Source organism: Castanea sativa, chromosome 2 (assembly GCF_040712315.1).
Source record: "Castanea sativa cultivar Marrone di Chiusa Pesio chromosome 2, ASM4071231v1".
NCBI classification, from domain to species: Eukaryota; Viridiplantae; Streptophyta; class Magnoliopsida; order Fagales; family Fagaceae; genus Castanea; species Castanea sativa.
In genome coordinates, this window is record NC_134014.1 from 6,205,920 (window position 1) to 6,258,986 (window position 53,067).

At 34.2% G+C, this 53,067-nt stretch overlaps 5 protein-coding genes and 1 long non-coding RNA gene across 6 annotated transcripts; 5 read left to right on the forward strand and 1 right to left on the reverse strand.

The window, feature by feature from the left end:
- Positions 1-5,769: 5,769 nt before the first annotated feature.
- On the forward strand, positions 5,770-11,314 carry LOC142626056 (endo-1,3;1,4-beta-D-glucanase-like). Its single transcript, XM_075799827.1, has 7 exons — positions 5,770-6,019; positions 7,599-7,620; positions 8,022-8,148; positions 8,561-8,651; positions 8,769-8,858; positions 9,341-9,441; positions 10,833-11,314. Exons 1-7 carry the CDS (start codon positions 5,872-5,874, stop codon positions 10,971-10,973), a joined length of 720 nt encoding a protein of 239 aa, XP_075655942.1. The 5' UTR covers positions 5,770-5,871; the 3' UTR covers positions 10,974-11,314.
- A 643-nt stretch (positions 11,315-11,957) lies between these two features.
- Positions 11,958-12,608, forward strand: LOC142624804 (uncharacterized). Its single transcript, XM_075798555.1, has one exon. It carries the CDS (start codon positions 11,958-11,960, stop codon positions 12,606-12,608), a length of 651 nt encoding a protein of 216 aa, XP_075654670.1.
- A 3,474-nt stretch (positions 12,609-16,082) lies between these two features.
- LOC142624201 (uncharacterized) lies at positions 16,083-17,372 on the forward strand. The gene is made up of 3 exons (XR_012842297.1): positions 16,083-16,154; positions 16,384-16,438; positions 17,283-17,372. It is a non-coding gene; the product is annotated as an uncharacterized LOC142624201 (long non-coding RNA).
- A 7,067-nt stretch (positions 17,373-24,439) lies between these two features.
- On the forward strand, positions 24,440-25,402 carry LOC142624805 (F-box/kelch-repeat protein At3g23880-like). The gene has a single exon (XM_075798556.1). The coding sequence runs from the start codon at positions 24,440-24,442 to the stop codon at positions 25,400-25,402; it is 963 nt and encodes a 320-aa protein (XP_075654671.1).
- A 7,145-nt stretch (positions 25,403-32,547) lies between these two features.
- On the forward strand, positions 32,548-34,142 carry LOC142624806 (uncharacterized). The gene is made up of 3 exons (XM_075798557.1): positions 32,548-32,877; positions 33,211-33,585; positions 33,633-34,142. Exons 1-3 carry the CDS (start codon positions 32,548-32,550, stop codon positions 34,140-34,142), a joined length of 1,215 nt encoding a protein of 404 aa, XP_075654672.1.
- Positions 34,143-37,789: 3,647 nt separating this feature from the next.
- On the reverse strand, positions 37,790-38,809 carry LOC142624807 (uncharacterized). The gene is made up of 2 exons (XM_075798558.1): positions 38,175-38,809; positions 37,790-38,081 (listed from the first exon to the last, which is right to left on the reverse strand). The coding sequence occupies exons 1-2, from the start codon at positions 38,807-38,809 to the stop codon at positions 37,790-37,792; spliced, it is 927 nt and encodes a 308-aa protein (XP_075654673.1).
- Positions 38,810-53,067: the final 14,258 nt, after the last annotated feature.

Here is a 53,067-nt window from a genome sequence, read left to right on the forward strand (position 1 = left end):
TTTAAAAAAGAAAGGCTTGCGGATCAAACATATATATAGTATAAAAAAAGAAAGGTATATAAATTATAATGAAGGATAACATTTTCTATTCTTGTGTTCAACTAGAAAACATCAACTTGTGAAAAAATGATAAGATAACTCTTCTCTCTCTATCTACTTTTTAACGTTTGAAGATATTGGATATGCTCTCAAAAAAGAAGAATCTTTTGATACCCAAATAATTGCCATATAAAATAAGATCTAAAATATATGACTTTAAAAAGTATTTACATTAGAAATCCTTATTATAGACCATAGATTAGCAAGAAATCACTCAGTCCTCTTTAATGAAAAATTGTGGGTTCTAGTTAGCTCAACTAATAAAGTCTCTAAAAGTTGAATAAGAGATTTATGGTTCAATCTCTGCCTACTTTGAAAATTGATTGGTGTCTTTGTTTGATGATAAATAGCTATTATTAGAAGTGGACACTATAAGTTAAAACTCTCTTAAAAAAAAATGAAAAATTATCTTATGAAATAATCTTATAAAGATATCGTTCTTAAAATATTTATAGTTTTGATGCATGTGAATCTCACATGTAAGAGAAATGTCTAATAAAATTGTCTCGTGACAGTCTTATATATTATAATTCATAATTAAATATTTAGTATTCTTAACATGTCCCTTTAGAACACTTGCTAGCAAGTAGCGTGGCCCAGTTTTTATTTAATGCTAATGGAAGGTGCATTAAAAAAAAAATGATTACAAAAGTTAGGGGTTGGGGGTTGGAATGTAGCGATATAAAATTATTCACCTCAAAGCTTTGTTTGTTTCACTTTCTAAAACATTTTCAATAAAATATTTTCAAATATTTAGTGCGAATTGTAATATTTTTCAAATACAAACCACAAAAACTAGTGGCTCAATCATCGTAGCTGCCAGTGTCGGAGGTCCGGTGATCAAAAGCCAATACCAGCAGCTCTAGCTGTAGGATTGTCAACACCGACTATTAGACTAACGACCCAACCATTAGATGGGGGAGAGCCTCTGTGTATTTTTATAAAATGATTTACCAAATTTATAAAGATAATACATTTTACAACATCCTACAAAGGATTTTATAGTCAGCAAAAAACATTTTTTGGATTGGTCAAATTTTATAATGAAGCCGGTAAAGTGCTGTAAATATTTTTTGTAAAACATTTTACAATCAAATAAATAGAACGTAAAATATAACAATAGTACATTATGCACTTTTAATGAATTCAAATCATCTGTCCTACTTTTCCTGCTCCATTCCATATTTCACCAATAAAAATTTACAACGTGTTCACCTAATTAATTAAATGATACTAATAATTAATAACGATAGCATTAATAAGTCAATAATGATAGTATTTAATTAATTAGGTGAACACGTGGCAAGTTTTTATTGGTGAAGTATAGAGTGGAACAGAAAAAATGGTACAGAAGATTTAAACTCACTTTTAATTACTATGTTGAATCCTTCCACTGTCAGCTAAAATATTAACATATTTGTTTGCCTAACGGTATACAGGCACATGTCAAGCCAGTCAAGGGACCGCTCATTCATTGTATGGTCAGCAACTTCCTTCAATCCAAAACAAGAATATAGAAAACAAGAAGAGAGGTAAGGTCAATAGTAATTAAGTAGTTAGATTGTCCAAGAGTTTTGTAACTCAACTAGTGCTTCTAGCGGAGACTTTGGCACTTTCTACGGGCTTCTTGCCGGAGACTTCAGCACTTTTTACTGCTTCTAACGGAGACTTCAGGATTTAAATCCCTATAAAATTACTTTTTAAAAAAAAGAAGTTAGTAAATTTATCACATTAATTAGTACAGTCCACCCACTTTTGAGTCCAATTTGCACGGGAATCCCAAATTACTCATCTGCTTATTAAATAATGCTTATGGTTGGAGTTTTGACCCACCATTCAAAGTAGAGTGATGTTTGAGTTCAGGGGCCCTCCTTAAAGTAGGCTATAGACTGTTACACCCTCGCCCCATTCGGCATGTCATTGTGAATATTGACTACCATGTGTCTAGATTCATTCTCGACGAAGGAGGGCAATATTGGGATGGCATTTTTTTTTTTTGGTTAAGAAAATGCTTACAAACAGATGTGACAGATATTTTGGATGTCGTGGATACATAAAAAAGTGTTAACAAGTTAAGCTATAATGCTCTTGATTTGGACTTTTAAATCAATTTTTTATGTTCATCACATGCATTTTTAACTAATTCATATCATATCATATAATATATAATAAAAGTTATGAGTTACAACAAACATGTTGTAATTAAACACTTAAATTACAAATAAATAAAAAACAGTTTCATTTTCTTTTTCCTTTTTCCTAATGCCATGTAGATAATCCTTTTGCTCTTTTATTTTCAATTTATTAGCCAATTTATCTCGTTAATTTCTCTCAATCTTTTCATATTCTCCTTTTCTTCATATTTAAGTTCTAAGAATATACATTTGGTTATTTGGTTCCCCCAAATTATAAATATCTCTCTTTTTAACTAGACTTTTTTTGCTTAGATGTGGTCACATTTGAGGTAACATCGCAAACATTATGTGTTTCTTTCACGTTCTAAGAATTCAATTTTATTTTGTTATTTGTTCCAATTTGGCTTCTTCTTCTTCAGGGGCGGGCGGACCACTTAGAAGGGTGGCCCCTCCAAACTTTTCTAATTTTATAAAATTACCCCTAAAGCTTCCTAAATTTTTCAAAAAATATATGGTTGGTCCCCCAAACTTCTTAAATATTATATTTTTATCTCTAAATTTACCTAAAAGTTTCAAAAGAAATATGGTTAGCCCCCCCTCCCAAACTCTTCATATTTCTTATATGATACTATTAAATTGATTCAATTTTATATTTTTTATTATAATTATTTTGACCCTCATTCATAAAATTCTAGTTCTATCCATGTTCTTCTTCCTTTCTGTTTTTTTTTTGGGGGGGGGGGGGTGAGGTTAAGACGGATTCTAATCTTGAGATTTGAGTTGATTCGCTTTATTTGTGTTTGTCTTACTTGTTTTGTTGTTATCATAACTAGAATACAAGATAGTTGAGTTGGTTTGCTTTGTTTGTATTTTCTATAGTTGAGTTGGTTTGCTTTATTTGTATTTTCTATTTTTTGTTGCTGTTGTTATTGTTATTAGATAGCATCTTCCTTTCAGTTTGATGATGCTAATATAATAGTCACCTTTCAACAAAAAAAAAAAAAAAAAATAGTGACACTTCATACTCTACTGGTCTCATCAATTTTAATTAGCCAAACTAAAGGGTGAACAAATCCCATAGAATGAGCTTGTGCTTTCAGGTTTTTTTTTTTTTTGATAAGGCTTGTGCTTTAAGTTACTACTACAGGAAAAAAAAACGAATAGTTATATTTTGTGCAAAACAATCTAATTATATGTTAATTAATATTATTTTATGGACAAAGTTTAGCTACAAATTAAATTTGGTTGTAGACTCAGACTACAACTCTCACTTAAAAAATTAATATGACTACAAATTTTGAAATTTTAATTGTTGGACTGCATTTTTTTATGTTCTTAACACACATGTAAAATTTTGTACCAGTCGGATTTTATTTACTATTCGATCTATAAACTTATTTTTTGTGCATAATTTTAGACTACAAAAAATTGAAACTTAAACATTTGATTGATGATATAACTATTGATCTTTGATCTTCTAAAAATTTTGTAAACATAAAGAATATAAGAAGAAAATATAATTCAACGATAGATTTCTCTTAATTCACATCCAGTAAAAAAAAATATTGAGTGGAGTTGTAGTTTTAGGTTACAACCAAATTTGTTGTCAAATTTTATCCTAATTTTATATAATTAACCTCAACTATGTCACTTCTTCCTTTTAGGCTTTTAGCACACTCACAATACTCCCATATTATTACCAGCACTTTACTTTTATTAATCATTTGGGTCCAATTTTGTACCTCGATTGATTGGTACCTCTTAATATTTCCAATAGAAAGATTCAATGTTCAAATTCTCCTATTGTAACTATTGAATTATTAAAAAAATAAAAAAATCTAGCTCTTGCAGCAAAACATTGTTGGTAAATGGTAAAAGTGATTTTAACTAAGATTTGGTCGTTTAATTCCAAAGTTCTTGACAAGGGAGATGTCTTCAACGAAGTATCAAATTGATAATTATCTTTTGGGGTATCAAAATAGAATTTTAAGAGAATAATTACGTTTAATGCAAAATTGATTGGAGTATATTTGTAATGAGTGCTTTTACTAGGTCTTAATTATCATCATTTTTTTTTTTTTTTGAGAATGTTAATTATCATCAGTTGGCTTAACAAGGAAACAACATATATAGAAGAAAAAAAATGCAAATTACATTCATTGAGTTTGGTCAGTTGTCATTTTGATCCCGTAAGTTTTATTTTTGTTAATTTAGTCCTATAAGCAAATGAGTTAATTCTATACTGTAGAACGTTTCAGTTTTGCTAGAAGAATGAAATGTTTTGGTACTAATTGATCCAGTATACTGTTTTGGGGTTACTACTCTACTATGAGATGGTCGATTGTGGATGATGAGAAAAAAAAAAAAAGATAGGTTCAAAGTGACCGTCCACCACTTATAATTGACCATCTTATCAAGTTGTGGAAAAAATCACCCTTGTGACCTAAAATATGACAACTGATATAATCCTAAAAGAACTTATATTTTAATTTAATGCATGTTTGACTATTTAGGGGTGACCTAAATAGTCTTATATAAAATCAGTAGTGACATGAGAGATGACACAACATGACCCATTGCAAGACTAGTAGGGTGAACCAAATTATACATAACAAGTTGTGATTGGTGAAACATAAAGTGATAATAATAAATGAGAAATGTTAACCAATTCCCTTAGGGGAATGATAAAACAATAAATATTGTTGACGGTTTTTTTATATTTCCTATAAAAATTGTGAAAAACTTTCCTATTATGATTTATTAACAATTACTTTAAGAACATTTGTTAACATGACCCGTAATAAATAGTCCCTTTTCTTGTAAACAAATACTGCCAAAAAAAAAAATGGTCCAATTCATGAATGACGAACTTCGATAATAACAAATGGTCCAATTCATGTGCAACGTCATTGATGGCGTGAAAGTATTTGTTATTAAATAATATTATAATAGTGATATTAAAATTCAATAAGTGTGATATATATCATTAAAAAATAACTAAACCATTAATAATTGAAAGACATATTAGAGTCCGTTTAGATAGAACTTATTACTGAAAATTGAAAACACTGTAGCAAAATAATTTTTAAATGTGTAAATAGTGTTGTGGGACCTATTTTTAATAAAAAAATTAGTTGAAAAGTGAAGTTGTGGGTCCCGTGAACAGTACACGAATCCACAGATGTGACAAAAAGGACAAAAAAGTTAATAAATTACGGTTACTGTTCATGAACAGTAGCATAAACAGTACCATTGTCCCCTTAACGCGTGCAACAGCAGCAGAAGAAAAAAGAAAAAAAAGAAAGGAAACGTGAAAACACAGCTTTGCAAAACGCAACATGCATCCAAAGGGGCAAATATTAGTAGGTTGTTATTTTTACACACATATTTTTCGCTTATTGAATTTTGATATAAATAAAGTGGTATCATTTAATATAAAATACTTTTTTATTGATGCTGCTGACCTATCGGGCAGGGCAGACCAGGTGGTGGCCCGAGTGACATCTTTATATAATTATCAACCCTTATTTCTTTACAAAAATCTCACAACCTCAAAGATTGTGGAGTGTGTGTTTGTGTTTCTGACTTTTTTGTGTTTGACAGTCTGTGCTGCTCTGCTGATCAAATAAGAAGAAGAATGGCAGGACATCAGTGTTGCTCTAACCCACCGACTTTAGACCCAAGTGCTGGAGCTGGCCATGTTGAACAACTCTGTGGTCTCAGCACCTATGTCACTGGCTCCCCTAGTGCCAAGCATGCCATCATTCTCATCTCTGACATCTTTGGTACTTACACATTTCTTTGACACTTGGCTTCTTTACTCACTTTTTTCCGAGGCAACAATTTTCAGAACTGTTGGGTTTTTATTAGTTTTAGTATGGATCCATTACATACTCATTTTATAATCTACTATTAAGAACTTGTCACCTCTCGGTAATTAGTTGTAAAATATTTTGTGAAAAGTTATTAGTTTTTCACTCCAAACTGTAACCTGGGCGTTGACTTTTATGGTTAATGAATAATTGGGTTATATATACAAGAATCTGGAGGTAAATTGATAAGCACCTTCAGTAATCATTCAGAAATGGAAGTTCCTGATCCTTGGAAATTCTGTGATAACATAGGGGCCTTGGAAATTCCTGATCCTTGGAAATTCTGGAGAGAACCCAAAACAAAACAAAAAAAGATTTCTATTGGTATCAGAGGTTCATATTTTATCTTCATTAATCTGTATGCTGCTTCGAAAAATGAGTATTATTTTCCTAATGATTGGAGTGTTACCGAGATCATATGGTAACAATAGGAAAATGTTTCTCTCCAAAACCCTCCAAACTTCTCATATATCTTTTTATTGAATATAAATTTTTAAAATTCAATTATTAGATTGTATGTTTTTATTACATTTTCCATGCTTGCAAAATTTCAAAAAGATTAAAAATAAATAATTGTGTCATCAATCAAATGTTTAAATTTCAAGTTTTTATGGTATAAAAGTATGCATAAATAATAAGTTTATTGATTGAAAGTAAATAATAATATTCAATTTGAATGAAGTTTGACATGTGTACTAAGAATATAAAGAAAATGCAATCTAACTGCTAGAATTTCAAAATTCACATCTAATAAGAGGAGTTTGAAATATTTTTCTCCAAATTAGTTTAGAGGGAACTAGTCCAGAGCAACACTCCTTAATATAATATTATGCTAATTATTGTTACACACAATGAGTTACACACTTGAGTTGAAACTGCGTTTTGAAAATACAATTTCAATTATAATTGTGAGACAGTGAAATCATGTTTTGAAAACACAATTTTACAATTATATAACAAGATTTCAATTGTGTCTTGTACACAATATGTTTAACTGTTGCCGCTCATAATACTATATGGTGAGACATTACTTAATTTAAAAGTTTTAAGTATATGAATCTAGTCCAATTATATATATTAAATTAGTTCCTTTTCTTTTTCTCCTTACTAGTTACCGGTGTGTGAGAACTTAGAATAATATTTTAAGTAATTAAATTCATCATTTCTTATTGTTTCAAAAAAGAATTAGTAATTTGTTTAAGGATTAAAATGAGGATTAAGTACTCCGAAATCAAACCCTCCCCTTTATAATTTATCAGAGAGACAGAGACTTTTAGTCACAAGTGTATTTGTTTAAGGCATTCACGTAAAAAAAAAAAAATTGCTTATTTATTTATTGTTTTTATACTATTTATTTGTTATTCTGTTCTGGGCTTGGTTGGGTATCGAAAATTAATATGGAAGTGGTGAAATTCTTGTTGAACAATTATTGGCTATGTTAATTCATTACCACTATCATGTTCCAACTATTTATGTTTGATTTTTCCTGCAGGATATGAAGCTCCAAAATTGAGGTATGCTTAATTTTCTCTCTTTTCTTTGTTTAGTTTATGAATTTTGCTTAGTCCATCAGATTATGCTGTTTTTAACAAGTCATTCTGTATGTAAGGCATAACTTACATTGCGATTTTTCGTTTAGATGGCAATATATTTGTTAAAATTTAAACCCATCACTCTGAAATTTAGCTGGCCTAACTTGGTCAAATACACTTTCAAATACTAGCGTGTAATTGTCTATTCAAAGCTATATTATGTTGCTTTGAATAATAAGTGCAACAAGCATAATTTTTCCACTAAAAATGTGAAGTTGTGATCTCTCATGCATGTTCATAAAGACAGTCACATATAATCAACAATGTGAATTTGTGCATTTTTTAGCTTCAGAAACTAATGTTAGCTGCTTTATATATAAAAGGAAGCTTGCAGACAAGGTTTCAGCTGCTGGATATTATGTGGTAGTTCCTGACTTCATACGAGAACCCTTTGTGCTCGAAGATATTGCTAATAATCCTCTAGAAGTTTGGTTGAAGGATCATGGAACGGTCGGTTCTAGATTTTCATTTTTGCCTGGAAATTGTTTATAAGTTTGTTTTTTACTTATCAAAGAGAAAATTTTTTTTGTCACAGTGAACCTTTTGTGAAACTTGAATGTATTGCTACATTTTCATTTGAGATTATATTCTGAAGGCCTCCATTGGTGGGGTTTGGTATTTTGCATATTAGGCTGTCTGAATACGTGTGTGAATTCAGCTGCACAATTGTTTTATTGTTATTGCTGTAAGCAACAAATGGTTCATACTTCATAAATTATTGAACTAACTGGCTGTGTCCACCTTTTGTGACCTTGGTTAACATTGGTGACCCATTGACCTTAATATTACAGTTTTCTACTAAGTGCTATGCAATTTTCAGTTTGCACTAATAGTATCTGAAGCTCAATAATTATTTCTATAGGATAAAGGATTTGAAGAGGCAAAGCCAATAATTGAAACTTTGAAAAGTAAAGGTGCTTCTTCAGTTGGGGCTGCAGGCTTTTGCTGGGGTGGTGAGTTTTTTTCTCTATTAATTCTTCTTTTCTTTCTTTTTTTGTATCTTTATACAGCATTTTATTGCTTGAAAAAAATGCTGACATTTGAAATCTTACATTCTTCTCACTTCTCAGGTAAGGTTGTGGTTGAACTTTCAAAAGTTGAACTTATCCAAGCTGCAGTGATATTACATCCGGCATGGGTAACAGTGGATGATATCAAGGGTATGGATTTGAATGGATCCCATTGTATAACTTTTTCAAGAGCCTTATATTAGTTTTGCTAGATTGTTAGTTTGCAATTTCAGAATGTGAAAGTGTCTTTTGAAGGACTCTCAAGAAAAAACCTCTAGCTCTTATTACACTTTAGCAATTAAAATATTGGAAGTAATTAGTAATCACAAGTACCTGACTTTATAAGTTGGCTTCTTTCCTTTCTCTTGAGGTCAAAGGATATTTTTTGCTATTAGCATGCAGGTTTACAATGATTTAATCTTACATAACTCCTTTTCTATCATAATTTTACATTTCCCCTGGTTGTTGTAAAATGTAAATCAATTCTTGTTCCAATTTTTTTTTTTCTACAATCAAGTTGCTTGCAGACCAGGACTCTTTATTTATTTTCTAATAAGAGTACAAGTACAAGGAAGAAAAAAAAAATAACAATTTTGTGTCATAGTTAACTGGTATTTGGGGATTGATTTCAGGTGTTAAGGTTCCCATTGCAGTACTAGGAGCTGAGATTGACCATATTGCTCCACCGGAACTCTTGAAACAATATGATGAGGCCTTAACTTCTCAATCTAAGGTAGGAAGATCAAATCCTTGCCTAGTTTTATTTTTATTTTTTTATATGCTTCTTTACAGTGCTTAGCTGTTACATTATTTTATATACCTCAACCTTTTCTGGTTAGGATTTTTTCTTCTTCTTAGATAATAAGTAATAACATTCTGGTAATAATGCTGGTTCATCATTCTTCTATTGAGGGTTGACTGGCTGCATTTAATTTTTTACGTATTGGAATATTTGGAACATAACTATGATCCTTTTAGCCTAAATTTCATACTTTTAGCATTAGTTTCATCTCAGAGTATTTTTCTTGGTTTTCTAGATAACAGAATGAATGGTAACAGAGTGTACACCCTTACTAGTCTTGTATGTGGCCAGGCGCTTGCTGAAGCATGCTCATGCCATATCTCTAGATCCCTCCTGCATTGGGATAAGATTTTTGGCTTGATAAATTACAATTTTTGGCAAGCTAACTGCACTTATTTCTTCTATGTAACAAAAACTTTTCAAAACATGAAATTGGTTACATGAATCTTTTGCCTTATCCTCTGTTATATCATGACTTCTTTGGTCTTTTCTTGGCATTGTGGCTACTAATGTTAACCGTGGCATCTTTGAGCTGGGCTTTTGTTGTAAACATATAGGTTGGGGCTGGCTAAGTAGGGGAAAATGGGCATTTATCCCTGATTTGAAAACTATGTAGCAAAATGTCCATGTTTTGAGGCTTAGCAAAATGCTCCTGTTAAGGAACTTGATTTTAACAAAATCGAGTTCAGTGTAAAACTTAATATTCTCAAAATCGAATTCTATGTATATTTTTAAGTAGAACTCGACATTAAAAAATTACTAATGTTGAGTTCCACCTATAACTCAATTTTGTTAATATCATGTTTAAAAAACAGGAGCATTTTGCTACATAGTTTTCAGATTAAGAGTGGATACCCATTTTGGCTGGTGTAAGTGTGTAAAATCTTATCATTCAAACAAATAAATTTTCATCATGGTGATTCATCATCTTGTCCTTGAAACACCTTTAACTTAGGTCGATCTTTTCTTACTAGGGCTATAGTTTTCTCAGCAATCAGCAATCAATCCATATTGGTGTAACTTTTTCCCAAGTTCTCCCAATTTTTGCATTTGATGATGGATCTTTGGCTTTGGTTTTGATGATGTGATCATAGAATCTTTGGTTTTGGCTAGTTAGTATTATTGAATCATTTTAAACAATAAACAGATATTCATCATGGTATCTGCCTTTTGCTTTAGATACCTTTTAACAAACTTAGGCCAATCTTCCATGTTGAGGCTATAGTTTGTTCGTGCAATTAATCTATTTTGGTGTTACCTTCTCTAATGTTTTCCTAGTTTTTCCATTTGATAGCAATCAAATAATGTTCGATTCTTTTCAGGTGGATTTCTATGTTAAGATATTTCCAAAAGTCAGTCATGGGTGGACAACTAGGTACGAGGATGAGGATGAAGTAGCTGTGAAGTCTGCTGAGGAGGCCCATCAGAACCTGTTGGACTGGTTTGCCAAGTATATTAATTAGTGACAATGTCAAATTAGCTACTTGTGTGCTACGCCTGGGTTTTATATTATTATATGAGTTACAGTGTGTACCTAGTCTAATATTGTTCTTTCCAAATGTTTGAGAGTAATAATACTTCAGTATGTAATATGTAATAGACTGATCAAATCAATTTGTGAATAATTGGTAAAAGTTGCATGCTTTATCTGAAAGCATGGAAGCATGGTTGTACTACTATACACTAGAGCAAAGTGTGTGTGTACTTTTGTGCACGGTGGGTTTCTTTCGTTAGATTCTGCCAAGTCTTGTCTCATCCTTGGAAGGTTTATTAATGTTGTTCTAATAACGTTGTTTGTATTTTTTGGAGATACGTGTGAGTGAAAAATTATGTGAAAATACATGTAATATTGTTTAAATACTAAAAATTGTTGTTTAAAATACATTACCAAACAGCCCCTAGTGTCCCAAATCATGTTTGTGCTAACCTTTCAAATATTGAGATAGAATGAAAATAAGAATCATATATAGCCCCCAAAAAAAACAAAATTGGATTCTTATCAAGAATGAAAATAAATGGGCTTTCATATGCATCCATGGGCTGTTACGTATAATGTAATTGGATTTAGCTTTGTATCTTCAGCCATTGAAGCTACTAAGGAAGCCAACCCCATTAAAAAAGGCCCAAATAAACAACGATTCTTGGCCTTAAAAGTTACAACGCCACCATATTAAATAGAGAAAAACCCTAGCATCAACCATATATAAGAAAACCAAAACAAAAACAAAAACCTAGTTACCTTTCACAAACAGGTTCTTGAAAATCATGGAAAACCAAGATTTTTTTCACAAAACATTACAGAAGACATCGTGCACGACGTACTAAAAAGACTCCCCGTCAAATCTCTACAGCGATTTAAGTCCGTATGCAAAACATGGTGTTCTTTGATTTCAAGCTCTGAGTTTGCCAAAGCAGGCTATGACACAGCCAACGAGCCTAACAACAACATGACCCTTTGGAGATGCGGCTGCATTGAGGAACGCAAAGATGTAAATTCTGGTGTCTTACTCTTCTCCGCCTGGCTTAATATCATAGATTACAATGGCTTCATGCTTGAAGCGAAATCTCTCGACTTGTTTATTGTTGGAAGCGAAACCCCAGAGATCTTGGGCTCTTGCAACAATTTGTTACTTGTTTATTATCGTTTTTATCTTTATCTGTGGAACCCATCTTCTGGTACACATGATATGTTTGAATTAGACTATGATATTACGGGTCATTTTTGTGGTTTACTCATGTGTGGACTTGGTTATGATTCTTCCTCTGATGATTACAAGGCTGTGTTGGTATCTTATTCAGCAAGTCCAACAGTCTCACCCAACGGTTATTATGATAGTCTTGAATATTTTTCCATCTCTACCTACTCTTTCAGGACCAATACTTTGAAGAAAATTGATAACAATGAATTTCCTTACAATTTTGATTCTCACACCCAAGGGGTTACTTTGAATGGAGCTCCCCATTGGGTTCTTCGCCGTGAAGAATATAATGCGGAAGTCAATTCTAAATCTTTAAAAGTGGCACTGGTTTATTTTGATCCGGCTAAAGAACACTTCTATGAGTTGCCATTACCATGCATTTTAGATAAGCATTCATAGTTTGAGCTGGAGTTTTTAGAGTTTGAGCTGGGGGTTTTAGGTGGATGCCTTTCTCTAACATACGATCCCAGTGGAAGCCACTTTGAGACTTGGGTAATGAAGAAATATGGGGTGGAAGAATCTTGGGAAAAATTGTTTGTCATTCCCAATGTTGAGTATTTGATGAGGCCATTGTGTTTCACCAAAAACGGTGATGTTCTAATGGAGGTGAACCTTAAGAAAATAGTCATCTACAATCTTTTAAATAATTCAAGAACTGTGGTTCCAAATATAGAGTCAGATTATTCTGTGTTTGGACTGTGTGTATATAATGTGGAGAGTGGTTCTTCCATATGATAAGCAAAGGTTAAACCTTTCTCACCACAATGATGAATTAGCAATGAACACAGAATCAGAAGAATTTGATGGGTCCCTTACGAGCACAAGATCACAACACAGTGATGGGAAAAGGCAGAAAAGAGAGAATAAGTGCAAAAACAAGATGAGATCATTGTCAACGTTTGCAAGGTTTAATATATTTAGAAGAGGGCTACTCCAATTTTCAACTTCATTTTGGAAGTCCAACAAAAGAAGGAAAAACAATGGCAGGATTTAGGCTTTTTTTTTTTTAATTAGTAGAAGATGTGAGGAGAATACTAATTAATGTTAGTTTTAGATAAGTATTTAGTAATTAGTATTATCAAAAACTTTATAGTTAGTAGTATTATCGTGTCATGGTATTAAATTAATTAATATATATTGCTTCAGGTTACTTCATTTATTGTGTTTATTTATGGTTTAAAGTGCATATGTTGCATTGTTAATTTTTGGTGAGGGATCACCATTTAAATTAAGCTTACAAGGTTGTGTATATTGAGAGCCACCTTAGCAAAGATTTTAAGGAGGTGAACCCTTATGGGGTCTATATTCTTTTTCGTGCGCTTCTTATTTTATATAAAATCTTCCTTTGCATGTTACATAACACACCCAATTAATTTCTTGAGGATGGACTCATATATATGCCTTCATATGTAGCTTGCAAATTCAACAGATCTAGCTAGGTTTGTAACGCCTTTTTTTTTTTCATTAGTATCCTTAACATCTCCCTTATTTGAAATCCATATCTACCAAGGGTAGTAGAGTTTAGGTTGCCCTTGATCATCACATTACTACACCTATCTCACCCAACAGTAGTTACTACAACAAAAGCAAGAATAGTGATCCCTTTATGCTCTTTTCAAGACCAATAGGAAATACATTAATAGTTATGTAATTTCTTCTTTTTCTTCTTTTTTATCAGTTCAAGTTTTTCTTTTTGTGACAAAGTAATAGTTTATCAATAAATAAATTTGAATAGATAATTAATAAATACTTTATTTATTTTATGGTTTTGTAACCATGGAAATTAGAGTACTATACTAAGATCACTACTTTTACCACAACTTACTCACATGGCAAGGCGCAAGTGGTGAAGTTGTAGACTCACCACTCTTATTCCAACACTCACGTCTTGCCACATGAGTAAATTGAGACAAAAATTGTGGGAAAAGTTGGGGTCTTAGCGCTTAACACCCAACAACATTTTGGTAAGTTTTATTTTATTTTCAGTTTGGTCATGTAAGCAAGGAAGTTAATTTCGTCCGTTTCAGTTTTGCTAGGAGAACGAAATGTTTGGATACCAATTGATACAAGTGTACCATTTCAGAGTTACCATTATGAGGTAGTCAATTTACAAGTGATGGAAAAAAAAAATGATAGGTTTAAAGTGACTGTCCACCGCTTACATCAACCATCATATTAAGTTGTGGCAAAAATTACGATAAATGATGTCTCCCTCGTGGCAAAAAGTTATGACTTAGGCAATGAAGGAATATGGGGTGGAAGAGTCTTGGGGGAAATTGTTTATTATTCCCTGTTGTGATCAGCTGGGAATCATTTGATCCCGCACTAGTCCCTATTGTGATAAGCATTTGAGGCCACTGTGTTTCATTGCAAATGGTGAAGTTTTAATGGACATAAACAACAGAATAGATGCCTACAATCTTCAAAACAATTGTGGTGGATTTTATGAAGCCAGATAATAATCAAGGGTTTGAACTCGGTGTATATGTGGGAGTGGGAAGTATCATTTTTCCGTATGTTGGATTGGCTATGAACAAGACGTTAAAAGAATTTGCAAGATCACAACTCAACATTGAAAAAAGAAAAAGAAAAAAAGAGAACAAGATGAGACCGTTGTCAAGAACTTATTTTATTGTAGTATTCGATTAATATTAAGCTCCTTATTATGTGTTCCAAAAAACAAAGCATTGATTAGCTTCAGTTTTTTTTTTTTTTTTTTTTTTGTGGCTATAATTACGCATTTTCTTTGGTTTTGGGAAATCATTTGCTTTTCCAATTGTTTTTTTTCTAGCTTCAAGTTGCTTGCAAACCAGGACTTACTAAATTTATCTATTTATTCTATTAAGGGTACAAGTGCAAGGAAGAAAAAAAAATTACAATTTTGTGTCATAGTTAACTGGTTAATATTGAAGATTATTTCAGGGGATAAGGTTCCTACACTACAAAAAACGCGCTTTTGGGCTGCGTTTTTTAGCCGCGTTTTTCTAAAACGCAGCTACAGACAGGAGTTTTGAACCGCGTTTATGAAAAACGCAGCTCCAGGAAACACGTATAGCCGCGTTTAGTAAACGCGGTTATAGACCCGCACTGAAGCCGCGTTCTTCGGTGTTGAGGCTGCGTTTGGCTGGTAGGATTTTAGCCGCGTTTTTAGAAACGCGGCTCTAAGGAATTCTTTTTTCTTGTTTTTCGTTATTTCTGGAGCGGCGTTTAAGAAACGCAGCTCCAGACATGTTGAAGCTGCGTTTCATTAAACGCAGCTCCTAAATGTTGAAGCTGCGTTTAATGAAACGCAGCTTCAAAATTTAGTATTAAAAAAAAAAAAAAAAAATCTATCCCTAAATCAGATCGCAAAAAACCCTAAATCATCTCCACCCGCTCTCTCTCACTCACCTGCCCAAACCCAAACTCTATTCGAAGCTCTTCTCAAGGCCTCACCGACTCCTCCTCTTCCAAACCCAACCCATCCAACGGCCTCCCTCGTCTTTCAATCTCCGCCATCGATTGGCCTCGCTTTCAAGTTCGCCGAGTTGGAATGCGTCTCCAAGGTTGCTTCCCTTCTATCCTTCAATGACTCTCTATTCTCTAAAAAGATGAGTATTGGAATTTCAGGAACCTCTGGAGGGAAAAATTATAGTAAAATCTTCTTCTTCCATTTCTCACTATGGTGTTCGTCTCACTATCAATGGATTCGTCAATTTGCAGGTGGGTTTGAATCAATCCTCCGTTTGGTTCCCCAGAAAAAATGACGGGAAATATTGTTTTTAAACAAGATTCTTATTTTTTTTTCCCCCTTATTTCTCAGCAACCAAACAGAGCTATTTCTCTTTTCGTTTCTCTATCATAGTCAAATCTTAACTGAAATGCTTTTGTTTGTTTGCAGATTCGTGGAGGATCGGCTGGAATTATTGAGTCCTTATATGGTGTTGTCAAGCCTATCTCCATTTTGTAAGTTCAATCTTTGAGAAGCCCTAATTTTGCAAAGTTACTATATAATGTGAAAATGCGTTTTCTGGGTTTATTTTTGGTCTAAGTTAATTATGTTTGTGATGATTTGTAATGTAATAAACTATTAATATTAATAGCTATTCCATTGAGCTACTTAGTTGATTGTTTCTTTCATTTTTGCCTCATATGGAGATTTGTACAGATAATTTGTTCTCTTACTTTGAAACAGAAATAAGAGTACAGAGGTTAGACCTTCCGGGAAGATTGGTTCGGGCACAACAGAGGTACTACATCTCCGGAGAACTATTCTTTTTTTTTTACAATTCTTTACTTTGAAATTGATAAATTACCAACTGTCCCAAAAGTTTAAATGGTTAGGAAATGGAGAATTTAGTTACTTGACAATTGTTTGCACACTCTCCCTTACATGTGAACCATATTCTCTCTTGATAATTGGGGTCCAACACGAGATTTTAAATTTTTTTTAAATTAGAGGTAGAGTGGAGACATGGTTTGAACTTAAGACCACCTGTTCTAATACCATGATGAATTATTGATTATCCCAAAAACTTATTTTAGTCGTTTGTTTAATATTCTACCAGACACAATATTATGATTTCAAAAATGGTGCAGCAGCAGCACTACTGATAAAAGAATTTAACTTTAAGGTCTTCTTTAATTGGCCTTTTCTATAGTTTATCTTTAGAAATGTGCAATGTTGTATCTTTGGGTATTGGGACTCAAGTATTAGTTATAAGTCTCCTAGGTTCTGCTATGGAAGCTCTCTCCTCCTCATGTGTGGTGTGAACTTCCCTTTTTACTCCCACCATGAATTTTGAATGCTTCTGTATAATTCTAAAATTTACTTAGGTAACATAGTTTCTAGCTTAAATGTTCTGTCAGCTTCTCATAAAAAAAATAATAATAATAATTAAAGGGTTGAGTTACTTTTCTTCTCCTGTCTGGTTTACGTCTTTAGTAGCCTTATCTTTTCCACTCTCTTTCAAAGTCATGCTAAATGCATGTTGGTTTTGATCTTTGGTTTAGTTTGTTATTTGTTACAGATTTGTGAAATGCCAATTCCTGTTGTATCCTCTGTAATTTATAATTGTTCATGTATTGTGGCAGATACCATTTTCCATGTTTTTGAGACAACCAGGAAAAGACAACCTAGAAAGATTTTTTGAGACCTTCCATGGAGCCAATATCAGTGCTCAGGTGAGTGTTTTTTACATATGTCCCTCACATATGTAAACAATATACTACCAGTCCTCAAAGTTTCCTTAATACCCCAATCTAAATCGTACAAAGGTTCTTTACTTAATAAAATTTCTGTATATGATACCACTTAGAAATGTCCTGCAAGAAAGATACTATTTAAAGAAGATATAAAGACAGAAAAACAAAGTGAGGAACTCAATTTCAATTATTTCAATATATAGGCTATAGCTTACCTTCCTGGCTTTATGATACCACTAATGTCATTGATGATGCTTATCTTGGTTTGACTTGCCTTTGAACCTGGCAGCTTAGTGAATGCCTGATAAGTTAGAAAGAAGACAATCTTGATTTTCCAATATTCATACCTGTTATATAATAAGCTGTAACTGCAATATATTTTTATTGTAGATTAAAAAATAAAAAATAAAAAATTAAACTATTCATAAATTGTAGGTTTTGCAATTCAGCAAGATTCAGAAAACCCAGGTTTTCTTGGTTATGATGCAGAATGACAAGTGTAAAGGTGTTAGATATCATTCTAGTTAGATGTAAACCATTAAATCTATAAGGAACTTCTAGTAGTCTCAAGAAAAAACTCTAGTATCCATCAGAAATAAAGAGCCATATTTTTTTAATTAAATTATTGAAAGCAAATTTTAAGCCTATTTAAAGGCCCCCAAAAACTTTATTTTTAAGTACAAATATTTCAAAATAGACAAGACTCTAATTTGATAAGGAAAACCTTAAAATCACCTAAAATCAAGAAAATGGAATCCTAAAATTATGAAAATCACATAGAAGTATGAAAATATAACAAATGACAAAAATTAATCCCATTTTCTTTGCTCTAAAATGGTCATACTGAGACACACAAACATGCATGTGTATTTGCATATTTATACCCCATGATGCCTTTTATCTTTATTTTTTGTTTTTTAAAACTTCTATGTCAAAGCTAAAAATCCATAAATCTAACTCTGAATTACTCTCCAAAAATGAAAATACTTACAGAGAGTACACTTCTAAGAGAATTCCATAGTGTTGGAAGGGGCTTGCCGTGAACCACCTCACATTCAGCCTCCACACGCAAATTTTTGTATCTCACCTCCACAGTGGGCAATTTTACACCAACACTGCAAAAACAATTCATCTTTGGGTAAGCTTCAAAAACAATTCAGAAAAATGAATTGTTCATTAGTACATGCATGGAAAAAACACTAACTCGTTGAGCAATGAAAAAGATAGCAAGAGCAATGAACAGCAACATGGTCTGTGAATTCAATTCTAGCATGCAAGTTTTTGCTTCTCTATGTATGACTTAGTTGCTATGACATCAATTCCATTAAAATTGATTCTACATACATATGTTGCTTGTATATACTTAGTTCCATGGAAACTTGTGTTGTGTTGGAACTTGTTTATTTTGGATGGTTGTGTTGTGTTGGAAACTTGTGATAGCAGGGAAAAATTCTTCAGTTCTGATAACAGCCAAAAAACAGCCAAAAAAGAGGGCAGGGAAAAAAAAAATAGAGAAGCTATAGCTGCGTTTTAAAAACGCGGCTATAGTTTCTATGCAAGGTTGGCAAACGAACTGACAGAGGGCTATAGTCTGCAACCTGTAGCCGCGTTAATAACCGCGGCTCAAGCGGGTCTGTAGCCGCGTTTTTGAAAAACGCAACTATAGACCTGATGCCTATAGCCGTGGTTCAAAAACGCGGCTTCAGGTTTGGTCTGTAGCCGCGTTTTTAAAAACGCGGGTCTGTTGCTGCGCCGCTTAGGCCGCGTTTACAAACGCGGCTATAGGATATAGCCGCGTTTTCGGGGTCTATAGCCGTGTTTTTGAAACGTGGCTATAGACCCCGTTTTTTGTAGTGCTATTGCAGTACTAGGAGTTGAGATTGAAAAAACTACTCCACCCGAAGTCTTGAAACAGTATGGCGGGCCTTAACCTCTCAATCCAAGGCAAGAAGATCAATTACTGATTCATCATTCTTCTATTGAGGGCTGACTGGCTTAGACATGCATATAATTTGTACATATTGGAATATAACCATGATCCTTTTAGCCTAAATTTCATACTTTTAGCATTTGTTTCATCTCAGAGTATTTTTCTTGGTTTTCTTGATGAAAGAATGAATGATACATAACAGAGTATTGTGTTATGTGGTAAGGCGCTTATTGAAGCATGCTCATGCCATTACTAGATTCCTTCTGTATTGGGATAATATTTTTGGCTTGATAAGTTAGAATTTTTTGCAAGCTAAAGTGTTATGTGGGAGGCTTCCTTAATGTTTGCTACGGTCAACATGTGGAGGTGTAAGTGTCCCAAATCATGTTTGTGTTAACATTGAGATAGAATGAAAATAAGAATCATATATAGCCCCCAGCCCCCACTACAAGAAAGTTTGTTATTTTCACCGGTTGAAAACGTCGAAAAAATTATTAGAAACCGTCGAAAAAAGCATTTTCGATGGTTTAAGTGACCGTTGAGAACTGCCACTAAAAACTGTGTCGAAACTTTTTTCTATACCCTATATGACTGTTGAAAAATGTGATTCACCTTTATCAACAGTTATTAGACGTCAAAATATTATTGAAAACTGTTGAAATATATGTTGTCTTGTGATAAATTTCAATAGTTTAAAACCGTTGAAATAAGTATTTTTTTTTTTAAAAAAAAACTAAAGCAATACCCTTTGCTTTTATACATCGGTGGTGGTGAATATATATACTCCTGCATAGTTTAGGCCTATGATTCAAAACCATCATTGCAGTCCAACATACATAGCTTAGAGAACAACAATTGTATAAAAAAAAGAAAGACAACCAAGAGGGTAACAGATTTACAGATTAATATGTATAGTTGTAGAGCAAGACAAAAGTAATTTTCCTGGAAATTCTACCACCTATACATTCTAATCATTACATATAGCAGTAATTTCATTCATATGAAAGTTCATACTTTCTCTACAAAAGAGACTGATTTTTCTCTTCTATATACTTCCAACAAGTGGTTGTGCCTAAAAACACAAACTCAAATTGATATCTATAAGGTTGATTCCATCTCACCAAAAGCTGTCAATTCCAGCTGCTTAGCTGACACCTGAAGGCCAAAAAATAAATACATTAAAGATCATTTTTAAACCAGTTCACATAAAAATTACAAGATTAATTAAAATGTTTTTCATCAAAATTCTGTCAAGATTAAAGCCAAAAATTATGGTAACCATATCATAAAGGACTTGATAGACATAAATGAAATAAAAACACCAAAGGGTGGAAATAATAGTTCATAGTACAAAATTATAACATCTGAACCAATTTAAAGTACAAAATTATGTTCACAAATTTACACGATTTAAAGCCAAACAAAAAAAAAAATCATGTATAAACAAACACAACCCAAAACAATGTAATCCTACATACTTAAAGTCACAGATTAACTAAGATTTAATTCTTTAAACTAAGATAACAAAATCCTAACCAAGTTCATCACAAAATCTTTATACCATAATAAGAAAAACAATCAAACATACTTATAAGTCACTGATTAAACAAGATTTAATACTCTTAACTAAGATACCAAAAACATAACCAAGCTCATCACAAAATCCATAAAGCACTAAAAACAAATCATCATGTATAAACAAACACAACCCAAAACAAAGCAATCCAACATACTTAATAAGTCACAGATTAACTAAAATTTAATTCTCTAAACTAAGATAACAAAAAACCTAACCAATAGTCATCACAAAATCTTTATACCATAATAAGCAAAACAATCAAACATACTTATAAGTCACTAATTAACCAAGATTTAATCCTCTTAACTAAGATACCAAAAACATAACCAAGATCATCACATAATAAGAGACCAAAACCAAAATATTTCAATCAGTTTTACACAATCAGATCTAAAATCAATCTTACAAAGAAAATAAACATGAATCTAACCAAAAAAAACAATAAAAAAAACATGGTAGCTACAGTTGCAGAAACACAAACCAAAGGTTTTCATAGATACTTCATAGATTTACAACAACAATATTAACAATCTAAATCAACCAAATAATAAATCATCAACTATCAACGTGAAAAACAAAACATATATACAGGATTTTAGCAGATTCTGTTATTAGTTTGCAGTTTTATTCAAATTTAACCACCACATCACCAAATTTCCTTCATCTTAGAGGTTATGATTATCATGCTTGACCTTAGTTTTACATTTAGTCCTGAAATTTCTATTGCATAAAAAGATCTATATCTGAATTGTTCAGGCTCACAAATCAGCTTAATACAAGCACGAAGAATCATTACAGATAAACAACGATGAAGCAATTACCTTGTGGATTATTCTCTTGGCATCTAAAACTGTCTGGAAGAAGGATTTTTCAGTGTCAAGATAAGTCCCAACTCCCAAAGTCCAAATTAGGTTTGTTTCAGTTATTTTATTTTTAGTTAATAAAACTCACTGAGAATCTAAATTGAAATGATTTTGAAACTATAAAGTATACATTTCTGCAATGGGAACTTCAAGATAAATTTAAAACTATGGTCAAACTTTAGGTGTATTATGTAATTACCCTATATTTATGTTTTTGATAAATCTCATGCTGTTAGCAACATCCATCCTCTTGGTGACAATTTTTATCCCCCCCAAAAAAAATCCTCTTTGTGACAAAGACATACAATTTTGGTATATTACTTTACTCCTATAGTTAGACCATGCTTCAATCGTATATACTATAAAATAATAAAAATCCCAGACAGAGTATCATGTACTTGGGCATCATGGTAAGGTGGCCGCAAAAAAGAGAGGCACAAAGTAACTAAGGCATCTCCATTGGCAGCCCAAAACAGAGACAATAGTCAAGGCATAAAAAATTCTATGATCACATCAATTTACAGGGTTGTCTAGCTGTAAATTATTTACAATTCAGAAGAGCCTAACAATATGCTTAACTATTAAAGCTATAAACTAATTATCCTCCACAAATCTCTTATTCTTTGTTTTCCTTTTAATTTATTTTTTACTCTTTGGGTAATTTCCACAAGCACTTGGCACACATACTCTATGTCTAAACTTGCACAGACCAAGTTGTTTTTTACTCTAAATCAGAGTTGCCTAATGCCTAACACTAGTCCTCCTATGAGTAACCTGCAATTAAAGGAGATATTTGAAGCCAAAATAGACAAATTGAAAAACAAACCTAAATTATACAGTAAGAGTAATTACAATGGAATAAGAAGCAGATTGCACTAACGCAATGCTCATTGTAATGATTATTGAGACTAATATGAAATTTGGGGTGTCATACCAGTGTCGTAACAGTATCCTACCTGCCGTGTCATGCTATGAATTTTCAAAATTTTCTCATGTTGCAATATCGCACCCATACCCGTGCATTCTAGATTCTATCTGATAGGAAAAAGCGTCTCCAAGTGCACCCTTTACATTGTAAGAGTGTTCTAGAGTGACTAACAGAGATATTCGTTAAGCCTTCAACCTTCTTAAATCCTCGACTCTCCCTCAGCTCGAAAAGTTATCCCATTGCCTATTATATTTTCTTCTTTATTCTTTTCTTCTTTTTCTCATTATCTAAACAGAATTCCAAGGATCCTCCAGAGATCAAAATGGACTCAATTCGCACAAAAAAAAAAAAAATCATGTACTCCTTATTTTCTTAACAATCAATGGTAAAAAAAAAAATTAACCAGTTCATAACATATACAGCATAGCTAGCACCGACTATACCATGAACCATAGTTTATGTACTACTAGTTCTCAATCACCACACAGCACCACATTGAACATGATTAATTATAAATACAAATATATATATATATATATATATATATATATATATATATCGAACCAGTAAAAATTATAAATTATCTATGACTGAATTCAGGTATGGTATAATTTTTTTCTGAGATAAAATTATTATTAATTAGCAGAACAAAAAATAAAATCAAAAGCAGAACAAACAACCACAACGAGAAATCATGAAACATCATATAGAAACTTGGAAATTTAGCTATCACAAATAAATATATACTTAATTAATTGAAAAAAAAAAATTTCACACTGATTAACAAAAAGAAATTGAAGAGTGGGATTTTGAATTTTTATAAACTATGGGATATTAGGACTTACGATTGTTATGGAAGATATGCTTCATGAGATTGAAGCTTGCGAATTAATTAATATACAAAAAATCCAAAATCAAAAACAAAACGTTTATGCTATCTATGGAAAAACAAAGAATTACAAAATTGAAGGTTAGGTTTTCAAGGAGAATGTGAAATTGGATTCATCAATGTATAGAAGATACTTAATCAGAGGCTTGGATAGGTAAAAGTGTCAATATATACAAGATTTGGATGCGATTGTACTAACTCGGTGAATCTGAAGCAAAGAAAAATCCACCAAAGTCAAAAACTCTGTTTGGTTGCCGAGAAAATAACAGAAACACAAGAAAGGAAGAGAGATAGAGAGAGAGAGAAAGAACCTGTGAGGAGCCGAGAGAGATGTGAGCTATGAGCGAGAGCGAGAGGCCCCCACCCCCAAAAAAAAAAAAATTTGGATTCGTATCAAGAATGAAAATAAATGGGCAATCATATGCATCCATGGGCTACGTATAATGTGATTGGATTTAGCTTTGTATCTTCAGCCATTGAAACTACTAAGGAAATTAAGAGGCAACTTCCAAAGATACCAACCCAATAAAAAAAAAAGGCCCAAATAAACAACGATTCTCGATCTTAAAAGTTACAACGCCACCATATAAAATGGAGAAAAACCCTAGCATCAACCATAGAAGAAATTAGAAAACCAAAAAACCAAAAACCTAGTCACAAACAGATTCTTGAAAATCATGGAAAACCCAAGATTGTTTTCACAAAACGTTGCGGAAGACATCGTGCATGACGTACTAAAAAGACTCCCCGTCAAATCTCTACAGCGATTTTAGTCTGTATGCAAACCATGGTGTTCTCTGATTTCAAGCTCTGAGTTTGCCAAAGCACGCTATGACGAAGCCAACGAGCCTAACAACATGACCCTTTGGAGATGCGCCTGCATTGAGCAACGTGATGAAGAAATAAATTCCGGTGTCTTCTCCATCATAGATTACAATGGCTTCATGCTCGAAGTGAAATCTCTCGACTTTCCTCCAAGGTATGAAAGCATAACCCCTGAGATCTTCGGCTCTTGCAACGATTTCTTAATTGTTCATTGTTATCCTCATCTTTATCTGTGGAACCCATCTTCTGGTACACATAATATGTTTGAATTATACAGACATATTGACCCGCATAATATACTCATGTGTGGACTTGGTTATGATTCTTCCTCTGATGATTACAAGGCTGCTTTTGTATCTCATTTAGTAAGTCCACCAGGCTCACCCAACAGTGGTTATAATTTTGAATCTATCTTTATCTGTCACTACTCTTTCAGGACCAATACTTCGAAAGATATTAATAGTGATTTTCCTTACAATTTTTATTTTGACACACAAGGGGTTACTTTGAATGGAGCTCCCCATTGGGTTCTTCGCCGTGAAGAATATGATATGGAAGACTTTTCTAAATCTGTAACCGTAGTGCTGGTTTATTTTGATCCGGCTAAAGAAGACTTTTATGAGCTGCCATTACCATGCATGTTAGATAAGGATTCAAAGTTTGAGCTGGGGGTTTTAGGTGGATGCCTTTCTCTAACATACGATCCCAATGGAAGCCACTTTGAGACTTGGGTAATGAAGAAATATGGGGTGGAAGAATCTTGGGAAAAATTGTTTGTCATTCCCTATTTTGAGGATCGTTTGAGGCCATTGTGTTTCACCAAAAACGGTGATGTCTTAATGGAGGTGAACAGAAAGAAATTAGTCATCTACAATCTTTTAAACAATTCTAAAAGAACTGTGATCTCAAATATAGATTCAGATTATTCTCGTGGGTTTCAACTTGGTGTATATGTGATGAGTATGGTTCTTCCATATGATGAGCAAAGGTTATGAACACAAGATCACAACACAGTGGCAGAAAAGAGAGTAAGTGAAAATACAAGATGAGATTATTGTCAACATTTGCGAAGGTTTAACATATATAGAAGAGAACTACTCCAACTTTCTACCTCATTTTGGAAATCCAACAAAAAAAGGAAAAACGATGGCAAAATTTAGGTTTTTTCGGTTTTGGTTTAACTAGTAGAAGATGAGGAGAATATTAATTAATGTTAGTTTTAGCTGGGGTGCAACAATTTTGGGGTCTAAGGCCTTGGGGCATTAATTATAATTAAATATTAACTAAATCATATTAATTAAATTTTTTATTTTTTATTTAAAATCTATTTTTCTTACTTTTTGAGATGCAAAATTACTAATTAAGTTTTTGTATTTTTTTTTTAGAATCAAGTTTTTATATTTAAGTTCCTCTAACATTTTTTTTTTTTGAAAATTTTCATATCTAGATAAATATTTTCTAGTAGACATTTATAATGAGCAAATATTTATAAATAAATAAAACAAAATTTATAATTTAAGTAAAAATAAAATTTAATTTGAAGTATAGAGTAATAGAATCTGATTATTGCAACTTTCTAACACTGTGACCACTTTATACTTCAAAGTAAAAAAAAAAAAATTTTAATTTATTACACGGTTTAATAAATTAGTATCACTAAAGATTTTTTGGGTTTTAAGTTTTTTGGGTTTTGGGTTTTACAAATGGTTTGACTTACCTCCAATACTTTTTTAACTTGACATATCCTTTTATTTTAAATATACAATGACAAGCGTTAGTAGATTTCAGTCCTCATATTTTATTTAGTTAGTAGATGATGTGGCAGTCTGTCATTAAAACAAAAAGAAATTTCTTTTCAAAACGTACTAAGCCAAACCCTTTTAAAATTTCAAGATTTTTGTGGGTTGAAATTCGTGTATTGTGTATGGCGGGTGGGTTTAAGAATGTTTTATTAATAAAACCTAATACTCAAAAAATCTTGATACTTTAAAGTTTAATGCTCAAACTCATTTGATCAGTGGGTAGGTACCGTAGGTTAGTGCCTTTAGCGATAGTGTGCGGGCCATGTGGTTGTGATGTGCTACAGTGATAATATGATATGGGCAGTGTGTAATGCAGTCAGCTATGTGCCTTATTTTATAATACAATAGGGCATTTTTAACGCATTTTATTGACCAATAATAGGACTTAAATTTTTTTCCTTAATCAAAATATATAGATAAATATTATATATATATATATACACACACACACACACATACATACAAGTGGGGCCTTTTTTTATTTGGGGTCTTAAGTGATTGCATCAGTTGCTTTTAGTTTAGCCGGGCCTGAGTTTTAGATAAGTATTTAGTATTATTAAAAACTTAATAGTTAGTAGTATCATCATATCATGGTATTAAATTAATTAATATATATTGCTTCAGGTTACTTAATTTATTGTGTTTATTTATGGTTTAACCTGCATATGTTGCATCCTTTATTTTTGGTGAGGGATCACCATATTTAAATTGAGCTTACAAGGTTGTGTTTATATATTGAGAGCCACCTTAGCAAAGAATTTGAGGAGATGAACCCTTTATGGGATCTATATTCTTTTTCAAGCACTTCTTAATTTATATGAAATCTTTCGTTGCATGTTCTAGAGTATATAATTAACACACCCAATTTCTTGAGGATGGACTCATATATATATATATATATATATATATATATATATATATGCTGCGTGTAGGTTGCGAATTCAGCTGTCATATCTAGGTTTGTAACATATTCATTAGTATCATGAACATCTCCCTTATTTGAAATCCATATCTACCAATTAAGGGCACTAGAGTTTAGGTACCCCTTGATAATCATATTATTCCACGTCTCCACCCATCTCACCCAACGGTGGTTACTAAAACAAAAGCAAGAATAGTGATCCCTTTATACACTTTTCAAGACCAATAGGAAATACATTGATTACCATGCTCTGCAATGGAGTTGTCCTTGGTGTTGAGGAGGTAATAGTTATGTAATTTCATCTTCTTCTTTTTTATGATTAGTTTAAGTTTTTGGGACAAAGTGATAGTTTATCAAATAAATTTGAAGAGCCAATTAATATATACTTTATTTATTTTATGGTTTTGTAATCTTGGAAATTTCTTACTTCAAGTACGGCTAAAGAAAAATTATGAGCTTCCAAGACCTTGTTTGTTGGATAAGGCTTCCTAAGTTTGACACGAGGACTTTGATTTTGGGGACATGCTTTATCTAATCCACAATGCCTATAATACATTCTTGAGACTAGGCTAATGAAAAATTATTCATCCTCCCGTATCTTGTTGAGTTTTTTAGGCCGGGGTATTTCACTACAAATAAAGATATAAGTCATGTGCACTCTTAAGAGACAAACGTAGATCACCCTTAAGTTGAGTTGGTGATGAGCATAGATTGGATCACAACAAAACAATGAGCCCAAGTGATAAGCACAAGATAATAACACAATATGGGTGGGTTTTAAGCTATGAAGCACGGGTGCGGCATTTGGGCCGCCGCACCCGCGTCGGACGCGGCGACGCGCAGGCAACGCCGCTGCCTGCGCGTCCGTGCCGCGTCCGACAATAAAAAATCATTTTTTTCGGCGCGATTCGCGCCGATTCGGGCCGACGCGCGCGAAATCGGGCCGATTCGTGCCGATTCGGCCCGAATCGGTCCGTATCGGTTGAAATCGGTCCGGCCGATACCGGCGAAATCGGCCGATATCGGCCGATACCGGCCGAAATTCAAAAAAAAAAAAAAACAACAACAACAGGTGCTTATGGCTGGAAAAAAAAAAAAAAAAAAAGAAGAAGAGGTGCAAACGCACCGTTTGGAAAAAAACCAAGACCCAACCCTCTCCCTCTTCATTTTTCTTGAGCCTCTCTCCCACTCTCTACCTTCACTCTTCAGCTAGGCTCTCTCCTATTCTCTGTATTCTAGTTATTATTTACCATTGTTCTTAAATTTGGTATATATTTATATAATGTAAAAAATGTATGTTTAGCAATATATTAAAAATATAAATAAAAATATTTTTAATAATTTTTTAATCGCCGCACCCCGCCGCACCCGCACCCTACTTTTTCAAAAATTGCCGAGTCCCGCACCCGCTCCCGCACCCGCACCCGCACCCGAATCCCGAAACGCACCCGTGCTTCATAGGTTTTAAGCACGAGATCACAATGAATTAATGCGATCCAAGAAACAAAGAGGGAGTATTGAATTTAGCATGTAATACAATAAGAGATAGTGTCCTCTTATAAGGGGTGCCTTGAGGAAAAGCATAAGGATGATGTGGAAACTAAACAAAGGGGTGCAAATATCCAAGATAGAGGAGGATTTATTCTTGGCTGAATTTGGAGATGGTAGGGACAAGAAGGAAGTCCTTGATATGTGTCCTTGGAGTTACGAAAAACAATTAGTCTTAATTCAAGATTTTGAGGCAGAACTAGCACCAAGGGAGATTGACCTTAAATGGTCTCCATTTTAGGTTCAAATGTTCAATCTGCCCTTGAAGTGTAGGAGGAGAGAAACAGGAGAGGCTATGGGCTCCAAGCTGGGGACGGTTTTAGAGGTGGATGTATCTGAAACGAGGGTCCATTAGGGAAAATGCCTAAGGGTGAAGATACGGATCGACGTAACATAAAGACTGGTAAGGGGAAAACGGGTTACCAAAGAAGGAGGCGAAAGCAGGTGGATTAATTTCAAATATGAACGGCTTCCCAACTTCTGCTACAACTGTGGGTTGCTCAGTCATGCACTAAAAGATTGTCTAAACAACTCTGAAATTCCCCAACAGAAAATTAATGACCTACAATACGAGGCGTGGTTGAGAGGGGAACCGATAAGGAGAGGTTTTAAGGATCTTACAAAGCCAAGCATGGAAAGTGAGGTGATGAAAGGAGTTGAGCAGCCAGGGTTAGACCGGAGAAAGGGGCAGAGAAACCTAGTGAGGTCAAGGAAAAGAATGTGGTAGGTGAGGAACACGTGCCTAGGCTGACCAGTAGGGACGAGGATAGCCTAACCTGGGTTGAAGTGAAACAAAAAACACTTGAGCAACTAACACAGGAGATACACGAAGAGGGAAAGGTCAACAAGTCCAGTGGGAAAGCAGAAGAGAGGGAGGCACAAATTCATGTAAAACCATTAGAAAATTTTCTGGCCCAACCCGAAAATTTTCAAAGCATGCAATGGGAGAAAGCAACTAATCAAGGGGCGAACCTGTTTTCAAATTCGAACTGGCACTAAATCAGTCTCAAAAGAAGCAAATGCTAAGCCCAGCCCAACCCGATACAACTCAAGGCCCAATGGCCATGGCATACGACCGAATTAAGGGTTGGACCGCTGATAAGTTAGGCCCAAAGAGTGGGCATTGGAAGCACTTGGCAAGGGAAGGAAAAGGAGAAAAAGGCAAGGAGGGTGCTGGCCCCACCAAATAGAAACGTTGGGGTCCAACTCCATTTCAAGAGCTAGACCCAAATGTGGTAAATCAGAAAAGAAGAAAAGAGAAGATATAGAGCAAACCTAGCTCCGAGGATGAGAAACAGATGGATGGCGATGAGGCGGTGGCTGCAACGCAGCACTGCCGAGCCCAATGAGTATTGTCTCCTAAAACTGCAGGGGTTTGGAGTCGACCCTGGTGGTTCGTATACTCACCGATGAGGTAAGAACCCGAGATCCATTGCTAGTTTTTCTTGTAGAAACTAAAGCCAACGCAGGTTGGATTAAGGGCATTTAGGCGAAGCTCAACTTCACACAAGGTATTGTGGTACCAAGCGATGGGAGAAGCCGCAGCCTCACATTGCTATACAAGGAAGGCACATATGTTACTTTTAAAAGCTACTTGAACATGCATATAGACATGGTTGTCCGTGAAAGCTCGGTGTCAATTCCTTGGAGGGCAACGGGCTTTTATGGCCAAACCAAGACTGAGAAGTGCTATATATCCTGGCAACTGTTGGATACGTTGAATGCCCAATGCGATATGCTGTGGATCGTATTCGGCGATTTCAACGAGATTGTCCATCCTAGTGAAAAATCAGGTGGGTAGGTAAGAGATGTGAAGCAAATGGAAGGGTTCAGAAATTGTTTGGGCCGATGTGGGTTAATGGGTATGGGCTTTGTGGGGCAGTGATTCACATGGTAGTAATGGGCGAAGTGGAGATCAAAGAACCAAACTAAGGCTTGACTAGATGGTTGCTAATGAAGAGTGGATGTCTATGTTCCCAGAGGCAAGTGTCTTTCATTGTTCAATGTCGATTTTAGACCACTGTCTTCTGGCTTTGTCTCTCAAACGCAGATAACCAAGAAAGCCGGTGAGGAAGCGTTTTATGTTTAAGGCTATATGGACAAGGGAAGATGGTTGCAGGGACAATATTGAGGTAGCTTGGGATACTTGAGAATAGTGCTATGTATTCCATCTCGAACAAATTGAAGAAGTGTCAAGACCACCTTCAGAGGTGGAATTGGAGGGTGAATAGGAATGTAAACAAAGTCCTTAGGTAGAAACAATCAGAACTCAGTAATTAGAAGTGTCAGAATGCACTAATGAAAAGGCAGAGGTGATTCGGAATCTAAAGGTAGAAATAAACGAGGTTTTATTAAGGGAGGAAATTATGTGGAATCAAAGGTCTAGAGTGCTCTGGATTAAATAGGGAGACCGCAATACAAAATTTTTTCACGCCATGGCCAGCCAAAGGCTGAGGAAGAACAAGATTTTGGGGCTGAACAATTCTGAAGGGGTGTGGCAGGAAGATCAGGGGATAGTTGAAGGCATAATATTGGACTACTTTGAGGCCATTTTTACGTCAGACCATCCAACCAACTTCGAAGCAAGTCTAAGCGCAATCAACAGCCGAGTCTCAACTGCAATGAATGAGGAACTAGTTGCAGAATTCAAGCCTAATGAAACAAGGGCAACACTTAAACAAATGCACCCAACAAAATCACCGGGTCCGAAAGGTATGTCTCCTATTTTTTATCAAACATATTGGGATAGAGTAGGCTCTGATGTTATAAATTGTGTGCTGGATGTGCTTAATGCTGGTGTATTGCCAAGTAGCCTTTATGAGACTTATATACGCCTTATTCCAAAAGTTAAGAACACCCCAAAAAATTACTAAATTCAAGCCGATCAATCTATGCAATGTTATATATAAAATCATATCAAAAGTATTAGTTAACTGCCTGAAAAAAGTCCTGGCAGTAGTCATTGATGAATCATAGAGTGCATTTGTTCCAGAGAGACGTATAACAGATAACGTGCTAGTGGCGTTCGAAACAATGCATAGTATTGATCAAAGGAGGAAAGGAAAGGAAGCCTTCATGGCCATAAAGCTAGACATGAGCAAGGCCTACGATAAGGTGGAATGAGTTTACTTGGAAGCTATGATGAAGAAGATGGAGTTCCATGAGAAGTGGATATCTCTCACGATGATGTCTGTGACAACAGTGACTTACTCTATTCTGATCAATGGGGAACCCAAAGGAAGAATTACTCCCTCAAGGGGACTTCGGCAAGGAGATCCCATTTCTCCATACATATTCCTACTTTGTGCAGAGGGTTTGACTGTCATGTCAAAGGAGGAGGCAGCAGGGTACATAAAAGGAGTGGCAGTGTGTAAGGGTGCTCCTAAAATCTCCAATTTGTTGTTTGCTGACGATAGTATAATTTTCTGTAAAGCCATAGCTGAAGAAGGAAGTAGGGTGCTTAAGGTGTTAGCAGACTATGAAGGTGACTCGGGCCAAAAGCTTAACAAGGAAAAAATTTCTCTCTTTTTTAACAAAAACACGAGGAGAGAAGTCCAAGAATAAGTAAAGAGTCAATTCGGAGCTCAAATTATTAAACACCATGAGAGGTATTTGGGGTTGCCGCCACTAGTTGGGAAGGGAAAAAGGAAAGCTTTTAATCACATAAAAGATCTCGTGGGGAGAAAAATTGCCGGGTGGAAAGGCAAATCGCTCTCTAATGCGGGGAGGGAGATTCTCATCAAAGCGGTGGCCCAAGCTACACCTACCTATATGATGAGTTGCTTCAAGCTTCTGGACTCTTTGTGCAAGGAGCTGAATTCCATGATGAGTAACTTTTGGTGGGGGCAAAAGGAAAAAAGAGAGGAAAATGACATGGATCTCTTGGGAAAAATTGGGCACTCCAAAGAAGGAAGGGGGTATGGGTTTTAGGGACTTAAGGGCCTTCAACCTGGCCCTACTTGTCAAACAAGGGTGGCAGATTCAACAAAATCCTCGTTCTATGGTCCATAGAGTTGTTAAAGCAAAATACTTTGGAGGTAGCTCGTTCAAGGATGCTCAAATGGGCAATAGACCTTCCTATGTGTGGAGAAGCATCATGGCAGCCAAGGAGATTGTTAAACAGGGATCTAGATGGGTCATTGGTAATGGCAAACGAGTGCACATTTGGGAGGATAGAACACTGGTCTCTTTCAAGGTGGTTAGTTCGAGGGGTTCCTCAAACAATGTGGAGTGGGTTTCGGACCTTATTAATATTGACACTAATAGTTAGGACACTGCAAAGGTGAATAATACTTTTCTTCCTTTCGAAGCCCAAGTGATCTTGGGAATTCCTATCAGCCCTCGGCTTCCCATTGATGCCTTGACATGGGCATGGACTCCTAATGGGTGTATCACTGTCAAAAGCACGTACAAAGTAGCCCAGCAAAGTATGCAAAAGACCAAAGGCAGAGCAAATAGAGGAGAATGTTTAGATGGGACAAGTCAAATAGCACTATGGAAATTAATTTAGAATTTGAATTGCCCAAATAAGGTCAAACACTTTATATGGAGGGCTTGTAAGAATATTCTGCCCACAAAATGCAAACTGCGAGCTAGGGGGATTGGGGTCGAAGTCAGTTGTGATTTGTGTGGAGGAGAGGAAAACTCGGGCCATATTCTGTGGAGTTGCAAGGCAGCGAAGGAGGTATGGAGTGCAATGAGACTGAAACTTCCTTCTTCGCCTGACTCTAATCTGGATTTTGTGGATATAGTGTGGGAAATTATGGTGAGATGTCCGATGGTCGATTGGGAGTTATTTGCCATTATAGCTTGGAGCTTGTGGAACAATAGAAATAAGCTTAGACATGGAGGCCAAACCAAACAGTTTGATCAAATAGTTAAGGAGGCAGCAGAGTATGCGAAGGAAGTAAAACAATTCAAGCTAATTCCAACTGACCTCCTCCTGTTGGTAAGCCCCCTTGGACTCCTCCTAGACCAGGCTATTATAAAATTAATGTTGATGGAGTTGTTTTTCATGAATTGAGGGGTTGTGGTGTGCGAGTTGTGATAAGGAATGAAAGGGGTCAGCTGATGGGAGCATTGAGTGGGAAGCTTGATTTACCGCTGGGAACTCTGGAGGCCGAAGCCAAAGCAGCTGAAGTAGGAGTGCAGCTAGCATGGGACCTGGGACTAAAGGATGTTTCCCTTGAATGTGACTCGCAAATAGTGGTCAACGGGTTAAAAGGAAGGGACACATGCCATAATTCCATTCAAAAACTGGTTGAAGGAATCCATGAAGGTCTAAGGCAGTTTAAATCATGGGAGGTAGGCCATGCCTGCAGAAACAGCAATGTTGCAGCCCATCTATTGGCAAAATATGCCAAGGGGTTAAATGAATGTATTATATGGGTGGAAGACATTCCCCCAATTATCTTGAACCAAGTTCATAAAGATGTATCCAACTTGATTTCCGATTCTGATTAATGAAAGTTTGCGTATGTTGTTTATCAAAAAAAAAGATAGTGTCCTCTTTGTTTGGTTTATTAAGCAGAAGGCTACCTAATTTTTTATGCATAAAAACCAATATATGAATCCCCTACCCCGGTTTTAAGTAATTAATTTCACCATTAAGTTGAGTTTGTGATGAGCATAGATTGGATCACAACAAAACAATGAGCCGAAGTGATAAGTACAAGATAATAACACACGACATGGGTGGGTGTTAGGCACGAGATCACAATGATTAATGTGATCCAAGAGACAAAGAGGGAGTATTGACTTATTTGGTTTATTAAGGAGAAGGCTACCTAATTTATTTTATATATGAAAACCAATGTTTGAACCCCCTTCTCCACTTTTAAGTTTAATTTATATATATATATATATATATATATATATATATATATATATATGTATGTATGTATGTATGTGGGTGCGCGTGCGCACACGTGTGTCCGTGGTTAGGTTCAAGTTATACCTTGTATAACTTTAAGGAATATTACACTACTCAATTTTTTTTTATTGTATGCGAATTTTGACAAATCTATCGTTAGATTATCTTAAGGCAATGGTTAATAATCTAAGAAAGTTTTTATGGGAAAAGAAAAAAAAACAATTAATGCTTGGATAGTTTTTTCCATTTCCCATAAAAGTGATGTCAAAATTTTCATAAAATGGATTTTTAACCATTGCCCTAAGGGCACCCGTTGGCATGACCCTACATTATTTTTGTATATTCTCTTTTTTTGCAAAATTTCAAGACAATCAAATATAAATAATTAGGTCATTGATCAAAAATTTAAAGAGCAAGTTTTTGTTGTTTAAAATCATGTATAAAAGATGAGTTTATGGATCAAATAGTAAATAATATCTAATTAATTAGAAATTTGGCAAATATGTTAAGAATATAGAGAACATATAATCCAATAGTTAGATTTTTAAATTATTTATCTAATAAAAGGTTATTGGGATGTGTAATAGCTTTTATATATATATGGCTCATTGTGGCATTTCAACCCAAAAGGGGAAGACATTGCAAAGTACTAGCTAGCTAGCTAGGTATATGCATGTTTTTATTTTATTTTTCAAATGTGAATTTTTTTTTCCTAAATTTGCTGATGTAGCCTTTCTAGTAGCAATTATAAATTTATTATTATTCTAGTCACCTATACACCAGCATTACAATTTGTTAGCCACGTAATAGTTTTTCATCATTGATTTGATGGCATCAAGGACTAAATGACAACAAGTCTAATAAGTCAATTTTTTTTATATAGTTTCAACTTATGACGTTCGCTTATGGTAATTGTATTCTTTATCATCAGACTAAAACACTAAAAGATTTTTGTTATAGACAGGAATTAAACTTCAAATCTCTTATTCAACCGTCAGATACTTTACCAAATATTGTGAAATTAGATGACCAAAATGAAAGTAGGCCCAAAATATAAGGACCAAAAAAATATTTCTGTCAAACAAAAGATATAAAAATGTGTTTTTCATTCTTTCTCCTACCTCCAAGACGTTCCACAATACTGGGCCAATAAAAATTAAACTCTCTTAAAATCCCCTAAAATTTTCACCACAAGAAAAAAATTTTATGAATATTTTGATTAAGTAAATTAGTCATTATCAAGTATAAAAGAGATGTTAATAAAATCTAAATACTAAAACTTTTTTTTTTGAGGAGGTAAATACTAAAACTTAATTAGTAATTTTGCATCTCAATATTATATATATATATATATAATATTATTTAATTATTAAAAATTCGACTTGAAGTCTTCCCCTTAAAACTTATAAATGCATTCCACCTATCTTACCTATAATATGTTATGTTGAGCGAAGAAATTTTTTTAGTTTTTAGTTTTTATTTTTATAATTGACAGTTGAAGTTGAAAAATTAAGCTTTAAATGTTTGTGTTAGAATTTTTTTTAATGTTGACCCAGTGTATCTACAAAGTACAAATTAGCTAAGAAGTTTCTTTAATTTTCTCTTTACATGGATAGCAGCACCGATACAGCCATAAAAACGTTTACTACCAACACGAAGATATACAGCTTCTTCCTAGCTTTTGTCTAATAAAATAAATAAATAAATTGGCAAACATGTATGCAAATACAACTAGAGAGAAAAAAAAAAAAAAAAAGGTACATATTAAAAAAATAATAGACATTGAAAGCAACTACGAGTTGATAACGATACTATACCATTGTGAATTTTAGTGGTGACTGGTGACTGGCACTTCCCCATTTGGATGGTCACTTCGGTCTCCTCAGAGAATCTATATGAATCTCAAAATAATTTTAATAACACACTCAATTCGGCGCTAAATTTCACAATATATTGATTTTTGTGACCATAATTGATTGGTATTTTTTGTCCACTATTTTTTAAATGGATAATGGATTCATTTTTTTTTTGTCAATTACTCACCATGGTCAATTGTTCACGATCGGACAAATCAACAAATTATAAAATTGAGTGCGAAAATGTATCCCTAAAATTATTGTTATTATTATTTTTTTCTACGTAAAAAAGCTTAATGGACACAAAGGGCTCTTGAGTTCATTATCATAATCATGATGCGGTGGGATAGTCCACGAGCAAATAAAGCGTGGAATCAATCAGCCCCTCTTTTCCCTCCCACTAATTTTTTTTTTTTTTTTAGAAAAATTGTAGTACCTTTTTATAAAAAAAAAATAATAATGGTACCTACTTTTCTAATCCTATTGGCACCTCCCATGCACAAAGTGCTTGGAGTCTAGGAGGGAAAGGGTTCGAGTTACGGGATTAGCAGCATGTTGTAATTATTTCTCAAAAAAATCATATTTTATTATGATTTCCACTTCCTGACTTTAATGCCCTTACTTTTTCAAATTACTACAAATATGCGTTTTTTTTTTTTTTGGAAATTTGTTTTAATACAAAATAAAAATTTTATTTTAGTCTAATATAAGTATATATGTATGAAAAACTCTTTCCTGGAGATTTGAACCTCGGCATTACGCCAAAAAATTAAAATTTCTGAAATAAAATTCCTAAATTTGCTTACTTTTTTAATTGCTATTTTATTTTATGAAATACTTTTAATTCCTATTGGCATGTTACACAGCAACCACTTCATATTATAAAAAAATCTTCAGAATTCTATTCATCCATTTTAAAATTAGTAAATTTAATTTTTTTCATGTTACCAATATTAAACAAACTTAATTAATAATATATCTGAATTATTAATATTGATATAGAAAATTTTAATTCATTAATTTTAAATAACATAAATAGAATTTTAAGAACTCTATAATGGATTTATTTTAAAAAATCTATAGGAGCTTAATTTGCATGAGGTTCAAAAAATATTGGATGATGGTTTTGTATGCATCACACTACTTTGAGAGTTACTTACACTTATTTTGTTCAATTCTTTAATTACTTTGCCAAAATTAAAAATAAAAAAAATTAAAAAAAATCACCTGATCAAGTACTATAAATATGTAACATTAGATGTGTTTTTTCAATAGTAAAACATTGTATACACTTCTTTTTTCTTTTATACCAAAAAGAAAAATACAAAATTTATCAAGGTTACAAAAAAAGTTGGATCAACCCAACTTTGGTAAATTGGCATTCAGGTTGCCAATTTTGCAACAGCATAAACAAAATCAAGAACAAACTTGGGGACAACTAGCAAATTACAAAATAGTCCATTTTGATACAAAAACTCCAGATCAGCAATCAAGGATCTCTCCTGCCAAGCTGGATTCTTAGACTTGTTTAAAAGTTGGACTAGATTCTTGTTGTTGGTCAAAAAAAGAATCCTTTGAAGTCCGTAGTTTTTGGCTATGATGACTGCTTCCATCAAGGCATCCTGTACAGTCCCATTTGTTGAACTTGCTTTGCTGCTAGCTACACCATAAAACCTGATAACTCCCTGAAGATCCTTAGCTTCATAAGCCTAAGCACTTCTATTAAACCCTGATTTTCTAACCCCTACAACCTTGATTAGCAGCTACCAGTTTCCTGCAACTGTGTTGGGTTCAATATTTGCTCTGCTGCATTTGTTGTGTGATCCAAGATGGTTGGAGAAAGCTTCTTTGTACTTACAATACAAAGTTTGAACTTTTAGGACTACTTCCATAGGATTTGGTTGTTTTTCCTCATGAACCACCATATTCCTTTGAGTCCATATGGTCCACAATGTGATAAATATGTTCTGCATGTACTCCATAAAAACCTCTTCATGAGAAACAATCAACTCCCTTAACCATTGCTGCACAGAGATGCCTATAAGGTCAGAAGTGTGTACAGCCAATAGTAAACCATGCCAACAAGCTCTAGCAAAAGGGCATAGCAGAAACAGATGGGATGTGGATTCCTCTTCACAATTGCATAGAGGGCATAGACCATTGTCAGTGATTCCCCTATTTTTTAAAAGCTGCATGGTTGGTTGTCTGTCATGCATAAGCTTCCATACAAAGTTACAAATATTTTGTGGTGTTTTTATCTTCCATGTCAGCTTCCAAATTCTGTTTTCAGCATGAGACTGCCTGTGGTGTTCAGCAGAAGGTGCCAGGTGGTCCTCAAGAAGAATTCTATAAGCTGTTTTAACCTCAAAATCTCCACTATTTGAAATTTTGAATACTTCCATAACAACTTATCACAAACAGAATTGGTCTTGGGCAGGGGGATTTGCAGGATCTCATCACAAAGAGGAAAATGATATGTAGCCCGATCACAAAGAGGAAAAGGATATGTAGCCCTTACTAAATCAGCTCTCTAAGTCTAGGTCTCTTGATTTATAAGGTCAGCTACTGTACCAGAGGTCAGATTGGGATTATTTAAATGATGAGGCTGACTCTTGAACTAATCTTAATGCCTAAGAGGGATATTGTTTCCATTGCCAACCCACCATCTCCCTTCCTTAAGCTTGGGGTTATCAAACTTGATTATACTTCTCCAAACACATGAATGGTGTGGTTTAGGAGAACAATTCTGAATGGATCCCCTAGGAAAATATTTTGCCTTAAAAGTTCTTGCAACTAAAGAATTTGGGTTTTGACTTATTCTCTAATACTTTTTGGCCAACATAGCTTGGTTCATTAGATTGAACTTTTTGAGTCCTAACCCTTCCCAAGACTTAGGCCAGCAAATCTTGTTCCAATTAAGCAAATGCAGTTTCCTAAGCCCATGAGCATCACCCCACCAAAAAGCATTGGCTATAGAATCCATCTTCTTACAAATTGTTTCAGGAACTTTGAAAAAGGGAGGGTTTGAAGGACAGAAGCTATAAGAGTGGTCCTCCCAGCTTGAGATAGGAGGTTTGTTTTCCACCCTTGTAGCTTGGATTGAAACTTATCCACCAGAAATTGAAAATCTGCCACTATTAATTCTTCTTTTCTTTCTTTCTTCAGCCACATGAGCATAACAAACTTGAGCCTAGGTCAAGACTTTGTTGTTTTTTTGGTTATGGCGAAACTCAAAAGGGGTATCGGTGTTATGATCCTATTTCTCATCGTCTTCGTGTCTCCCGCAATGTTGTCTTTTGGGAACATCGCCTCTTTGTCGAGCTCTCTCACTTCCGTACTTCTTTATCTTCCTCTTCTGTCTTAGATCTATTTCCAGATGAGACGCAAATTCCTTCTGTAGCTGCTCCTGACCCTCCTATAGCTGATCCTGATCCTCTTGTAGCTGCTCCTGATTCTCCTATTAACTTATCTGTCCAACTACCAGAAATCCTTGATCCCTTTCCCAGTTCCCCTTTTAATGAACAGGTCGAAGACGAGCTACCCAACCTTGATCCTGGTTCCCCTGCTCCTGCTCCGACTGAAGATCATGTACAAGACATTCCACCTCGTCACTCAACTCGGGTAAGGTCTATTCCTGCACATTTACTTGACTATCATTGTTACACTGCCCTTGCTACATTGCACGAGCCTCACACCTATCGTGAGGCTTCCACTGACCCTTTATGGCAGATTGCAATGAAAGAGGAACTTGATGCATTATCTAAAAACCATACTTGAGACTTGGTCACTCTCCCCCCTAGGAAATCTGTGGTTGGTTGTAAGTGGATCTACAAGATTAAGACTCGCTCTGATGGGTCCATTGAGCGCTACAAAGCTCGTCTTGTTGCAAAAGGTTTTACACAGGAGTATGGGATTGATTATGAAGAGACCTTTGCTCCGGTTGCTCGTATCTCATCTGTTCGTGCCCTCTTAGCTGTTCTTCTTTGCCGGTAAATGGGATCTTTTCTAGATGGATGTCAAAAATGCATTCCTTAATGGGGATTTGAGTGAAGAAGTTTATATGCAACCTCCTCCTGGTCTCTCTGTTGAATCAAACAAGGTTTGTCACCTTCGACGTGCACTTTATGGCCTTAAACAAGCTCCACGTGCTTGGTTTGCCAAGTTCAGCTCTACCATCTCTCGTTTGGGTTACATGGCCAGTCATTATGATTCTGCCTTATTTCTTCGTCGCACTGACAAATGCACTATTTTACTTCTCTTGTATGTGGATGATATGATCATAACTGGTAATGACCTCAGTGGCATTCAAGAACTCAAAGATTTTCTCAGCCAGCAGTTTGAGATGAAAGATCTTGGACATCTCAGCTACTTCTTGGGTCTTGAAATCACTCATTCTACAGATGGACTTTACATTACTCAAGCCAAGTATGCCTCTGAACTCTTGTCTAGAGCTGGACTCACTGATAGCAAGACTGTTGACACTCCAGTCGAGCTTAATGCGCATCTGACTCCCTCAGGGGGAAACCATTGTCTAATCCCTCTCTTTACAGACGCTTAGTTGGCAGCCTAGTTTATCTCACATCGTTACTCGTCCAGACATTTCCTATGTTGTTCACCGTGTGAGCCAATATCCGTCCGCTCCACGATCGACTCACTATGCCGCCGTTCGCGCATTCTTCGGTACCTAAAGGGCACTCTCTTCCATGGTCTTTTCTACTCTGCTCGGTCTCCTCTTGTTCTCTATGCATTTTCTGATGCTGATTGGCAGGAGATCCCACACTGATCGCAGTCCACCACTGGTTATTGCTTTCTTCTTGGTTCTTCTCTGATTTCTTGGCGAAGCAAGAAACAAACTCATGTGGCCCGTTCTAGTACTGAAGCAGAATATCGTGCCCTTGCTGATACCACATCTGAGCTTCTTTGGCTACGATGGCTTCTCAAAGACTTAGGTGTGTCGACATCCTCTGCTACTCCTCTTTATTGTGACAACAAAAGTGCCATTCATATTGCTCACAATGATGTCTTTCATGAACGGACTAAACACATCGAGATCGATTGTCATTTTATCCGTTATCATCTTGTCCATGGTGCTCTCAAGCTAATCTCAGTCTCCTCTACAGATCAACTTGCAGATATCTTCACCAAGCCACATCCTAAGAGACGCTTTCGTACTTTGGTTGACAACCTCAAGTTGGTCTCACATCCACCTTGAGTTTGAGGGGGGCTGTTAACATATATAGTGTTGTGGGCTTTAGGCCCAACTAGTTTACTTGTTTAGCACTCTTACTTGTATAGCACTCTTACTTGTACTACACTCATATTTACTTGTACTGCACTCATATGCCTCCTATATAAAGGCACTCATGTATATTCTTTCAGTGATAAATACAATACTATTCCATTCAGTATTTCTAACACTGACATTTGAAATCTTACGTTCTTCTCATTTCTCAGGTAAGGTTGTGGTTGAACTTTCAAAAGTTGAACTTATCCAAGCTGCAGTGATATTACATCCGGCATGGGTAACAGTGGATGATATCAAGGGTATGGATTTGAATGGATCCCATTGTATAACTTTTTCAAGAGCTTTATATTAGTCTCGCTAGATTGTTAGTTTGCAATTTCAGAATGTAACAGTGTCTTTTGAAGGACTCTCAAGAAAAAGCTTCCAGCTCTTATTACACCTTAGCAATTAAAATATTGGAAGTAATTAGTAATCACAAGTACCTGACTTTATAAGTTTGCTTCTTTCCTTTTTCTTGAGGTCAAAGGATATTTTTTGCTATTAGCATGCAGGTTTACAATGATTTAATTCTGTCATAACTTTGAATTTTCCCTGGTTGTTGTAAAATGTAAATCAATTCTTGTTCCAATATTTTTTTTTTCTACAATCAAGTTGCTTGCAGAGCAGGACTTGCGAAATTTATTTATTTTCTAGTAAGAGTACAAGTACAAGGAAGAAAAAAAATAACAATTTTGTGTCATAGTTAACTGGTATTTGGGGATTGATTTCAGGTGTTAAGGTTCCCATTGCAGTACTAGGAGCTGAAATTGACAATATTGCTCCACCCGAACTCTTGAAACAATATGATGAGGCCTTAACTTCTCAATCTAAGGTAGGAAGATCAAATCCTTGTCCAGTTTTATATGCTTCTTTACAGTGCTTAGCTGTTACATTATTTTATATACCTCAACCTTTTCTGGTTATGATTTTTTCTTCTTCTTAGATAATAAGTAATGACATTCTGGTAATAATGCTGGTTCATCATTCTTCTATTGAGGGTTGACTAGCTGCATTTAATTTTTTACGTATTGGAATATTTGGAACATAACCATGATCCTTTTAGCATTTGTTTCATCTCAGAGTATTTATCTTGGTTTTCTAGATGAAAGAATGAATGGAAACAGAGTGTACACCCTCACTAGTCTTGTGTTATGTGGCCAGGCGCTTGCTGAAGCATGCTCATGCCATATCTCTAGATTCCTCCTGTATTGGGATAGGATTTTTGGCTTGATAAATTACAATTTTTGGCAAGCTAAAGCTGCACTTAAATGCTTGATTACGTCGTTCTTCTACGTAACAAAAACTTTGAGGTGTGTTACTTGTTGACACTGCCAATTTTCAAAACATGAAATTGGTTACATGAATCTTTTTCCCCATCCTCTGTTATATCATGACTTCTTCTTTGGCCTTTTCTTGGCATTTTGGCTACTAATGTTAACCACGGCATCTTTGAGCTGGGCTTTTGACGTAAACATATAGGTTGGGGCTGGGGTAAGTGTGTCAAATCTTTTCAAAGAAACAAATAAATTTTCATCATGGTGATTCATCATCTTTTCCTTGAAACACCTTTAACTTAGGTCAATCTTTTCTTACTAGGGCTATAGTTTTCTCAGCAATCAACAATCAATCCATATTGGTGTAACTTTTTCCCATGTTCTCCCAATTTTTGCAGTTGATGATGGATCTTTGGCTTTGGTTTTGATGATGTGATAATAGAATATTTGGTTTTGGCTAACTAGGATCCGTTTGAATACAGTTGAAAACTGTAAAAATACTGTAACAAAATAATTTTTAAATGTGCGAATAATATCGTAGGACCTATTTTTAATAAAAAATTGCTGAAAAGTGCGCGCACAATACATGAATAATGCACTCACAGTACGTGCACAGTACGCGCACGGTGCACGCACAGTACGCGTAGGGTCGACCCAACAAAATTTGGGGCCTAAGGCGAAAATTTTATATGAGGCCTTTTTATATGTAAACATTAATTAAATAAATATATATAATACAAATTAAATTAAGACTAATTTGATGTAAATACAAAAATTGATGAATAATAATAATTAAACTAAGGTTAATTTCATACAGAGGATTGAATATCATAGTTGAATCATAAATTTAAACAAAAAGAACTATAAAAAATATTATTTTTTTTAAAAAGAAACTTACTATAACTTGGATATATAACTATGCATAGTTAAGTACAGTTGTAACCTAAATTTTAATTTATATATTCTTTTTAAGAGAAAGAGATAGATAAATATTATTTGGTGCGTGACTTTGTAGGATATTAGTTTACAAAAATTAAGATCTCAAACTATTAGAGGAGATTAGTCATCATTGATGTTCTATCCCATTTGCAGCATTTTTTTTGAAACATTTTAGGGTTTCAATTGGTTTTAATTTCTATTGGTCTCTTATTTTGGAAGCCTTGTTAGAAATGAACAATTGGTTTTAAAAATGTTCATAATCTAATGTGATAATGACTGTAATTGATAAAACTCAACAACTTAATTTATTTGTGTTTGAATTAATTTTTTATGTGATTGGTGACATGTTAGTTAAATTTAAGCTTAAACCTATAGTAAAATTTGTGGTATCTTTAACATCACTTTTTAAAAAGTACTAATTATTTAAAAAATGTTATATTTTTATAAAATTTTGGGCATTTACAAATGGAAATGGGGCCTTTTTTTAGTAGAGAATTTTTTTTTTTTTTTGGTCGTGGGGCCTTAGGCCTAGGCCTTGAGCCGGCACTGAGTACGCGCATAGTGTGTTATCCCCTGAAAGTCTGAAACGCGCAAAGAAGAAAAAAGAAGAAGGAAAGCGCTCATTTTAAACAACAAACAGATATTCATCATGGTGATCTGCCTTTTCCTTTAAATACCTTTTAACTAACTTTGGCCAATCTTCCATATTGAGGCTATAGTTTGTTCGTGCAATCAATCTATTTTGGTGTTACATTCTCTAATGTTTTCCTAGTTTTTCCATTTGATAGCAATCAAATAATGTTTGATTCTTTTCAGGTGGATTTCTATGTTAAGATATTTCCAAAAGTCATACATGGGTGGACAACAAGGTACGAGGATGAAGATGAAGTAGCTGTTAACTCTGCTGAGGAGGCTCATCAGAACCTGTTGGACTGGTTTGCCAAGTATAGTAAGTGACAATGTCAAATTAGCTACTTGTGTGCTACGCCTGGGTTTTATATTATTATATTAGTTACAGTGTGTACCTAGTCCAATATTGTTCTTTCCAAATGTGTTTGAGAGTAACAAAACTTCAATATGTAATAGTTTGATCAAATCAATTTGTGAATAATTGGTAAAAGTTGCATGCTTTACCTGAAAGCATGGTTGTACTGCTATACTAGTGAGAGCAAAGAGTGTGTGTACTTTGTGTGCGGTGGGTTTCTTTGTATTGCCTCTGAGGCTGTATAAATTGCCAAAGATTCTGCCAAGTCTTGTCTCATCCTTGGAAGGTCTCTTAATGTTTGCTACAGTAGGACATGGCATAAAAGTTTCCCAAATCATAGCTTCTAAGAGGTAGGTCTGTTTGGTAATATTATTCTAGTAACGTTGTTTAAGTGTTATGAAAATATATGTGAATGAAAAAAAAAATGTTGTGAAAACACGTGTTGTATTGTTTAAACAATAAAAACTATTATTTAAACAACACGACCAAATAAACCATAATGTCCCAAATCATGTTTGTGCTAACCTTTCAAATATTGAGATAGGATGAAAATAAAATTCATATATAGCCCCAAAAAAAACAAAACTGGATTCTTATCAAGAATGTAAATAAATGGGCTTTCATATGCATCATGGGCGGTTACGTACAATGTAATTAGATTTAGCTTTGAATCTTCAGCCATTGAAACTACTAAGGAAGCCAACCCAATAAAAAAGGCCCAAATAAACAACAATTCTTGGCCTTAAAAGTTACAACACCGCCATATAAAATGAGGAAAAACCCTAGCATCAACCATATAAGAAAACCAAAAAAACAAAAAGCTAGTAACCCTTTCACAAACAGGTTCTTGAAAATCATGGAAAACTCAAGATTTTTTTCACAAAACATTCCAGAAGACATCGTGCATGACGTACTAAAAAGACTCCCCGTCAAATCTCTACAGCGATTTAAGTCCGTATGCAAATCATGGTGTTCTTTGATTTCAAGCTCTGAGTTTGCCAAAGCACGCTATGACAAAGCCAACGAGCCTAACAACATGACCCTTTGGAGATGCGCCTTCATTGAGCAAAGTGATGAAGAAATAAATTCCGGTGTCTTCTCCATGGAGAAGACACCGGAATTAATGATGGCCATCATAGATTACAATGGCTTCATGCTCGAAGTGAAATCTCTCGACTTTCCTCCAAGTTATGAAAGCATACCCCCTGAGATCTTCGGCTCTTGCAACGATTTCTTAATTGTTTATTGTCGTCCTCATCTTTATCTGTGGAACCCATCTTCTGGTACACATAATATGTTTGTATTATGGAGTAATCATATTGACCCGGATAATATACTCATGAGCGGACTTGGTTATGATTCTTCCTCTGATGATTACAAGGCTGTTTTTGTATCTCATTTAGTAAGTCCACCAGGCTCACCCAACAGTGGTTATAGTTTTGAATCTAAATCTATCTCTCACTACTCTTTCAGGAACAATACTTTGAAAGATATTGATTACAGTGATTTTCCTTACAATTTTTATTTTGACACACAAGGGGTTACTTTGAATGGAGCTCCCCATTGGGTTCTTCGCCGTGAAGAATATGATATGGAAGACTTTTCTAAATCTGTAACCGTAGTGCTGGTTTATTTTGATCCGGCTAAAGAAGACTTTTATGAGCTGCCATTACCATGCATGTTAGATAAGGATTCAAAGTTTGAGCTGGGGGTTTTAGGTGGATGCCTTTCTCTAACATACGATCCCAATGGAAGCCACTTTGAGACTTGGGTAATGAAGAAATATGGGGCGGAAGAATCTTGGGAAAAATTGTTTGTCATTCCCTATTTTGAGGAGCGGTTGAGGCCATTGTGTTTCACCAAAAACGGTGATATTTTAATGGAGGTGAACAGAAAGAAAATAGTTATCTATAATCTTTTAAACAATTCTAAAAGGACTGTGATTTCAAATATAGAGTCAGATGACTTATATTATTCTCGTGGGTTTGAACTTGGTGTATATGTGGAGAGTGTGGCTCTTCCATATGATGAGCAAAGGTTATGAACACAAGATCACAACACAGTGGCAGAAAAGAGAGTAAGTGCAAATACAAGATGAGATTATTGTCAACATTTGCAAAGGTTTAACATATATTGTAGAGGGCAACTCCAACTTTCTACCTCATTTTGGAAATCCAACAAAAGAAGGAAAAACGATGGCAAAATTTAGGTTTTTTCGTTTTTTTTTTTTTTTTTTGGTTTAACAAGTAGAAGATGAAGAGAATATTAATTAATGTTAGTTTTAGCTGGGCTGGCTCAATAATTTTGGGGCCTTAGGTCGTGGGACATTTTTTATATTTAAATATTAATTAAATAATAATGTTTTTATTAAATTTTTTATTTTTATTTAAAATATAATTTTCTTGCTTTTTGAGATGCAAAATTACTAATTAAGTTTTTATATTTAAGTTCCTTTGACATTTCTTTTTTTGAAAATTTTCATATCCAGATAAATATTTTTTAGTAGGCATTTATAATGAGCAAATATTTATAAATAAATAAAACAAAATTTATAATTAAAAATTATAATTTAAGTAAAAATAAAATTTGAAATATAGAGTAATAGAATCTGATTATGGCAACTTTTCTAACACTGTGACCACTTTATACTTTAAAGTCTAAACCTATATAAATAAAAATTAATTTATTATATGGTTCAATTAATAAATTAGTATTGTGGGGAGCAAAAAGACCCTGATGGGAATATGGGCCGTTGGGCCATGCTAAGGAAGGCCGACCTGCTCTTGGGTTTAGAACTTGTCAGTACTACAGGTCGGCCCATACGCCGAGGATCCGAGGATCTAGCCGAGGGTGAATTTCCCTTCGGATGGACACCGGAGAACCCGGGACTTCATGGTAAAGGTTAGGGAATGACACGGTCAAGACCAAAGGTTAAGGGGGGTGAACCCTTGAATGTCCTAGAAGCACCGATATTAGAGAAATACCAAAGATAAAGGCTGCCACCTCCACATTAAAGACCCTGCACCTACCACCCTGGCCGCATTAATGGGGAAGTGACACCTGAACAGTGGAAGGGAAACTTCTGGTTACTATTCAAAGGCACTAAGAAAAGAAATATCTAGGCTAAGGGGGAGTTGGGGCAATACGTGTACAAAGTATCAAAAAGAAGAGTATTTAAGGAGCAACCTAGAACAGAAAAGGGGGACTGACTTTTTTGTAATCCAAAAGGAAAAGAAAAAAGAGGAAGAGATAATATAAGAACAACTCTCGGCTTACGTCCGAGGAGGTTGATTTACAATATTCCTTATTGTTTCCAGGTGTTTGCAATCTTTGGCTTGTCATTTAATCCTCACACACTTCTAACCTGGGTTTCAAGCCCACACTCTACAAATTCATATTGTTTAAGGCTCATTGGGCCTGAGCCCGTAACTGCTCTTGGGGCCAGGTGCAATTGTGCACTTACAAGTATCATTAAAGATTTTCTGGGTTTTAAGTTTTTTGGGTTTTGGGTTTTAAAATGGGTTTGGCTTACCCAGTACTTTTTTAATTAGATATGTCTTTTGTTTTAAATATACAATGGTAAGTGTTAGTAAATTTTAATTTTTACAGTTTATTTAGTTAGTGAATGATGTGTTAGTCTCTCATTAAAACATACAAAAAGAAATTTTTTTTTTAAAACGTACTAAGCCAAACCCTTTTAAAATTGCAAGATTTTTTGGGTTGAAATTCGTGTATTGTGTGTAAGGATACGATTTGCTCCTAAAACCCAAATGAAGAGTCAATGGCCTAAAGAGTCCAAAACAATAAATTTATTAGAGTGTAAGCTTAAAGATGAACTTTTAATGAGTTAAGTGGATGGTAGTCACAGTGGGTTAGTTACTGATGGAAAGAGTAAAATAAACAGTTTTGAGCAAGAAAAGTTCTCATCGGCCAAGTCTAAGGATGGTTGGTTCTTATATATTTCTCTTAAATATATACAACATTATAGTTCTTGAGTCTTTAGTGATTTTTCCTTAGATTTTCTGATGATCCCCCTATAATGGGGTTTTTTCACGTTTATATTCCTCCTCCTCCCTTCATCTTAACCCTCCACGTGTAGATCAGATTGCTGGCTTTGATACTTGTCTCATTAACACATTCCTGAAGTCTTTGGGGGTAGCTGTAAGACTAAATGTTACTGTTCAGATATCATCTCCACATTAATTCATTCAGGGGGTTAGCTGCAAAGTATTTAATGCGGTGGTAACAGCTTTCTTCTTAAATATTTCTCAACTCTCTTTTGTCTTATCCCTATCTGATGTTTATCCTTACCAACACAATTGTCCGTTGCTTTGTTCTTGATAAAGGGTTGGACTTTGATCTCTACTCTGTTTGGATGAGGAGGTACTTCTCCTCGAACAACATTTTCAACTCCTTATGACCATACTTCTTTCACAGCCCATTAATCTGTATGTCTTCATTAGTATTTACCTGTCCTCGGGTTATCTGATGTTTTCAAGCACGGCACACAGCCCAATACCTATATCTAGGCCCTCCATTCCTATAATGTATATAGCGGGTGGGCTTAAGAATGTTTTGTTAATAAAACTTGAAACTTAAAAAATCTTGATACTTTAAAGTTTAATGCTCAAACTCATTTGATCAGTGGGAAGGTACCGTAGGTTAGTGCCTTTAGTGATAGTATGTGGGCCATGTGGTTATAATGTGCTACAATGATAATATGCTATAGGTAGTGTGTAGTGCAGATAGCACTATGTTGTATTTTAGAATACAATAAAGCATTTTTAATGCATTTTATTGTCCAATAAAAGGACTTAAATTTTTTTTGCTTAATCAAAATATATAGATAAATATTATATATATATTTATATATTTATATATTTATATACAAGTGCGGCTTTCTTTACTTGGGGCCTTAGGTAATTGCATCAGTTGCTTTTAATTAGGTCGGGCCTAAGTTTTAGATAAGTATTTAGTATTATCAAAAAGTTAATAGTTAGTAGTATCATCATATCATGGTATTAAATTAATTAATATATATTGCTTCAAGTTAATTAATTTATTGTGTTTATTTATGGTTTAACCTGCATATGTTGCATCCTTTATTTTTGGTGAGGGATCACCATATTTAGATTGAGCTTACAAGGTTGTGTTTATATATTTAGAGCCACCTAAGCAAAGATTTTGAGGAGATGAAGCCTTTATGGGATCTATATTCTTTTTCATGCACTTCTTAATTTATATGAAATTTTCCTTCTAGAGTACATAATTAACACACCCAATTTCTTGAAAATGGACTCATCTATATGCTGCATGTAGGATGCGAATTCAGCTGCCATATCTAGGTTTGTAACATTCATTAGTATCCTGAACATCTCCCTTATTTGAAATCCATATCTACCAAGGGCACTAGAGCTTAGGTACCCCTTGATCATCATATTACTCCACCCATCTCACCCAACAGTGGTTACTACAACAAAAGCAAGAATAGTGATCCCTTTATACACTTTTCAAGACCAATAGGAAATACATTGATTACTATGCTCTGCATTGGAGTTGTCCTTGGTGTTGAGGAGGTAATATATGTAATTTCATCTCCTTCTTTTTTATCAGTTTAAGTTTTGGGGACAAAGTGATAGTTTATCAAATAAATTTGAAGAGCTAATTAATATATACTTTATTTATTTTTTGGTTTTGTAATAATGAAAATTACTTACTTCAAGTACGGCTAAGAAAAATTATAAGGAGCTTCCAAGACCTTGTTTGTTGGATAAGGCTTCCTAAGTTTGACACGAGGACTTTGATTTTGGGGAAATGCTTTATCTAATCCACAATGCCTATAACAGATTCTTGAGACTAGGCTAATGAAAAATTATTCATCCTCCCGTATCTTGTTGAGTTTTTTAGGCCGGTGTAATTCACTACAAATTAATAAAGATACAAGTCATGTGCACTCTTAAGAGACAAACACAGATCACCATTAAGTTGAGTTGGTGATGAGCATAGATTGGATCACAACAAAACAATGAGCCCAAGTGATAAGCACAAGATAATAACACAATATGGGTGGGTTTTAAGCACGAGATCACAATGAATTAATGCGATCCAAGAAATAAAGAGGGAGTACAAAATCATCTCCAAAGATTTCGGTCAGAGCAGGCATATGCCAAATGTGAATACCCCCTAAAGCCACTTTTAGCATGTAATACAATAAGAGATAGTGTCCTCTTTGTTTGGTTTATTAAGGAGAAGGCTACCTAATTTTTTGTGCATAAAAACCAATATTTGAATCCCCTACCCCGGTTTTAATTAATTAATTTCACCATTAAGTTGAGTTTGTGATGAGCATAGATTGGATCACAACAAAACAATGAGCCCAAGTGATAAGTACAAGATAATAACACAATATGGGTGGGTGTTAGGCACGATATCACAATGATTAATGTGATCCAAGAGACAAAGAGGGAGTATTGACTTATTTGGTTTATTAAGGAGAAGGCTACCTAATTTATTTTATGTATGAAAACCAAAGTTTTAACCCCCTTTTTCCACTTTTAAGTTTAAATTTTATATATATATATATATATATATATATATATATATATATATATATATATATATGTATGTATGTATGTATGTATGTGGTTGCGCATGCGCAAATATGGGTGCGTAGTTGGATTCAAGTTACACATTGTATAACTTTAGGGAATATTACACTACTCTTTTTTTTTTTATTATATGCGAATTTTGACAAATCTATCGTTGGATTACCTTAAGGCAATGGCTAACAATCCATTTAAAGAAAAAAAATTTATGAAAAGAAAAAAAGAGCATGTAATTAATGTTTTGACAGTTTTTTCTAGTTCCCATAAAAGTAATGTCAAAACTTTCCTAAAATGGTTTGTTAACCATTGCTCTAAGGGCACTCGTTAGCATAACCCTACATTATTTTTGTATATTCTCTTTTTTTTTGCAAAATTTCAAGACAATCAAATATCAATAAGTAGGTCATTGATCAAAATTTTAAAGAGCAAGTTTTTGTAGTTTAAAATCATGTATAAAAGATGGGTTTACAGATCAAATAGTAAATAATATCCAATTAATTAAAAATTTGGCAAATATATTAAGAATATAGAGAACATATAATCCAACAGTTAGATTTTTAAATTATTTATCCAATAAAAAGTTATTAGGCTGTGTAATAGCTTTTATATGTGTGTGTGTGTGTGTGGCTCATTGTTGCATTTCAACCAAAAAGGGGAAGACATTGCAAAGTACTAGCTAGCTAGGTATATGCATGTTTTTATTTTATTTTTCAAATTTGATTTTTTTTTTTAAATTGCTGATGTGGCTTTTTTAGTAGCAATTATATATTTATTATCATTGTAGCCACCTATATACCAGCATTACAATTTGTTAGCCACATGATACTTTTTCATCATTGATTTGATGGCAACAAGGACTAAATGACAAGAAGTCTAATAACTCTAAGACAAATTTTTATGTAGTTTCAATCCATGACATTCGCTTATAGTAATTATACTATTTATTATCAGACTAAGACACCAATCATTTTTTGTTGTAAACGAGAATTAAATTTTAAATCTTTTATTCAACCATCAGATACTTTATCAAATGTTGTGAAATTGGATACCAAAATGAAGCAGACCCAAAATATAAGGACCAAAAAAATATTTGTCAAACAAAAGATATAAAAATGTGTTTCTCATTCTTTCTCCTACCTCCAATTAAGATGCTCCACAATATTGGGCCAATAGAAATTAAACGCTCTTAAAATCCTCTAAAATTTTCACCACAAGAAAAAATTTTATGAATATTTTGATTAAGTAGATTAGTCATTATCAAGTATAAAAAGAGATGTTAATAAAATCTAAACACTAAAACTTAATTAGTTATTTTGCATCTCAATATTATATATATATATATATAGTTAAATAATATTATTTAATTATTAAAAATTCTACTTGAAGTCTTCCCCTTAAAACTTAAAAACGTATTCCACCTATCTTACCTGTAATATGTTATGTTGAGCGAAGAAATTTTTTTAGTTTTTATTTTTATTTTTATAATTGATAGTTGAAGTTGAAAAATTAAGCTTTAAATGTTTATGTTAGAATTTTTTTTTTTTTTTTTACGTTGACCCAGTGTCTCTACAAA

Excerpts from the sequence above, each read along its gene's own strand:
- LOC142626056 (XM_075799827.1), top strand. The coding sequence starts at position 5,872 with ATGGCAGGACATCAGTGTTGCTCTAACCCACCGACTTTAGACCCAAGT. Across the intron at positions 6,020-7,598 it reads TCTCATCTCTGACATCTTTG|GATATGAAGCTCCAAAATTG; the intron begins GTACTTACACAT and ends TTTTTCCTGCAG. Across the intron at positions 8,859-9,340 it reads AACAGTGGATGATATCAAGG|GTGTTAAGGTTCCCATTGCA; the intron begins GTATGGATTTGA and ends GATTGATTTCAG.
- LOC142624807 (XM_075798558.1), bottom strand. The coding sequence starts at position 38,809 with ATGGAAGTATTCAAAATTTCAAATAGTGGAGATTTTGAGGTTAAAACA. Across the intron at positions 38,082-38,174 it reads AACACAGTTGCAGGAAACTG|GTTTTATGGTGTAGCTAGCA; the intron begins GTAGCTGCTAAT and ends GGGAGTTATCAG.
- LOC142624806 (XM_075798557.1), top strand. The coding sequence starts at position 32,548 with ATGACATGGATCTCTTGGGAAAAATTGGGCACTCCAAAGAAGGAAGGG. Across the intron at positions 32,878-33,210 it reads CACTGGTCTCTTTCAAGGTG|GTCAAACACTTTATATGGAG; the intron begins GTTAGTTCGAGG and ends TGCCCAAATAAG. Across the intron at positions 33,586-33,632 it reads CAGCAGAGTATGCGAAGGAA|CCCCCTTGGACTCCTCCTAG; the intron begins GTAAAACAATTC and ends CCTGTTGGTAAG.
- LOC142624804 (XM_075798555.1), top strand. The coding sequence starts at position 11,958 with ATGACCCTTTGGAGATGCGGCTGCATTGAGGAACGCAAAGATGTAAAT.
- LOC142624805 (XM_075798556.1), top strand. The coding sequence starts at position 24,440 with ATGACCCTTTGGAGATGCGCCTGCATTGAGCAACGTGATGAAGAAATA.